Source organism: Thermobia domestica, chromosome 7, assembly GCF_964235325.1.
Source record: "Thermobia domestica chromosome 7, izTheDome1.hap1.1, whole genome shotgun sequence".
NCBI classification, from domain to species: Eukaryota; Metazoa; Arthropoda; class Insecta; order Zygentoma; family Lepismatidae; genus Thermobia; species Thermobia domestica.
Window position 1 is genome coordinate 276,043,833 of NC_137460.1, and position 72,089 is coordinate 276,115,921.

Consider the following 72,089-nt stretch of genomic DNA (forward strand, 5'->3'; position numbering starts at 1 on the left):
AGGAAATATGTTATACTTTGGTACGTTGTTTTAGTGGTAAGATAGTACAAAAACTTATAACTTTACTTTGAAATTCGATTGTTCTTGGTAAAATTCTGTATTTTCGTCAGAGTTTGTCCATGTGGGCGCAGCTCAGCCAAAAAAGGTGTTTTTTTTTCGGGTTGGAAACACCTGAAAAAACCCACCTGGTTATTGAGCTTTTGATGAGTATATTAGTCATACAACTAAGCGGATCACATTGAAAGTGATTTTTACAAAATTTGGACTTTTAGGCATACTACATTATTCAATATATACTAATTAAGTCTTTTCTAGGACCTTTGTAAAGTATTGAATGAATTTTTAAACACTCAGCTTGAGATAATTATGGAATTAATTGAGATAATTATACAAATTAATGCACAGATTATGCTTATATTTGAAAAACATGAAGTCATTGAGTTTTACGTCCCATGGTTATGGTTTGAGGGCTAACGGAGGCTGTGATGAAGAGAAATAGACGAAATGGTGAAATGAAGAAAGAGGGAGGAAACGGGAGATCTCGGAGAAACGGTGATTGTCCTCCACAAAGTCCACATGGCGCGAGCTGGGATCGAACCAGGGACCCCAAGAACCGGAGGTGAACGCTCTACCACTGATCCACCGCGCCCCCTAGTTGCAAATTATGACAATGAGAATCTTGAAATATAAATCACATTTTAACACTTTTACCCACTTACATTTAGATATTTTGAAAAATAAATTAAGTCCGAGAAAACCGATACAGGCGTAGGTGTGTTGTTTTTTTAAACCCTGATTTTAGTAGCTCTCGACTTTGTCTGGGTACGATGCTATTAGCTGTTAAGTTCCTAAAATCCACAAACAACCATTCTCCAGTGAGAATCGAACCTGGAACATTGAAGTAAGCGGAATGATACTTAAAAGCGCACGGCTACTGCGGTCAACTCTCGTTCTCATTTACAAAATCAAGCAAATGGCGCTACAAGACTTCTTTCTGAACTGCAAAATTGGTTTCAAAGTACTTTTAAATTCTTATGTGCAGTAGATGTAATCTGTTGGTCGTAGAAGGATGTCAGAAGGAAAAGAAAAAATGTATACAATTAAAATATATTAAAAAACTACAGTAATTCCGTGGGAAAAGAGCGGCAGATCGCGGAAAGATCTATGTAACTTTAGATAAATATGGTTTCATGTGTTAACACATTCATGTGTTAAATTTAGAATTTTTGAATCAATATACAATGAATTTTATGTTGAGCATTCACTGATAGAGCAATTCCAGCAATTTCTTCAAAAGTGATGTGTGATTGGAAAACAAAACTAGTACACGTGATTAACGGCATTGGTACAGTAATTAAATAATTGGAACTTTACTAAATGTAATAAATGTATACAGGTACCTATAATTATTATTGCTCTTTAAAGATAGCAACACATTACCATTTTAATGGTAAGAGAACATTTACTTGATTTTTAAAATATCAAAGCGATTATTTATTAAACCATACTTCGATTTTGCTGCTATCTATGTCTCATAAAATAACGAATTACTTATTGAGATCACAACGCAAAGGCGAAGATTAATCAAATTGCGGTCCCAATTCCAAGCACTTCTATTCAAAAAAAAAAAAAAAAATGAAGAATATCCTTCTGTATCCTACTGCCATATTACCAGATTTTACTACAATGCATGAGTATTGCATAAACAGGCTATTCAAAATTCCTTCTCCAATTTACTGTAATTACTGATGACGATCTTAAAGACATCCGAAACATTGATGTTGCGATTTCTAATAAATTTATTTTCAAAATAATAAAAAATTGCAAAAGATAAAAATAAATGGTTAAAATTTCGTACAATACTATTACCTATGTTAAAGGGTTTAAAAAGTCGACACTGGCCGTATTTAATGCACCATTACAGCATTTGCCTAGTACGACTGAGATAAACCAGGGATAAGCGGTTGCTGAGCGCGAACCCAGGAACTTCCTAAAACGAAGCCAACGCTCTACTCAACTGCCCTACGGTCACTGGCTAATATAAAGCAAAACTTTAATATAATTACCCCTAACTCAAGTTCATTTGGAACGACACGGGTTTGTTTCTTCTCTTTTGACAACAGTTTTTGCTTCTTTCTTCCTCTGCCAATCTTCTTATGAAATACCTTACGAAGAAGAAGAGGAGAGAACTGTCACTTTTATTTTACCAATAATAAACTAATGCTTAATTATAAATCAAAATAAAAGTTAGTGTGTTTTAAATATGAAGCAACACATTTGTATTATAATCGCGCTATTTATTCCTATTGCATCAGACAGCTAAACATTTTCCTAGTAATCGATCTCTACTTTCGGAAAAAGATCTACTTTCATATCACTGTGTTGCATAAGGACGTAAGGCCAAATAAAACTATTTATATCCATATGTAATCTAAATAAATTAAGAAATTTATTTAATCCAAAACACCGCTTGAAAAGAAATATATATATATATATATATATATATATATATATATATATATATATATATATATATATTTATTAACCACACTCGATTACAGTATTATTAGATAATCCATATTTTTTTATTTGTGTAAACTTTTTTTTTAACTTTCACTAAATTTAATTTACTAAAATCTTGAAGGTATACAGGCGACGACAAGGAACAACAAATTAAAACTGATTGATACAAATAGATTTGGGGATCATTCCAACTATTTGAAAATTAACAATTCTATAAGGATTTTTTTTTTTTTTTACATTTTTTCCCACTATAATCACTTTATTCTGCACACATTGTTTCCAGAAATCTAAAGTCATTAAATACACAATAATATATTTTTTTTCGAGAGTTTGGTGAGAGGAGAGTGATTACAAAAGGAAAATTTCGTCCAAAGCTTTTCCCGGAGGGAGAGTTCCTAGTATCGCTGCTACGTTCCCTCTTTGCACAGCCATACTTATCCTTTGTATAAGGTAGGATGAAGCTCGGGTGTCTCCTGTGTTAATAGCTATACGGTGTCCAACTTCATTAATGAAGTTTAGACCTTCCTGACCCCAGGACCCACAAGTTTCAATGGCTATGGTGACGAAGTGGTATTTGTCCAACAGGTTGCTATACCTTCGTCTCTTTTCATATTCTCTGCGAGTTGCAACCGTCCCAGCTTTTGTCGAAGATATATATTTGGCTGACCATGTGTAGCAGACAGATACTGGCACCCAACAAAATATTTCCCACCAGCTATATCGAGTAATATTATATGTTAGTAGCGTAAGTAATTTTGGGGGTCTTATAAATTACACACGAGTAGAATCACATAATTTACAGACAAATTGTTGAGTGGGTCAGGAAAGTTTAACGAAATTATATTTGTCTGTTTGTTTAGTTTGAGATATTGCATTACCTATTCGAGTTTGCGATACTGAGCAAGAAACACTGAAATTTCGAAGGAACCGTATATTTTATTTTTTGTTTGGCAAAGTTTAAGCTATCACCGTTCATAAAAAAAGACAGAGAGAACTGTGTAAGTTGTAGGCCCAGTTGCTAAATTTTCCTTCGATCGCTTTTACGTTTTTTTTCCTACGAACTCTTGTGGAATATCAGCTAGGGCCAGGTTAATTTAAGTCCTTTCAGTTTTCGTCGTTACTTTCGTGATATAGGCCTATGATGTGAGGGAAAGGATAACCCCTCCCCTATGATATTGCGAGTTTTATTTGCCGCATTTTGATAAAACCGCCTTCTCCGTGTGCACATTGTGTATGTTTTTTGTCATGTACTTGTTCAAGGATTTCGAGGTATTCGTAGAAGGTAGAGGGGTGCAACGTTGTGACTGGTGTCCGAGGGAGAAGGGGGAATTTGTGTTATATAGAGATGCAAGAAAGCCGTTTTATTGAGTCGATGGTTTTTTCACATAAATAGCCGGCTTTTTGGGGGAAACAACGGAAATTTTGGCTTTTTTCATTTTCATGATTTTTCTATCTAAATAGCTTTCTTATAGTATACTAACTAACTAACTAACTATATGGCCTATGGAACCCGGAGGTTCAGTGCCGCGTTCACAAAAGCTCTCCACTGACTTCTATCCTTAGCTAATTGCATCCAGTTTCTACTTTGTATTCCTATCTTCGAGATCCATCTTAATATTATCCTCCCATCTGCACCTAGGTCTTCCTAATCTTCGTTTTCCTATGGGTCTACCATTTAGACTTTGAAAGCGTTTCTACTTTCTTCAATTCTAGCTACATGACCTGCCTACCTAAGCCTCCTAGACTTGACTACCCTAACAATGTTGGGTAAACCGTATAAACTATGTAGTTCCTCGTTATGAGCTTCCGCCATTCCCCATTCTCGTTCCTCTTGGGTCCGAATATTCTTCTCAGGATCCTGTTCTCAAATACTTTCAGTCTATGTTCTTCCCTCAGAGTAAGCGACCATGTTTCGCAACCATACAGAACAACAGGCATGATTATCGTTTTATATATTTTAAGCTTCAAATTCCTCGACAGCATTCGCGACGACAAGAGATTTTGAACTGAATAGTAACACGAATTACCTGCTTTTAGTCGACATTTAATTTCTTCGTGAATATGATTTTCGTCTGTTAATATTGATCCTAAATATTTGAAAGTATCCACTTTATCAAAAGTATTATTTAATATTTTAACGCCTCCACAATTTGCAGTACTACGGTCGCGACGCACTTCCATGTATTTAGTGTTCTCTGCATTTACTTCTAAACCCATGTCCCTGCAAGCGTTTAATAAAATCTCTGCATTTATTTCTACTGTTCTCCTATCATCCCCTATTAAATTTACACTTCCACTTCTATTCGTTGGGTTCTGAAATATACGGTTCTGCGGTGTGTATCTCCTTTTCTCCACGCACATTAGTTTTTGGCTGCGTGTTCAGCAAATCGTTAAAGAAATCTTTCCATCTATTTAAGAGGCTATCCGTATCAGTGAGAAATGTTCCGTCAGATTTCTTTAAAATATAAGCACGAGGTTGATAGCCTTTCTTAAATTCGCTGATCCCTTTATACATGTCCCGAATATTTTTATTGTTACTATTATCTTCAAGTTCCTTAATTTTAGCTTTCAAAATATCGCGTTTCTTTGTTCTAAAAGTTTTGGAAGTTTTCCGCCTGATATCTGCGAAATTTTGTGTAGTTATTTAATTCGGATTTTGTAGCCACCGTAATTTTGCCTGTTTTCTCTTCTCTGCTAGTTTAATTCATTCTTGGTCGAACCATGGTTTGTTCCTACGTATTTCCGCGTGTATCAATTTTTCTATTGCTGAACTTTTAATGCTATCTCTAATTGCAATCCAAGTATCCTCAACACTAGTGCACTCCGAGACTTCTAAAACCGAGAATCTATTCGAAACTTCAATCTGGTATTTCTCTCTTACCTGGCTCTCTTCTAATTTCTTTAAAAATAATCTCTCCGTTTTCGGACATTGAGTATTACCTTTATTCAACGATAATCTCTCCCGTATTATCGCTGCTACCAGGTAGAGATCAATGTCACAATCAGCCCCTCTAAACGACCGGACGTCAATTATGCTAGATTGTCTTCTTCTATCTACTAAAACGTGATCAATTTGATTATGTGTTTTTTCCGTCCGGTGATGTCCAAGTGTATTTATGAACGTCGCGATGTGGGAATTTTGTACTCTTCACAATTAGGTTTTTGGATGTTGCAAAGTTCAAGAGTCTAACACCGTTGTCATTACTTTCCTTATGTAAACTTTTGTTCCCTATAATCGGTTTGAAAATATCCTCTCGTCCTACCTTCGCATTGAAATCCCCTAATAGAATCTTCATATGGTATCGCGGGAGTTGGTCAAATATCCGTTCCACTTCTTCGTAAAAACTATCTTTTATATCGTCACCCTTATCTTCAGTTGGAGCATGTACATTTAAAACAATAATATCACACCACCGTCCCTTAAGAGTAATAAAAGAAAGTCTGTCAGTAACGAATTCAACCCGTTTAATTGCTGGTAATATTCGTTTGTGAACGAAAAACCCTGTTCCTAACTGGTGATTTTTATTTCCTTCCCCGTAAAATAAAGTAAAATTTCCGGAATAATCAGATCCATTTCCTTCCCACCTAACTTCCTGAACTCCTACTAAGTCCATCCTTTTATTTCTCTAACTCACTCGTTACAGATTTTAACGCGCCTGCCCTATAAAGACTTCTAATATTTCATGTTCCAAACCTCATGTCCATTTTCTTTTGCTGATGTCGTGCCAAGTTATGAGTCCTTGTCCGAGGCTTTTGTGAATGTTTCTGAACAAGTACCTTTTTTTACAGGATGAGGGTGTTAGCCTTACCCAAACCCCCAAGCTGGAGGACCACTCCTAGTCGTCTGTCCGCGACTGCTTATTCAGTATATTCGCAGCTAACCTCTATATCTAGAGACCTTCTCCTCGACCCGCAACCTGAGGACGCTCCATGCCGTGGTGACAGGAACCCACGATATTTCTTATAGTATATTCTATAGTTAGTTAAGAATTCCATGTCCTGAATGCAATATTTCGCTCTGAAATTCACCATCAAGATGGATGGAGCACATGTTTTACGAATTAAAGCTAACATGAAGAATGTAGTATTTGAGGGCAATTTTAGAGCTATTTAACTTTATTTTAACTTTATTTTAACTTTTGAGTTATCGACATCTTTTTTCTTCTCTAGATCATTTTAGTTTGTCATCCATGTTTCATTTCTAAGAGCTTAGTACTCTAGCTTCTAGCACAAAAGTTAAACTTGCCCGTTTTTCTATTTATCCGTCAAAGCATACGTTTTTCAATATACCCGTCAAACCGTACTTCCACATTTCTGTTAAACTGTAGCTGTGAAGTGATTTAGCAATAATTTTCCGAACACAATCTTGAATACCAATTTATACAAATAATCAATAGCGAATTTAGAAAAGTACTTTAGGAGGGGTTTTTCTGATTGTTTCGTTTTCTAAAAGTCCTAATTTTATTTGGGAGGTGCTTGAAGTTTATGAGTACAGGCATAACTAATATTTTGTTTCGTTTATAAGTTTAGCAATAATCTTCCGGATACAACCTTAAAAATAATTTTATACTGAGAATCAGAGGCGGACTTAGAAAAGTATTTTGGAAAGGGTTTTTCTTACTAATGTTTAGTTTTCTAAACAATCGTAATTTTTATTTGACGAGAGCTTAAAGTTTATGAGTAAAAGCATAACTAATATATATTTTGTTTGTTGCACACATTCCATAACTTTGGGTAACGGGCTTCGGTACGAAAGACCGCCCCCTAACCTTCGCAAAACCGTCATTGGTGATAATTAGTAATAATAACGGTTTATAAACAATAAGAAAGGAAGTCGGCCAACTCACGGTACACGCACTATTTCTACATTCACAGATGGAATGAAGAAAAGCTTTGTCAGAATGGTCGAATGCTGGTTGAATCCCGGACTTCCCGATAGAAGCGTAAAAGTTAATCACTCAGTCATGTTTGTCGTGCAGTTGTATTTAGCTTAACTTCAATATATTCCGTAGTCCTTTTTTGGGGGGGGGGGTTCCGTAATGATATGTTGAATCCCTCTTGTTAAAAATTCAGAAAACTTGATTATTGGGTAAACCGTGATGGTGGTTATATAAAATGTAACTGTAGAATTTCAAGAATATACAAAACCAAAAGCTCTAGATGTGCAGCCTTTAAGTGTATCATATAAAACTAAGTATTTCTCTTATGTTTTGTTCTAATTTTATCTTGTTTCAAAAAGAGGGTTTGGAATATTTTGAAGTAAAAATACTACTTATTTTTACTAGGTATTTGCTAGTTATTTGTGTATTTTTTTTTAAAAAAAGAAGTGTTTACTTTTAGGGTGGGCTGGTTTAACCAACTTTTTTTTTAATAACTGGTTTAAACCATAAAAATAAAAAGAATGAAAAATGCGAATCGTGTGAACGTCATGGTGACCGTTCCAGATATCAAACCTCCTGCAATAGTTTTATTTCCTTTTCACCTTTTAATCAAGGTGTCTCATGATCAATTCTCGGTCGAACAAACCAAGTAGCGGTTTGGATGTCACTTTAAGCGAAAGTCTTCTCCTTGATAACCTCGGTATTACGTAAGGATGTTCAGCCTAAACGTACAAAACGATACCAAATTGTATATTTTTCCTTGCCTGAATGCCTGTTGTTTTATAAAGAATCCAAAATTGCCTAAATATATTGATAGAAATTGGCAAAATTTATCGATTGCCTACGTAGCTTCCAGCATTAGATCGGATTGCACTTTCAATGATATCTATGTATTAAATTTATAATTTAATACCTCAGTTTTAGCGTACTGATTATGATACGTTGACCTTTAAATTTTACATGCAAAGCAATAACAGGGATTTCCCGTTATTGTCTTACATTTCAAGTAATGACGGGATTTTCCCGATGGCTAGGGCGGGAGATTCTCAATTAAAGAAATTTACTGACCGGGCTTTTTTAAGCGTATGGGAGTTCTTCCGGCAAAATCTCGCTGTTGCATAATAACAGAAAGGCGAAGCAAACTTATTTCTGTGAATATGTAATATAAATACATAAAGCAAAAAATCTAAATAAAAAACTGGTTTAAACATCCCCCCAAAAACGGGTTTTTGGCATTTTCAAAAACAACCATGGTTCTTGTCAACTCTGCTTACTTTTGTATATAGAAGGTTAAAAAAAATCTTATATACATTGGTTAATCCTGTGGAATTCATAATGTAAATATGTTGAAGAAAAATTGTTTGAAATGTCTTTTAGAAATTGATAGTTTGTTTTCGAGATTTTATATTATTATCAGCACCAACCACTAATTAAATGACTTTTTGTGTTATAGAGAAGCGAAACAAAGTCTCCTTTATCAATTTAAAGCAGAATTTTGAGAAAAGCCCAAAATTTCCCAAGCAAAAAAGCGAAGCAGAAAAAACCGAGTTTTATCCAAAAACGCCGGTTTTTTCCGAGCCCTTGCTTCTCTAGCATTATATCGAGCCCTACATGAAAACACAAAAAGGTACCAAAGTGTACTGCACTTGGTTAGATTACATTACGTTACTTGAGGCTAGGTCAGGTTCAGTTACCTTCAAAACAGAGCCATGTAAACTTTTAGGATTTACATGGCATAAAAAATTACTATTGCGTACAAACACGGCGTACGGATGTATGCTACAGTGTTGGGTGCGTCCGGTGGAAGCATTCGTGTCAGCGATGACGAGTATGCGAGTTGGTAGTGAAACAAATGGTTTTTGGCAATGATACTAGCTTCAATAGGACTTCATATTAGTAAAGCTTCACTTGTAAACAGTATACTGTGTCTTTTACAGAATTTCAACAACTGACATTCGTTATTTTTGTGTAATTCTATAAAACGCAAACAAGGTATGTTAGAATCTTGACATATACGCGCTATTACCACACTGTCTTTTCCACCACTAAATCATATCAAGTGTACTTCTCCGCCAAACAGTCACTTCCGCCTCCGCATACAATATCCCTTACAATATCAAACAGCCTACAGAAATCGCTATTCCCTTCACCTGACTTTCCCTTACTCTTCCTCTCAAACCAAAATAAATTCTCCAATTCACCCTGTAAATTTCCAAAAATTGGTCCGGCGATACAACACTTACACGGTAAAGTCCTTGCTCAAGCACAAGGTACAGGGATTTAGTAAACGTTACCTTGAACGTAAGCATCAGAAGCCATAAACACAACCTATACAAACCAGTGTAGTGCAAGGTGCACGCAAGCATGTGTATGGAATACTTACCCTTGCACTTTCAATTCCATACTCTTGATTTTCCTACATACGTTAATGGCACCCACGGAACAGTCGGAATATTATTCAGATAAAGTCACGAAAATTAGCATGTTGTGCATGTTTTTTTTTTTTTTTTAACTAGATTTAAAATGTACATTTTGTAATCAGCTTAACCATAAAAAATTGTTTCAAAGGAACTATGGCATAAATTACTGTTTGACTACTGAAATACAATATACATTTTAGACAAGTTAATTCATTTAAAATATCCAGATACAATTATAAAAACAAAATATTCCATTTACTTTTATATGTGACTCGTTTGATTGGTTGCTGGAATCTTTTCAATCTTCATTCAAATAATGCGCAGACAACACATCAACCGAAAACACAATATGGCGTATGTTCATGTTACCTTATTGCCATGGATACATTCTTCGGAACAAATTTACTGTACCCATAAATCTTCCATGTACCCACTAATTCATGGGTAAGAGGCTGAGATGCGTTGTGTACCCACTAAAGTCTTCGGTACATTGAATTCTCATAGGTACATCGGCGAAGTACCTTCTATTTCATGGGTACTTGTGCTAAATCATGAGTACTGTTTTTAGAGTGTTTCAGCAGTGGAACAACTGACCGGTCGAAGATTTATCGTGAGTAAGTGTAACATTCATTATTCGAGCCACCTAAACACTTTTTTATTGAAGGAAAGCAAATAGAAATGAAATGAAAGGTTGAAACCATCAAATAAAATTGAACAAATCTACTTGACCGCTTGTAATCTCTAATGTTCTCTTAATTTGTGTAATTCAGATTCAGCAACACATTCTTTGCACAGTTTAATTAGGTTTTTTTGAGTTGTATCGTAAAGTGGTTTCTTTATTATTCGTTAATATTTGTGTTGAAATTAATAATTTTCACATATTTCTATTTTACGGCCAACCGTATGTGCCCAGCTTCGGGTTTTCGATAGGATATAAGTTCGGATGTAATTGTGATTTGCCCTAGTAAAGCTGGGGTGAATGCTTAGGTTTATAGAGTTTTAACAACGGAAAAAAAAGACACGATTACAAACACATAGTGACCATGACAGGACAAAATCATCAATCTTCGGATGTAATTGTGCCCGAAGATACTACTGATTTACTTGGCAAACACGAAAGTATTTAGAACAGGTATTGTAGTGTTTGCGTATAGAATCCAGAGTTTGAGTCACGTAGTATATGTATCAAACTAGTTAAATTTAATTTCCTTGGAAATAGTTCAAACTTGTGAAAAAGGAAAGAGAAAATAATAAGCAGGCTTTAAAAAACATAAAGTAAATTTAATTACTATAGAAATATTACTAGTATAAGTTTTTCGTAAGACATTAAAATATAACATTTTTATCTTTGTTCGCAAAGTTTTCCAACCGTCAACTTCCAATATTACGCACATATGAATAAACACCAATCAGCTGATCACAGCCGAACACATACCAATATAGACATAACCTTCTGTTTGCCCCTTTATTTATACTTATGCTAAGAATATTGTGAGGAAATAATTATAGAATACGTGTTAAGATATGTTAAAATAAATTAATAAGTTTTGAGAAGTGTCAAAAAAGAGAAGGTTTTGTGCAATTGAAATAATGACACATTAGTATCAGAAAGTTGTATGTTTACACTTTGTTGTTGAAATTAGGCGTTCGTATTTTTCACTTTTATATTGTGAATTAGTTGTTTGTAACTTAAATAAATATAGAGAGTAGAATTACATTAGAACAAATTCAAGCATTGTTAGAGAAACAATCTGCTAAATTAGAGCAGAAACTAGAAAATAACAGTGAACGTTTAGAACATAAAGTTGAAAGCAATAGAGAATGAGTAGATGAATTAACAGGCGAATGCAAACAGTCAATAACAGAATCAGCAAATGAATGTAAACAGTGCATAACCAAATTAGCGAAAGATTGGACGTAGAATTGAGTTGAATTAAAAAGTAGACTTGATGGTTTGAGTAGTACGATTACTGATTACTGAATTCAATAATACGATTACTGAAATACGTTTGGAATTAGCTAGCCTAACCAAACGCGTTGAATCACTTAGGGAAGAATATAGGAAAAGTGTTGGGCAATTACGGGCATCCATAAAAGCGGTAGAGATTGAGAGTAGAGAAACCACCGAGGCCCAACAGCGTGATATTGATACTTTGAAAGAGTAAGTGCAAGGGCTAAAAGGCCAAGTAGAGAAAATACAAGATCACCAGGTGCTCACAGACAGAAAATGCGAGATTGTTAGCTTTTGTATGAATAGACAGGAAAGTGCCGTACGCGAATTAAAAGGATATGTAAAGGAACTCGCGGAAAAGACAGGTGAGATAGGTGAAGAAGTACAAGGGCAACGGCAAATTCTAAAACTTAACAGTGAACGGTCAGATGGAACCACACAAACCTTAGAAAGTTTTAGTGAACACCATAAATCTACTGTTGAAATGATAATGGAGCATTTTGAGAAATTGCCCGCTGTTACCTTAAAATCCGAACATGATCAAAATATTACTCAGGAAATGCATAGATTAGAAAGAGTAGAACGTGAATTATTAGTACGACAGGAACATATTGATAAATTGCGACAATTGCATATTGATACACGTACGTCACCACGTAAAGAGAATCAGTTCGATCATGAGTACCACGGCTCACATTATCAAAGTGAAGGATTCAAATCCGACGGTCCCCTAGTGTATTTATGAATATGTAATATTTGGCATAACTTGAATGGAATTTGTCGTGACTAGTGATGGGCAGTGGGAATATTCCCGGTGGGAAGGAATTTAAAAATGAGAATATTCCCGGGTTTTTTCCCCTGGCCTATAAATTCCCGGGAAGGAATTTATTTCCATTTCTTTAAATTATCTTCCAAATTATAAGAACCATATGACTAATTACTTTATTTTAATATATTATGATGTACTACTAGGTTTTAAAGAATTTGGAGGTTAAAAAATTTAAAATTGACGGTACTTTATATAACCAATAATATGATTTTTTAAGTTCCATTTCCATTTGCATTAAAACGAAAGGTAATTGTTTAGTATTGGGGGGGCCAAAACTAGCAAAAAGTAGGATGATTTAGGGAAGAAATGAGTTGATAGTGATGTTCAAGTTGTCAAGAGAGTATCGAACACATTTGTTTAGGGCAGTAACGGATTTATACAAAACGGAAATGTAAGTGGAAGTGATTTATGTGAAAAAAGAAAGTGAATTGTCGGTAACGAAGATAAAAAAAAAAACAACGTGCCATGGGGGGTTCTAACCCGCCTTCATTCGCTAACGCTCGCTCTACAATGCTGTCTGAATTTAATGTTGGTAACGTAATTTAACGTATGAAACCATAAAACAACCGCATCGGAATAGAATATCGCAAAAAAGTAGGTGCATAAACTGGCTCCCAATGTTAAAGAACAGCCAAAATTAGCAAAGTACTAATTTACAAATGAAGAAAATTAAACATTTTGTAAAATAATTTAGAATTATGTATAATTAGAGATTAAGTGCTCTTAATAAACCTTGAACCACCATTAGTAATAGACGTCGGTCTGTCTGCTCTCTCTGACTCGAATTTGTGAAGAGATAGGCTACTTGGACTTCTTTTACATGTGAATTAACGTATGGAATTTTAAGAAATAGATAGAATGAAAGGTCGTGTATGGTGTCAAGTTGAGTAAATCCACTTACATATAAATTTAAACTGTTACTATATAATTTTTTCACACATATTTAATTGATAGAACGTGTTGTAAATAAATATACATTTATGTGTACTGTCTAAAAATAATCAAGTGGTAATAAGGTAACATAGTACCGTTCAGAATGTACATTTTAAAGAATCCTCTGAGGACAACAATAATAATATCGTCGGCGGCAATTCAAAACCTGCTATGTGCATTTTGCAGGAGAAGCGAAAAACAGTATCCTGGTTAGCTTTTTGGCTTTATAAAAGTGATGTTATAAGTAATATTTGATGCTGCACGTAACTGGTACCTTCTCAAGTAACTTGAGAAGGTACCAGTTACGTGCAGCATCAAATATTACTTATAACATCACTTTTATAAAGCCAAAAAGCTAACCAGGATACTGTTTTTCGCTTCTCCTGCAAAATGCACATAGCAGGTTTTGAATTGCCGCCGACGATATACTGTGATATAATAATTAATTGAACTTCGAAATCATAATATAGTAATATAATGCAATTTTCTTTCTGATTTTACATAAATTCCCATTTTGGGAATCTTCCCGGGAACAATCCCGAAAAATATCTTCCCGGGAATTTACCCATCACTAGTCGTACACATCCTCATATATATATATATATATATATATATATATATATATATATATATATATATATATATATATACCTTCTGCGTGTGTGTGCCCCTCCAAATATCCAGAGAAATGGGCGCCCTTGCCTAGTGCTATATACCTAGGTACTTGCTAGAAATTACAGAAGGTTAACCGTTTTATACCCACCCATTTTCGGTTCGGTGCTGCCACCTGGCGTATCATACTGGAATTATGGTCACCTTACAAGGGCAGCGTTTGTCTGACCTGGAATTCTAGCAGACACAGTTAAAGATGCTTTTATCATGGAATCTGGAAAGTCCTCAAAACTTTCCCTTCTGTTCTTTGAGATATTTGTTAGAGATTTATGACCCCGTTACCTGAAAATCAACGTTGCTACTTCCCTCTATTGTCCCTTTCTTTTCTCTTTCATTCATTTTGTTTTTAAATGCTGAATTTTGTTGTTTATGAAAGGTTACGGAAGTACGGCAACATTGAAGAGAATGACAGCGCACGTGCTGCTTAAGATCAGCCCTGGGTTGTGTGGGGGGAAATGTGTAGCGTTTGGGGCAAGAGATCTCTAAGTTTGTCTCCAATAGTTACAGTAGGTGCGTGAGTGATGGTAGTGACTGTTATCAAATGGCACCGAAAATCAACGTCTTATTCCACGAGACGCTTACACATACACACAAAAGCCACAACCAGTTATTGTTCTCAAGTGAAAAAATTGTGTTAAAATATTAAATTGTTCGCACTAACTATCTTAAGTCGCGGCACAAGTCACAATCAAAAGTAGCATTTGAAGCAATAATAGCACGTGTATTAAATAAAATTAGTACCGGTATACGCAACGGGAGATCGACAGTCAGTCAAACCGCAATGACATACAGAAATACAGGATTTGCTATTCCCGCTAAAACGATAAAGATGGATGGATAACTTCTGAAACACGAGAATAGCGGTATGTCAGAGTGAGCTACACTAGCGACAAAAGATCTCACTTGAACGAAATATGAACTAAAGATGTAAACATCCGGGTTCCTTTTCATTTTCCTCCGGCTGCTACAAACAAACAAACAATTGCCTAGAGAGCGATCGTGGCTAAGGAAATAAGGATCTGCAGAAGATGATTTTAAATATAAAGTTGCTTTTGTGAACGTTCTTGTAAATCATTTCATTAAGACTGGCAACATAAAATATAAGGGAAGTATAAGAACAGTGTTATATTCTTATTATATTTCAATTCACAATGGCTGGTGAGGCGTCTGTTAAGATGGAATTGATGTGCAAAGAAGAAACTGCTTTTGACTTACCTCAGGAAGATCCACTCGAAGGGAAAGGGTGGACATACGAACTGATGACTGGCAAGAAAGAGTTAATATTATCCACAACGGAAGGAGAGGAAACAATGGACAAGGATACAGCTATGTGTTCTTTGGATGTGAAACTAAACGTTGATAGGGTGAAATCAGAATTAGCAGTAGAAGATGATCCTGAATTTGAAAGGAATATAGAAACGCCTAGAAAAATAGTGGTTCAGGAGACTTGCGCGTCGTACTGTAATGACTTCCAACAATTAACAACAAAAAGTTTAAATTCACTTCGCCCAGAAAGGTAATGTTCAATTTTTCATATACTAATTGGCTCAGATTGATAATACGGTTACATGCGTTCGGATAGTTTGTTGGCTAAAAGCAATACTTCACGAGAAATATTTAGATATGGGAGATATCTCGAACGTAAGTTAGTAACCTACAATTAGAAAATTGGAAGACACAGGTAGATAAGCTGTATACCAAATAAAAATAAGATCGATACGACTAATGCAAATCTTATGTAGTTTAGATCTTGATAAACTAATTATTTCTTTATTATTGATCACACACTTCTCACTAATTGTTGCACATATTTAAAATATGGGTGCTCGACAATATTGTTTTATTTATATGGAGACTTATGTAAAATAACAAATCGTGAGAATGGTATATATCCTAATATTTTGCAAATTTAAACGTGGAATATATTATATTGGAACAAGAACTATGGACGTTTGTGTTTTTACTTAGAATTTAGCTCAAATGTGTCTAGCCTCATTTTTCCGGAGGGCTTCGAAAGACATTAGTAAAATACAAGAGAAAGAATATTTTAACCATCAATGAATGTTCGTTAATTGTAGAGGTCCATACATCAAACCATTTCATAGCTGCACTCATTTCTTTCAAGGAAGTCGACTTTTTACATTCCCAGGAATCATTTATAGAGTATGAACCTAAATTTCTCAATGTATAATCACTGTAGGGGCTTAGTGAACGTACATGATGTGTGTATTATTGTACAGACAACGCTAACCAGCATGTGCTAGATGGCCGGTAAAAATAAGATTGCTATGCAGATTAGAGCATTACGCAGAGTGTTGGTTAACGAGGATAGCGCAAAATTCTGTATTTAGGATAAACTTACATGTCTTACGTGTTGAATGTGTTCTTGTACGTTCCTAAGTATTTTATAGGTAACATCTTGAAATGCTTTCTTTGCTTGTATATTTGTGTTTCAAACTAACGCAATATATTAGGGACGTAATTCTTTAGTTATATGAATTCTTTCCTTCCCAAAGGTTTTTCTAGTTTTGTGTCATTATTTGCCACATTGAATGTTGATATTTCGTTTCGCTTACAGTGGTAACTAGCTACCGTAACACGGGGTTACTTTGCACATTGGGCATTACTTCCCACAAAATATGAAAAGAGTTTCAGTCATCTGTTAGTAAAACCCTGAACTGTAAACAGATTGGTGGTAGTTCATAGTTTTCTCACTGGGTGTCTGTGCAGTCATATGGTACTATGTTACTGTGGTGCCACATATTCTGTCTGCTTGTATGTGTGGAATGCGGTGAGCGGGTAATTGAATTTTGGTTTCATGGCAACGATCGTGGTAACTAGTCTACAACCAACTTTACTGAATAAATAACTTAGTTCTTTTCATTTTTAGTAGTTAAGTTTAACAAATTTGGATTTGTGCTTTTTACAATTTAGAAACTTATAAGAACATCCCTAGGTGGCGAATACAAAGAAAGTTTGAATTCGTTCTATTTCAAGCGCTTTCCAATTCGATTTTTTTTTTTTTTTTTTTTTGCGGTGCTCTGAGCCTATCGTAGAAGTATGTATTTGACATCTAGGTATTCCTAGTAGAAGTGGCAAGTAGCTCGCGAGTTTTTTTATTTTATTTATTTATTTTTTTTTTTTAAATGAAGAAGGATGTATTAATGTTTGTACTGACAAACAATGAAAGACATTTTCATCGTAGCTTTAAAGTTGTTTCAAACTTCGTGATCAGAACGGCTCCTACTCTGCGGATGGTATAATTTGAGAACGTTTCATTTCTTTTAGCCGAGTGAAATAAATTGAGATCTTATTTGAATTTATAAAGGAAAGTAAGAATATCTCAGGTACAAACCATGAAAAATTTCCCAACCATTCTATTTTTAATATCTTTCAAACTTTAGCTGCTATTGCCAGTTATTTCGCTTCTAACTGCAGTGAATGTAATTTGAGATAACGTCTTTCTTATTAGGTGAGTTAAATAAATTTTGTTACTCTGCTTTTAGATTTTAGATAGAGTGAGAATGGCCATAGATACAAGTCCCGCAGGATTTTTTTTTTTTTTTTGTGCCCGACGTCGGTTTCTTCTTTTTGGGTTCCCTTTAAAGGGGGAGGGGGGTTCATTATGACTACAAATCGACTTCTAAGTAACGTTAGTTTCAATTTTTGTTATGGAGCAGCAGCATTTTATCAGATAATGTTCTCGTTGTACTGCTGAAAAGGGTATTTTATAAACGACTTTTCCTTCTTCTACATAGAAATGTAGAACTTCTGTATAGATCATCATTATTATTTAAATTCATTTCAGAACGATATTAAATCAAATTTCATTGTGGGTTACTGAGATATACTCATAAAATACCAGGGAAGCGTTATTTATTTATTTATAAATTAGCCTTTTTAGAGTCCAGATTAAGAATATCATTAATACGATTTTATTAAGTACATCCCGCCTTTCGAACAAAATTTCTTAGTATGATAGAAAACTACATTGTATAAGCTGCATTTCATTCTTGAATGTAGGTTTACATTAGGAAAGCACGATGATGGTTGAGCCCAAGTTTTTGTGAGACAAAGATTTAAATTGCTTTAAGAAAAATTATTTTCCACTTTATTATATTTCTTACACGGGGGAATATATTCTATGATCCAATCGAAAGTGCAGGAACGTGAGAGTAAAACTAACCAAGACAGACGAAAAGATTATGGAGCTAATGGTTTATGGTTTACTTGTGTATCAGTTTTCTGATATATTTTGTGTTTCCACGTATTTTTCCTTTCTTTAATTTGCATTTTTTTCCATTTTTAAGATTTTTTCACACCATTTTAGACTAAATTCCACCAAGATATGAGTTTTCTATCATTTTGTCAGTACTTGTGTGAATTGATAGCTTTTCCCATAGTTCATACTGCCTTTTTGGACAGGTCTATATTTTTGCTCTTATAGTTGTAAACGCTGAGCTATTCCATATAAAATCAGGAAGTTCACGAGTGAAGCCTTAAAAATTAAAGTTAGATTTTATGTTTCAAATGAAATTGACGTTTGTTTGATTTGCACTTGCTGATGGCTCAAAGCTCATAGGATACAGGATTGGGTGTCGTTTCTAAGCTTGTGCACCACACTTTACAAGAATTTCCATTAACAAACCTGGATTTCTTTAATTTGTATTATTGTTTTCTTTTGAGATTTTAGCTTGCATTCTGCGTTTTTTGTTGACTACTTACACCTTTATCTCGGGCACTTGCGTAATGCTTTTTCATCCTTGTAAGTGTCTATTTCCGTTGTTTTTTTTTCTGGTTAGTTATAACTCAGTAGTTTACGAAAATGCATTTTAAATTTTGCATCGTCCCTGAATTTTAAACACAATCTTTTTCTCCTTCGTTTCCTTCTGCTTTTTAACCCTTAAGAGGAAATATGTGTATGTCAGACACCTATGGTTTTTCTTTGTATTACATTGGCAACACTGATTCACTCAATGTATCGGTTCTCTCAGTACCTTCCAATTATTTAGTTGTATGTGTGTCGCAGTAGTCCATTGTTGGCGTAATGTCTGAGTGAACATTTATCGATGATTTTAGAAAGAGGCACACATTTCCATTATTGTTTATATTTTTGCGTGATTATTGGACACACATTTCCTGAAGAGAGTTTTGCTTGAAAAAATTTTTCTGGTTTACTTTTATTTACCATGAAATAGAAGCTATTGAGCTCTTGAAACATACAATTTTGTTTGTGTGAGATTTTATGTATTTGCAAAATATAGACCTAGTACCTCGAGAAAGAAATTTAAGAATGAAACTGTAAGTACAGCAGATCCTTATTTCACGGGAAAAATTCCAAAAATGTTGAAAGTACAGAAGTAATTTATATTATTGTCTTCAGTAGATTCTGACTGAGACGCCTAATTTTTTCCTCAAATCAAGAATTACCTACTGAAAGTGAGGACGATATCAATTCTGATACAGTGCCAGGTGTGAGCTCAAGTAGTAACAGAACTGTCAATGTGAGCAGCCCTAGTGAAGTTTCATGTGATAACGGAGGCCTTAGATACAGAGGTAAAAACAAGTTTGTTTGGAATTGAAATGCACCTCTAAGAAACCGAAGGGTTCTCATCAAAACATAGTCAGAGGGATTCCTGGTATAGTCACCCATGTAAGAAATCTGGGGAAAAAATCCTGTCTAACTTATGTAATGATGATATAATTCAGGAGATTTCAATATGAAGTTGGAAGAAAATCGAAACAAATTTGAAGTAAGTTTGAGCAAAGTCAAACTACAGATCTACTGACCTATCTGAAAATAAAGCCCTTTTTGCTCTCCTAATATTGTGTTCTATTTGCAAATCAGGCAACGAAGACATGTATTCACCATTTTCAAGACACTTTGGGACGACCTTTATTTAAAACTACCATGTTCGTTAAACGTTTCCAAGGTCTTGGACAAATAGAACATTTGTACAGGGCAGCTACATGTGGACAAATAGCATATTTGCGGGGTAGTAATATGTAGAATTATACTAATTTAAAATTTGTCAGTTTTTAAATTTATATTCTATTTCTATTTAGATATTGAAATATTTTCCGAATTTATATTCCAATAAAACCGAATTAATATATATAATTCTGGTTTATCATATTTTGCTCGAAGTACAAAATATAAAGTTTCATTATTCTACATTACACATACGTTTTTTAAAAAAGATCTTACTTTATACATGTCCGTGTCCCAGAGACACGCATTTCCTGTAAGCGAACAAAAATAACGTTCCCTGTTAAGGGTTAAGATATTTTCTGACTTTAAAAATTACTCTAATAGCATACATTTTACAAAAATGGAGATCCTAAAAGAGCTGGGAGTGAATCAAAAAACTACTCTCTCTTCTTTGTCTTCAGTTAAATATAATGTTACTATTTGGATGAATCCTTCGCGATTAATTCCAATCAGTATTGTCCTAAAATCGATAAGATAAAGCGCAAGTAAAATGGAATTAAAACAAGAAGAAACAGCTGGCAATCAACAGGGATATCATCTAAAAGTTTGTCGTTGGCTTTCTTTTCATTCTTCCGAATATCTCTTTTCTATTTTGTCTATTGCCAAACAACATCTGGAATTACAAACATGTATTATAACGAACATTAACATAACGGAAGTGATGTTCACCTGTTCCATGTTATTTCGAGAGAAGATAATTTTGTTTATAACAAGTTTTCGTCTTCTTTTATAAAGATTTATAATTTGTGCTGAAGGAATGTATGATTTTTTCTTGCTTTCCTTGTTTTTATCTTCTCCCGATATTCTTTACCATATATTGAGCTAAGTTCTGAAATTAATTTTCTATCTTACCATTTGATGTTATCCCATGTATCTCAATTAGCTTTTTCTAATAACAATATTGTTCTCGTTTCTACCAGGGTCATAATGAGAAGCTGTGAAGGGCGTAGACATAAAATCATAAATAAGGCGCACTGACTGTAACATAGTGACGTTATTTCATATGCGTATTTTTTTATTAAACAGGCTTATCAACAGTTGTATAAGCAGTATTATTACAAACTATCCTCGCAGACCGTTTAAACGCTCAAAATTGTAAATAAGTAAAATGCAGCGAAATGATAACTATTTCATAATAAGTTACTAGGTTTGGAAACACCTGCTCGACACACAGGTACCGTAGTGAGTCATCAAAATTGCCAGAATGCCATTTTATAACATTTTATAACTTTTTCGTTTGTATAAAAATGTTAAATCGAATATTTCTGGTTCAGGCCTACACATCCAGGATAACAATGCTACCAATTTGAAATGTAAAAAATATAGCTAGAGGACCAAATATTTAAACATGTACAAATTTTGCCCTGTAATCCAAATTGAAAAGTTGAATATAATACAACTCAAAGATATGGTTGTCAAATAGATTGATTATTTGATCTCTGTGGATTCAAACTTCAGAAAAACGATCATATGGTATTTCACTATATTTGACCCAAAAGCCGTTGCTTGTAGGAAGCGCAAACCGTTGACCGCTAAGTTAGTCCGACGGTGATTTCTTCCGACTTTTGGTCTACCATGCAGTAACATGTTAAATCACATTAGGTATTTAATCTTCTAGTATAAGAATTACAGGAACCCTGACCTGTGAACTTTTTCAAAGTCTGTTTAATTCCCTTTTTTAATTTTAATAGTCGGTATATTTTTTTCAATTTGTCATCTCTTGGTTAATTTTTACCATGATATGCATTTTCTTTTGATGATTGCTTTTTGCTGCATAACAGGAATTGTTCCAGATATTTCTTAAATGTTCACTTATTTCTCTTTAATCCAATTTTTTATCACTTTTCCATGTCAGCTAACCACTAACATTTAAGGGGACTGGCGTTTTAAGAAATATTAGCTCCTTCCTCCAGTTTAATTGTTTCAGTTTATGTCTGATAGCTGGACACCGAACATGGCAACACGTATGCCCCGAAATATGACATGCCAGTATATTTCTCCAATTGGAGCAAGAAAGAGTGAATATTTCGCCATGACTTAGAGACGCACTAGATAGATTTGATAAACTACATTCACTTTGAATTCTAAGGTATGAAAATTAATGCAAGCAAAATGAATATAACAATATGCATCATGCTAAGACAGAAAGCATGGACACGACAACGAAATTTCAACTTTTAACAATAGAAAGTCTGCATTTCCCATCCTTTTGTTTTTGGTTTTTCTCTTTCCTTTAAAGAATATACCGCTTTTAGTTTCAATAGCGAACATAGCTTACCATGCTTAACTCCCTGAAAAACAAACTGTAGATCCAGGCTGCCATTCGAACGATGATTAATTAGAACGAGTCTTACACGCTGTCGAATTGGGTGCACGATCTAAGGCGTATGCTCAAATCAGCCATAAAACTCCACACTGCCATATATTGCCCCCGGTTCCATTTCAATTTTTAGTTTATTTACGGTTTATAAATGTTTATGGGTTAACATCTGGCCTCAGAAAAAAAATTGCATTTCTAGATCAAGGTCAGGCAAATTTAATCCACTATCTTCAGAAGTTACTGTTAAGTCTAAATATATGTAGGATCAATCGAGGGTTTCCATTGAGAAAAGCTAAAATATCTAAGCTAGAAGCACTTTGAATGTGGTCTTGGCGCACAATGTTGCGTATATCATGGACCGAAAGAAAAAGAAATGAACAAGCACTAAGGGTTGCTAATGAAGGACAACAGATCATGAAAATAATAGGAAAAAGAAGAAACACTATGCTTTGCCATCTTATTCGGCACTCTGATGTGATCACCATGCTGATAGCGGGAAATGCAATAGAAATACCAGGAAGAAGAATACCAAGGATACAATATATAGACACTTACGAAGAAGAGACGTTATCAAGTTTTAAAACTGATCTCCCACGTTAGAGAAAAGTTTCAAAATTTCCATGCTGCCTACCTATCTATGGTTGGGGTGAACAGGATGGAATCGTCGATTTAAAGATTGGTTTCCCTAATTTACTATATTCACACTAGCTCTTTAAGGATAATTAGAACGTTGATTTCATAAATCTACGAAGCCAGTTGTACCTCTTGAAGGAGGTGTACTCACCAATAATGTGACATTTCTTAGCTTTGTTATGTAATGTAGCGGGAATGACATTTCTTAGCTTTGTTATGTAATGTTCGGGCAGAGTAAATAAAACTTCGAAAATAATATTCGCAACCTCTCACATGAATACGCCGGAACTAGGTCGTGTTATTTTTTGAAATAAACCGCGTTCAAGTATCGGCTGGTACAAGCTATATTTTGCTCTCAAAACACATTATTTTGTTAATAATAATATGTTTTCTGCATTTCTTGTAGATATCTTAAATTTTATTCGCCAGTGGTTAGTGGAGGTTAGTGTTGGTGAAATATCTTTACACTTCTATTTCTTTCTTTTAACTGCGTGGATTATTCCAGTGGCCATGAAATCCTGTTTCCTGTCGTTAGAATTTTGTAAATATATTCGGAAAGTTCATATAGACTTTCGCTTTTTTCCCAGAAGTTTACACATCCTTCTCTCTCTCTCTGTCACTTGTTTATTGCTTTTATCCCAACTTTGCTACGGCAAATCAGGATTTCTTTCGTACCTACATTGTGTCATAAACCGAAGCTGGGGAGAACGGTAGACAAAACATAGATACCGTAAAAATGGAAAAGTGAACAAATGATCAAATTAAGCTCAGGTATTAACAAACTAAAATTATGATGTGCAAATCACAAAACCTGTTTAAACTTTACAGAAAATATGATAATACCAAATATAATTCAGACAAATTAAAGAACATCAAAAGGTTACAAATGATAAAGTAGCTTTTATTGTATATATTTTCGGCTGTTTTAACTTGTTTTATTTCCCCTTTTATCTTTTATTATTTTCGGTATTTTCGAAATATCTTTTTATTTTATTTTCGGGTTTGTCACACAAAACTGAGATTAGAAACGATTGCTAGGATTAAACAGTAGAGTGCATTGTTCTAAAGTAAACTCATGTTATACTCTTATGAGTGCTCCAATTGTACGGATTGAACTTCGCAAGCTAAATCGCCGTTTGCATACGTGAGATCCAATTTTTTGTTTGTTTATCATCAGTGGTTGTACGATATTTTCATACGCCTCCGTGTAAAATAATTTTTTCAAATATTGTGCAGAAATCAGCAGTGAAGTGACTAGTACATATGTGTTAGCACCCTAACATTCGTTTGTAATCTCAGTTTTGTGACAAATTCTGGCTCCATATCATTGAAAACGAAGGAGTAATTGTGCCTGCTTGAACGATCGCTTATTATTATCTGCAGAGGACTCCAGCGGACCCTTGGGATAATACGACGTGGAACGCCTGAGATCCTATTAACTGCAACGCCTCTGAAGGAGTTGACCGGTCGAAGATTATTGTGATTAAGTGAAATCTTAATTTATCAATTGTGCCACACAGTACAGTATTAAAAGAAAATAAAATAAGATAAAAGTGGAAATAAAAAAAGTTAACACGGCCGAAAATGTATACAGTAAAAGCTACTTTTTCATTTGTAACTTTTTGATGTTCTTTTAATTTGTGTAAATTACATTCAGTATTATCACATTTTCTGCACAGTTTAACCAGGTTTTATGATTTCCACCAGAAGATAATTTTAGTTTTTTAATATCTAAGGTTAATTTGATCATTTGCTCACTTTTCCATTTTTACGATATCTATGTTTTGTCTACCGTTCTATCTAGCTTCGGTTTATAACACAACGTATGTACGGAAGAAATCGTGATTTGCCGTAGCCAAGCTGGGATGAACGCAACACACAAGTGAGAGAAAGGATGTGTAAACTTTTGTAAAAACAGCGAAAATCATTATGAACGTTACGGTTATATTTACAAGGTTCTAACAACGACAAAAACCGCGATTTTATGGCCACAGGAATAACCCACGCAGTTAAAAGAAAGAAATAGAAGTGTAATGATATTTCACCAACACTAGCCTCCACTAAGCACTGGCCAATAAAATTTAAGATATCTACAAGAAAAGCAGAAAACAAATTATTATTAACAAAATAATGTGTTTTGAAAGTAAAATATAGCTTGTACCAGCCGATACTTGAACGCGTGTTCATGCGAGAGCTTGTAAATATTATTTTCGAAGATTTATTTACGCTGACAAAACATTACATAACGAAACTATGAAAAGTCATTCCCGCCATGCTTTCTCTGTCTCAGCATGATGCATATTATTATATTAATTTTGTTTGTATTAATTTTCCTCTCTTAGAATTCAACGTGAATGTAGTTTATCAAATCTATCTAGTGCGTCTCTAAGTGATGGCGAAATATTCATTCTTTCTTGCTCCAATTGGAGAAATATACTAGTATGTCATATTTCGGGGCATGCGTGTTGCCATGTACGATGTCAAGCTATCAGACATAAACTGAAAGGATTCAACTGAAGGAAGGTGCTACTATTTCTTAGAACGCCAGTCTCCTTAAATGTTAGTGGTTAGCTGACTAAGACAAGTAATAAAAAATTGGATTAAAAAGAAATAAGTAAACATTTAAGAAATCCTGGAACAATTCCTATTATGTAGCTAAACGCAATCATCAAAAGAAAATGCATATCATGGTAAAAAATAATTATAAAAGGCCAAATTGGAATAATATATACCGACCTTAAAATTAGGAAAGGGAAAAGAGATTTAAACAAAGAAACGATGGAAATGTTTATAGGTGATGGTTCCTATAATTCTTATACTAGAAGATTAAATACGGAATATGATTAAACATGTCACTGCATGGTAGACCAAACGCCAGAAGAAATCAGCGTCGCACTGACTTAGCGGCCAACGGTGTTCGCTTCCTACAAGCAACGGCTTTTGGGTCAAATATATGAAATGCCATATGATCGTTTTTCTGAAGTTTGAACCCACAGAGATCAAATAATCTATCTATGTGACTACTCTATCCTTGAATTTTTATTATATTCAACTTTTCAATTTAGATTTCAGGGTAAAATTTGTACATGTTTAAATACTTGGTCCTCTAGCTATATTTTGTACATTTCAAGTTGGTAGCATAGTTATCCCGGATGTGTAGGCCTGAATCAGAAATATTCGATTAAACTTTTCTTTACAAACGTAAAAGTTATAAAATGGCCTTCTGGCAATATTGATAACTCAATACGCTACCTGTGATTCGAGCAGGTGTGTTTCCAAACCTAGTAACTTATTATGGAATAGCTATCATTTCGCTGCGTTAAGTTATGGAGAAAGAAGTTACGATGAATACTGTGTAGAAGTTGTGCCGTATACTGTATGAATACTGTATAGAAGCTGTACCGTATAAGAGATGTAAAGAGTATTTACCAACCTTTTCTTTTAAGATTTGTGTGTTTGTAAGATTGCTGAAGGCAATGGTTTCATGGTAAATTCAAGGTGAAAACAAATAGTGTCTGGAGAAATGTAAGATCATTATGTCGTTTCATTACGTTTCTGGTTTTAAGTTTGTTAACGTTGAGATCTGCGCTAAAATACAATTACTATTAATGCGAATACATTTTACTAATGCTCTGGACATTCCTGACTGGGTATATACTATTCATTTCACTCCGTTTGCTTGTTTGGAAATAGTTCCGCAGGTGGGAATTCGTTTTGCTAATGATTACACTAGGAAAGTAGTACCCAAATCATGTGCTGGCATGTGATGGTATTATTGCCACTTCGCATACTTCGTTTTGATATTTCGTGACTTTTCACGTCACACTCAGTTAAAATACAAATTAATGTGTCTATTGAAGCTTTCCTGGCGACGTATTGTGAACAGGTCTTCTCGGGCTAGCAGCCAGGTGAATACTGTTCTATCTTGCGACGTTTCGAGGCCTGACATCGTCCTCATCTTCAGGCGAATATGATTGTGCAATGGAGTGTATGGAATATATATACTCATGTATGTACGATTGGACTCTTCTGATTGGTGGTTGAAATGGCGGCTTCTGATTGGTGCTTGAGATGGCGGGATATGATTGGTGTCCATGTTTTACTCAGTTGGAATCCTGTTTCTCTGTTAAGGTTCGTTTTTTCTTGTATGATTGCAACGGCTACCTGTATCCTCCTGTCCCAAACTCTTGAGCATTTTGCTATTATTTCGGCATCTGTGAACAAAACCTTATGTTGCTGTTTGATGCTATGTTCAGCCAATCCGGATTTTTCTGGTTGGTTTAGTCTGATGTAACTGTTGTGTTCTTTGCATGTGGCTTCAATGGTTCGTCCTGTTTGTCCAATATATGACTTACCACATTCACATGGAATGCGGTAAACTCCAGGAGTTCGGAGGCCCAGGTCGTCTTTGGTTGATCGTATTAAGTTTTTTATTTTTGCTGGAGGCTTGTGTATTGTCCTGATGTTGTACCTGGCAAATAGTCTGCTGAGCTTTCCAGAAGTGTTCCCGGTGTATGGGAGGCAAATTGTGTTTTTCCGTTCTTCATTCACAGTTTCTTCTGCACTTTTGTCCTTGTTGTCACTGTCCTTCGTTCTGGTCCTTTTCAGGACCATATTTATATCTCGCATTGAGTATCCATTCTGTAGCATGGCGCTGCGAAGATGATTAACTTCCTCTATTAAGCAATCTTTGTCGGAGATGGAAAATGCTCTATGTGCTAAAGTGTTGAGAACTCCAAGCCGTTGAGCTTTGTGATGGAAACTGTTTGCGTTCAGATATAAATCTGTATGTGTTGGTTTCCTGTATACCCTCTGGCCTAGGCTGCCATCCGGTCTTCTGTATATCATGATGTCAAGAAATGGTAGACGTCCATCTTGTTCAACTTCCATTGTGAATTTAATATTCGGATGCTTTTTATTAAGATGCTGCAGGAATTCCTGTAAGGAGCTGCGTCCATGTGGCCAGATGGTGAAGGTGTCATCAACATACCTATAGAAATGTGTGGGTGCCAGTGGTGCTTTCTTCAGTGCTTCATGTTCAAAGTGCTCCATATAAAAATTGGCTACTGCAGGTGATAGTGGAGCACCCATGGCGACTCCGTCTGTTTGCTCATAGTACTGACCACGGTATAGGAAGAAGGTTGAAGTGAAAACATGTTGAACGAGATCCAATATCTCAGGCCGGAAGTGTTTCCCAAGAAGCAGTATTGTATCCTTGACCGGAACTCTGGTAAACAATGATACCATTTCGAAACTAACCATAAGATCTTCGGAAGAGATCTTCATCGTCCTCAGGTTTTTTACAAACTCTGTTGAATTTTTCACATGGTGTTCACACTTGCCCACGTATGGTTGGAGTAATGTTGTAAGATACTTGGCCAAAGAGTAGGTTGGGCTTCCTATTGCACTAACAATTGGTCTGAGGGGTACCCCTGCTTTATGTATTTTTGGTAAGCCATATAGTCTCGGAGGCATGCTGCAGTGTGGTGTAAGTTGTTTGCGAGTATCTTCGTCCAGTCCCGACTTCTTTAGCAGTGAGGCTGTTCTTCTTTCTACTGCAGATGTTGGATCTCGTGACAAGGTGGTATATGCTGGATCTCGAAGTAACTGTGAAATCTTCACTTGATAGACATCTGTGGGAAGCACTACAATGACGTTTCCTTTGTCAGCTGGTAGAATAGTGATACTTGCGTCTTCTCTTAATGCTTTAAGTGCGATCCATTCGGCTTTGCTAATGTTTGGTCTGGGCATGACGGCTCTTTTCAGGACCACGCTCGCTTCCTGACGTATTTCTTCTGCTGTATCATTGGGAAGATTGCTAACTGCTTGTTCTATACTGGCAATGATGTCTATGGTCGGAATTTTCTTCGGTGTGATGGCAAAATTTAGCCCTTTCTTTAGTAAACTGGAAGTGTTTTCATCCAAAGGTACATTGGTGAGATTGACGACCACTTTCTCAGCTTCGATTTCGTGTTCGGTTGGTGTGGATGGTTTTAGTCGATTGAATTTCTTAATTTGTTTAGTCGTCCTTTGGGTGCGTGAAATACCGGCCAACGCTGTTGAAGACATGTCGATCCATTCCCAATCTATTGGCGAGAGACAGCCGGCTAGTTCCAGGTGAGTTGTTAGATGCTGTCGGTCCATACGGTCCAGCTGCTGACGGGTGAAATGTATGCGTTCTCTTACAAGTGCCATACTTGCGTGTCTTAAGATTCTTTAATTCTGGCAGACTTTAGAGGAAAGTGCAGTCTGGTAAAGATAGGTGACACTCCATTGTCTCTGCATCTCAAGAAGAAGGCTAAGTTGCATAAAAGACGTGCCTTCTTGCTTCGTAGTTCTTGTAGATGGTGAATGCTACGAAGTATTTCCTCCCCGTAAAGGAATATAAAGTATCTATTGAAGCTTTCCTGGCGACGTATTGTGAACACGACTTCTCGGGCTAGCAGTCAGGTGAATACTGTTATATCTTGCGACGTTTCGAGGGCTGACATCGTCCTCATCTTCAGGCGAATATGATTGTGCAATGGAGTGTATGGAATATATATACTCATGTATGTACGATTGGACTCTTCTGATTGGTGGTTGAAATGGTGGCTTCTGATCGGTGCTTGAGATGGCGGGATATGATTGGTGTCCATGTTTTACTCAGTTGGAATCCTGTGTCTCTGTTAAGGTTCGTTTCTTCTTGTACTTTTATCCTCCTGTCCCAAACTCTTGAGCATTTTGCTATTATTTCGGCATCTGTGAACAAAATCTTATGTTGCTGTTTGATGCTATGTTCAGCCAATCCGGATTTTTCTGGTTGGTTTAGTCTGATGTAACTGTTGTGTTCTTTGCATGTGGCTTCAATGGTTCGTCCTGTTTGTCCAATATATGACTTACCACATTCACATGGAATGCGGTAAACTCCAGGAGTTCGGAGGCCCAGGTCGTCTTTGGTTGATCGTATTAAGTTTTTTATTTTTGCTGGAGGCTTGTGTATTGTCCTGATGTTGTACCTGGCAAATAGTCTGCTGAGCTTTCCAGAAGTGTTCCCGGTGTATGGGAGGCAAATTGTGTTTTTCCGTTCTTCATTCACAGTTTCTTCTGCACTTTTGTCCTTGTTGTCACTGTCCTTCGTTCTGGTCCTTTTCAGGACCATATTTATATCTCGCATTGAGTATCCATTCTGTAGCACGGCGCTGCGAAGATGATTAACTTCCTCTATTAAGCAATCTTTGTCGGAGATGGAAAATGCTCTATGTGCTAAAGTGTTGAGAACTCCAAGCCGTTGAGCTTTGTGATGGAAACTGTTTGCGTTCAGATATAAATCTGTATGTGTTGGTTTCCTGTATACCCTATGGCCTAGGCTGCCATCCGGTCTTCTGTATATCATGATGTCAAGAAATGGTAGACGTCCATCTTGTTCAACTTCCATTGTGAATTTAATATTCGGATGCTTTTTATTAAGATGCTGCAGGAATTCCTGTAAGGAGCTGCGTCCATGTGGCCAGATGGTGAAGGTGTCATCAACATACCTATAGAAATGTGTGGGTGCCAGTGGTGCTTTCTTCAGTGCTTCATGTTCAAAGTGCTCCATATAAAAATTGGCTACTGCAGGTGATAGTGGAGAACCCATGGCGACGCCGTCTGTTTGCTCATAGTACTGACCACGGTATAGGAAGAACTGGCATCCACTGGCACCCACACATTTCTATAGGTATGTTGATGACACCTTCACCATCTGGCCACATGGACGCAGCTCCTTACAGGAATTCCTGCAGCATCTTAATAACCAGCATCCGAATATTAAATTCACAATGGAAGTTGAACAAGATGGACGTCTACCATTTCTTGACATCATGATATACAGAAGACCGGATGGCAGCCTAGGCCAGAGGGTATACAGGAAACCAACACATACAGATTTATATCTGAACGCAAACAGTTTCCATCACAAAGCTCAATGGCTTGGAGTTCTCAACACTTTAGCACATAGAGCATTTTCCATCTCCGACAAAGATTGTTTAATAGAGGAAGTTAATCATCTTCGCAGCGCCATGCTACAGAATGGATACTCAATGCGAGATATAAATATGGCCCTGAAAAGGACCAGAACGAAGGACAGTGACAACAAGGACAAAAGTGCAGAAGAAACTGTGAATGAAGAACGGAAAAACACAATTTGCCTCCCATACACCGGGAACACTTCTGGAAAGCTCAGCAGACTATTTGCCAGGTACAACATCAGGACAATACACAAGCCTCCAGCAAAAATAAAAAACTTAATACGATCAACCAAAGACGACCTGGGCCTCCGAACTCCTGGAGTTTACCGCATTCCATGTGAATGTGGTAAGTCATATATTGGACAAACAGGACGAACCATTGAAGCCACATGCAAAGAACACAACAGTTACATCAGACTAAACCAACCAGAAAAATCCGGATTGGCTGAACATAGCATCAAACAGCAACATAAGATTTTGTTCACAGATGCCGAAATAATAGCAAAATGCTCAAGAGTTTGGGACAGGAGGATAAAAGTACAAAAAAAAACGAACCTTAACAGAGACACAGGATTCCAACTGAGTAAAACATGGACACCAATCATATCCCGCCATCTCAAGCACCAATCAGAAGCCGCCATTTCAACCACCAATCAGAAGAGTCCAATCGTACATACATGAGTATATATATTCCATACACTCCATTGCACAATCATATTCGCCTGAAGATGAGGACGATGTCAGGCCTCGAAACGTCGCAAGATATAACAGTATTCACCTGGCTGCTAGCCCGAGAAGACCTAAAAATTAATGGTTTAACAAATTCTTCATTCCCATAAACAAGTAATAAAAATATCATTTAAATTACTTTGACGATTCTCATAGTACTTAGATACAAAATTCAAAATATATATGTTGCATCAGTTAGTGCGCTCTAGTTCTGGAACTGAGTTGTTGACCACGCGGAATTTACGTGGCATTTCACACCAGGTGTTGACAATAAGGTAACACTGGTTAACAAAAAGAATGTCCTTGTATTCCACAAGGAGCGTAGCAGATTTGGTGTCGCGTAAACGGGAGGTTGTACGGGTAGTAGGGAGTTGGAGAGGGGTAGGTTCCGAAGAAACCAGCAGGAGGCATGCGTTTTGCTGTGATCAAATAATATCAAACCATAGAATGTATTCGTTCGATTGTAACGTTATAATTAAATTTAATGTATTTTTCGTCACATTAGCCCAGTTCGAATACTAAGATAAGTTACTACTATCAGGCACCCTCAATTTATACGTATATTTGTAATAACTAGTGATTGCATAAATTTCAAACTAGACACATCACATTGACTACAACTACTTTTTATTATGTAGTCTCCATAGTTAAATACCAGTTGCCATAGCAACCCGAAACAAAAATTCTATTTTATTACTGTAACCGCAAACAGAGACTATCTATCTGAAATCAACATATATTCTATATGTTTTTTCTTCTTCTTACACGAAAACCTTTACCACGACTTTATGTGTTTCGATCCCAGGCGGATTTCTAATTTAAAAGACGTACTACCCTCAAATGCAATGAACAAAATCTGTGGCATAGATGAAGGGAAAACTATCGAAGAACTAAAATTTTATGCAGATATTTAGTCCAAGACATCGCAAGATGTTGTGAGTGAATATGATATTGAATATATAAGTAGTGAGTATGAAGAAGAAGCATGTTAAAGCGATATTGAACCAGGGATGTAGGAAATCAAAGTAAACTTGCAAGTCCATCCTTACGTGTGCGTTTAAAATTATATATGAATATCGCATGTATGCCTTATGTTATATATACCTCTTTAAAATGTACAAGTTCCTCCTTACTATCCCTCTTACACATGCAGAAAGGAAGTTGTAAATATGCTTTTCTTGAAACTCAATATTATAAAATAAGGATTGAGAGCAAACCACGGGAAAGACAACCTTCAATCGTTTATGTTAATGCAGTATGAAAGGATATACTAAATAGAGTGAATAAAGATGTCTTAAATAATAAATTATGTCATGATAATGCAGAATTGAAAAATTTCTGATATAAGGTAAGGATGTCCTTCCTTCTTGTTATGAAAACAGATCAAAGTAATAAAAGTTAAATGCCATATATATATATATAATGCACTGCCACTACAGATATATATATATATATATAATTATTGACAGTGCATCAATAGTAATTAAGCTGTCTGAAACCAAAGTGAACTATCATAACTCCATTTTCGAGCTGTCAACAAGTATGTGTAAAATTGGAAACCCTGGATGTCAAATTCCACAAAAATTGTACATTGGCACATTTTTACATCAGCTTTTCATGTGAGTTTATCCACCACTCTTTCCAATAACTGATAATTTATCACAAATTATGAAAAACTACAAAGTGTAACCTTGTTGCTGATAGTTTGAAAATGCATTTAGTTCACTGTTTTCACTGTGTTCACTGTTTCAGACAGCTCAATTGATCCAAGTTATACATGATGTTTCCCATAAGTTTTATTTATAATCGGAAAACCACTCTGCGGATCACAATATGCATACTTCGAAAACCTCATCACACTCCACTCGAGGGTCTACCAATGATTGAATTGTGTCGTGGTTATCCTCCCAGCTTATATACAGATGATGATAAGAAAAATGAAAAAAACTGTTGTTGGCAGCACGTCAGATGTATGGGTTGGCAGTAATGTGGCACGTGCAGCGTGCAAGAGGGCAAATTGTTGGTGCGCGGTTATTTGGAGTGAGTGTGACGGCAGTGGCCACTATGTTAGGTGTGTCCCGTAGGACAGTGTCGACAACACTCGGGAAAACCACATCGGGGAAGCGGAATAAAATCATGATTGACAGGTCACGCCGGGTATTAAAGCGCATTGTCACCCAGAACCGTCGTGCCACTGCGGAGCAAGTGGTGGAGGAACTCAACCAGCACCCCCCCTTTTTCGACAATCACAGTCCGCCGCGAAATACATGACATGAACTTAAGGGGTCGTGTTGCACGTGCCAAACCGCTCATCAGGGACCATAACGCTTTCACACGCCGCAAATGGTGCCGCGACCATGCAGCTTGGACCGTTGAGGACTGGAAACGTGTGATATGAGTCCGATGAGTCATCCTTCACCCTATTCCCAACCACGGGCCGTGTTTATGTGTGGAGAACACCCAAAGAAGCTTATGATCTGCAGTGTCTCCGCCCAACTGGGAAACATTTCGGCGGCTTGGTGATGCTGTGGGCCTATGGTCAAACTTAGCGGACGAATCGCTGCCAACGATTATGTCGCAATTCTGGAGACCACTTGCATCCTATGGTCCAGATGTTGTTCCCGGACAATGACGCCATCTTCCAGGATGATAAGGCACCCATTCACACAGCTGGAGTTGTTGCAGAGTGGTTTGAGGAACATCGGGATGACGTTCAACACCTTCCCTGGCCCGCCCAATCACCAGATTTCAACATAATTGAACATCTGTGGTCCGTCTTGGAAACAAGATTCCGGCGACGATTTCCACCTCCATCCTCTCTCACAGAACTGGCCGATGCCCTGCACGAGGAATGGTGTAAAATTCCACTTGCTACCATTCACGATCTCTATGCCTCCATCCCACGTCGCATCAAGGCTGTTCTGAAGGCGAAAGTGGCCCGACACCATATTAATCTGGTAAGTTGCAATTTCGTTCAGGTGTTTCCATTTTTCTGATCACCATCTGTATTTCACTATGGAGTGTCAATTTCCTAGACAAATTTATCTACTTCAAAAGTCACTTTCCTTGCCCTCTAAGGTCTTCACCTTATGTTTGATGTAGATGTATTATTGAGTGGAATAACATTATGTGGTTTTGAAACTTACAATTTAGAGCGTTTAAACGGTGTGCGAGGATAGTTTGTAATAATACTCCACATACAACTGTTTATCAGCAAGTTAAATAAAAAAATACGCTTATGTTATAACGTCTGTATTTTACATTCAGTGCGCCTTATTAATGATTTTAAGTCTACACCCCTGACAGCTTCTCATTATGACCCTGGTAGATATAAGAACACTATTGATATTAGAAAAATCCAGAGGCCAGACTAATCCAGAGGCATTGGATAACATCAAGTGGTAAAATAGAAAATTAATTTGAGAACTTAGCCTAATATATAGTAAAGAATATCGCGAGAAGAAAGAACAACGAAAACAAGAGAAAAATCATACGTTACTTTAGCACAAATTATAAATATTTACAAACGAAGCCGAAAACTTGTTATAAACAAAATTAATTTCTCTCGAAATAACCTGAAACAGGCGAACATCACTTCCGTTTTGTTAATGTTCGTTATAATACATGTTTGTAATTCCACATATTGTTTGGCAATAGACCAAATAGAAAAGAGAAACAAACCATAACAAAATGATACTCGGAAGAATGAAAAGAAAGCCAAGAACAAACTTTTAGATGATATCCCTGTTGATTGCCAGCAGTTTCTTCTTGTTTCAATTCCATTTTACTCGCGCTTTATTCTATCAATCTTATGACAATACTGATGAGAATTAATCGCGAAGGATTCACCCAAATAGTAACATCACATTTAACTGAATACAAAGAAGAGAAAGTAGCTTTTTGATTGACTCCCTGCTCTTTAAGGATTTCCATTTTTGTAAGGTATTTGCTAATAGAGTAATTTTTAAATTCAGAAAATATCTTAAAAACAGAACGAAACGAAGGGGAAAGGGATTGAGTTTAAACTTCAGATACCATGCAATATTTAAAATGCATAATCGTAACCTACTGAGTTATAACCAACGAGAAAAGAGAGGCAACGAAAATAGAGAATTACAAGTAAGAAAAAGGCATGAGACAATTGTCGTAGATAAGACTGTAAGTAGTCTACAAAAAACGGAGAATGCAGGCTATAATCTTAAAAGAAAACAATAGTACAAATTAAATAAATCTAGGTTTGATAATAGAAATTGTTGTGAAGGGTGATTCATAAGCCTAGAGACGACACCCAAGCCTGTATTCTATGAGCTTTGAGTCATCAGCCAGTTCTACTCGAACAAACGTCAATTTCACTTGAAATGAAAATCTAACTTTCATTTTTAAGGCTTCACTCGTGAACTTCCTGATTTTGTATGGAATGGCTCCGCGTTTACAGCTTCAAATGAAAAAAAAAGGACCTGTCCCAAAAGGCAGTATGAAGTATGAGAAAATCTGTGAACACACACAAGTACTGACAAAATGATAGAAAACTCATATTTTGTTGGAATTCAATCGAAAATAGTGTCTTAAAAATTGAGAAAAGTGCAAATTAAAGAAAGGGAAAAATACGTGGAAACACAAAACATATCAGAAAACTGATACACAAGTAAACTATAAACCATTAGCTCCATAACCTTTTCGACTGTCTTGATTCGTTGTACTCTCACGTTCCTGCACTTTCGATCGGATCATAGAATATATTCCCCCGTGTAAGAAATATAATAAAAGTGGAATATAATTTTTCTTAAAGCAGTTTAAATCTTTGTCTCATAAAAACTTGGATTCAGCCATCATCGTGCTCTACTAATGTAAACCTACCTTCAAGAATGAAATGCAGCTTAGACGGTGCAGTTTTCTATCCTACTAAGAAATTTTGTTCGAAAATCGGGATGTACTTAATAAATTCGTATTTAAGATAATATTCTTAATGTTGACTTTACAAAGCTAATTTATAAATAAATAAATAACACTTAGCTGGCATTTTATGCGTACATCTCAGTAACCCACAAAGAAATTTGACTTAACATCGCTCTGAAATGAACTTAATTAATAATGATCTACAGGAGTTCTATATAGAAGAACGAAAAGTCGCTTATAAAATACCCTTTCTAAAAGTACAACGAGAACATTATCTGTTGAAATGCTGCTGCCCCATAACAGAAATTGAAAGTAACGTTACTTAGAAATCGATTTGTAGTCATAATAACAACCCACCTTTAAAGGCAACCCAAAAGGAAGAAACCGTCGGGCACATTTTTTTTAAATATATTAAGATTCTATTTTGTCAAAAAAGATACTTTGCATAGTTATTTTGTATTGATAAATCTATTCTTAATCTTCTATCCTAAAGCTGTTCTTAATTAAAAAATACAAAATCCTGCGGGACTTGTATCTATGGCCATTCTCACTTATGTCTAAAATCTAAAAGCAGAGTAACAAAATTTATTTCACTCACTTAATAAGAAAGACGTGATCTCAAATTACATTCTCTCCAGCTAGAAGCAAAGTAACTGGCAATTGCTCTTAAAGTTCCAAACATGTTTCAAATAGAAGGGTTGGGAAATTTTTCATGGTTTGTACCCGGGATATTCTTATATTCTTTTATATTCTCAAATATGATCTCAATTCATTTCACTTGCCTAAAAGAAATGAAACGGTCTCAAATTATACCATCCGCAGAGTAGGAGCCGTTCTGATCACGAAGTTTGAAACAAGTTTAATACTACGACCAAAATTTCTTTCATTGTTTGTCAGCACGGACATTAATACTTCCTTCTTCATAAAAAAATACTCACGAGTAACTTGCCTCTTCTACCAGGAATAGCAGGATCTCAAATATGCGTACTTCTACGATAGGCTCAGAGCAGCGTAAACAAATATTCGAATTCGAAAGGGCTTGAAATAGAACGAATTGAAACTTTCTTTGTAGTTTCAAGCTAGGGATATTCTTACAAATTTCTATATTGTATAAAGCACAAACTCCTTATTTGTTAAACTTAACTACTAAAAATGAAAAGAAATAAGTTATTTATTCCGTAATGTTTGTTGTAGAATAGTTGCAACTAAAGGGTAGAAATCCGATACAAGTTAGGAAAATATTTCCAATCCTTATTGTTGAAATATTATTAAACTTGTGGTTGGTAAAAACTGTTTTTCCGCTTCTCAACACAAAGGATATAATTTGAATTTGTCTTATCCGTAATAAGTGAGGGAAACACATTTGTTACTATGAGATACAATATAAAATATACAACTATGTCCGTAGATAACAAACTAAAATTATCCGTTTCTTCTATTCTTTACGTACTCTAAATTTTGGCCCCTCATTTACGCTCTCTGAGGAACTGACGTGGAAGTGTTTCACTTCAAATCACGTTATCGCTATTCGATGAGTAAAATAATTAGTTATTTTCTACAATCCATTAAAGGATAAGAATATATGGTATGGTAATATGGTCAACCACTTGCACCTTCGTTACTTTCTGATTATTGCTAGTGCTCCTATGTTTGTGCTCTCAACATAGAGCTTATCATAACCTGCTCTAATGCTAATCGCAAAAATCGAAATATATAGCCTACTAGGTTTGGAATTTTGCTTTTACAGAATTTTTGCAAACAATGCCTCTCGTGTGTTATTGGCATAGTGCAACACTCTTCATTATTGTTTTTACGCTAAAAGTAAAAAGGGCATGCGAAAATAAATGCTACACTCAGAATACCGAAAAAGTGAAGAAATATGTTATGTACCACATTCTAAAATACAGAGAGCTGAACTATTTGAAATAAATATTTAATATGTTGAGCGTGTTCATTTAAGTGGCATTTTATTGCGTTACGTTCATTCAAATGGGTATCATAAAGACGGGAACAGGATTAAAACTGTACGTCAAATATTATAATCTGAGTGGTCTCTCTTGTTAGAGAAAGGACAGTTGGCACACTAGCCTTTTTACTTTTAAAAAAGTATCGCGTGCAGCAGTGTTTTCGGAAATAAATATTCAAGAGAGAGAAGACGAACAATCTGCATACTATACTCAGTACAAAAAATTTGACATCAACCTAATCTGGTATTAGCTTCAGAAATGGCTGAATCGATTGATATTAAATTTTATGTGTCAGCAGTTAGCCAGACATGTAACTCATTTAGAAAACTTTTTATTTTTTCTTACGTTACTCTCACTAGAATGAAGACCCTACGAGTAAAAGAACAGATTTAAATTTTACGCTAAAAATGGTGAGTGGATTAGGCTTAGGAGGTTTCTTTACGCTATACCAGTGAGCAAGTGATCTACGACTTACGAGATGAAAACGGGCAAATTCCGCAGATTCCACCTCAATATGCATTTATGAATAACAGACAATGTTATCTATATGGTACTAGTTTATATCTGTGATTATTTTATATTGAAGCACTTCGCAAAGTGTAATCTGAGCTGTGAATAAAACAAGGATTGGTTGCTAATGGTCGTAATATCAAAATTCTTAGTGTTTCATGTTTTAAGTTCATGTTTCTTATTTTCGTCACAAACTGAGACATTTACATTTTTGTACTTTGAAATAGTTACTTTTAACTCATATCAATATGGAGGCTAGTGTTTTAGAACAATTTCAAGCAATGTTGACAGAGCAATTATAGAAACAATTAGAAACCGTTGCTCAGAAAATGGAATTGAATATTGGACGTCTAGGACATAAATAGATTAATCTGTAAGTGATTCAATTGTGAAGAGAACCGCGGCCGCCAGAGGGTTAATGGTCTTTGTTAAGTATCACTGAAGAAATCACTATATTGTGGAACGTCATATATATAGGTTCAATTCACTGGAAGTTCACCATGAAAATCGATATGTTGGTACCTCACTGTACATAATGGAACACTTTTCACTTGTCAACTATAAGGTTATTCAACCTATAAGACGATAAGCCACCTATTGTTAAAGCCAACTGTTATATTTATAATCCCTCATTTAAGCCACCATTATACCACCATTAATAAAATTGTACATATTATTCATTTAAATTTGCAGTTTATAATTCCTTTTCTTTCATTCACTTATTTATTTATTTATCTATTTATTTTTGAACTGTAGGTTTCTCACCATGGGTGGATGTTTCAATTGATTTTCCAACCTTTTTCGCTGAACATATAACATATTTGAAATCATAGTAAACACCTGAAACTAAATGAATTTACTGGTAGACATTAACACAAAGATACTTAATTACTAAACCATAATAGAAAATGTGTATATTTCGGAAGTGTTGCCTAACAACGGTGTAAACGCTAAAGCCAAAATTCCTAATATGTGTATTTAGTGTAGTGTAACGTGTGCATATGCACCTTTTTTTTTTTACAACAAACTTGTTCAATACTCAAACCTTTTTATTCAAAAATATTTTGTAATATTCAGTTACTAAATATAAACACATAATGTAGCATTAAATTATAATATAAATTAATATATATATTCATACACAAAAAACATTAATAAAGCAAGACAATTTTCAAAACAAGCATTTCGCAAAATAGTTATAACATTACTTGTATATTGATTATTTAAAATACTGTATCATAACTTACTAAATAACAAAAATTCTAAAGGAATGCAAAAACGTTTAAAGTCTCAAGTTTCAATAATCATATTACTCATACGGCAAAACAAAAGACTCATTAAAATGTTTCAAATAAATTTAGAATAACAGGTCAACTCACAAAACAATCCCTCTTGTCTTGCTGTTATTTAAACACATATATATGAAAACTTACATTTTTTTTTAATTATCAGTAGTACTTGCAAACAAACTTTTATTTTTACCAAATCATCAACTATAACAGGTACATAGGCATCAACCCTAATGCACGGATCTTTACAACATTAGCGAGCACGAGATTTTTAGCTGATAGAATCATTACTTAATCTTATTTTCAACAAAGATCTTATTGGCTACGGCAAAGTAAAACTCTACTAGCACATGCACAACAAACGGTTCCTACTCATCTATCATTCACAAGCTAGGCATTCGGGAAGCAAGAAGGAGTAACTATCTACGGAGTGATCCACCCTCTAATGGCCATTGGAATCTTGTTAAAATACGCATTCATTATAACTGTAAATTAATGTAAGGATGCCACTCTAAATCAGCCTTTTGGCATCTTGAAAATAGCCCTAAATCATTTATAATGCTCAATTGCCATTTAGTTGAACTCAAACGTGCACAGCTCTAAAACACTTTATCTGCAACCATTTTGTTCGCTTGACGAACGTTATCAATTTTCACGTGCCTAGTTGGGTTATGCATTACTCCCTCAACATTCCATGAACAACGGGACCTACCCATCACTAGATTCCTCAACGAATCAAAAAAAAATTCTTATGTCGTTTTTTTAATATCAGAATTCTCCAATTCAATTTAAAATCCGTTACATAGTATTACTGTTGTGTGAATCATTCGAACCGTAATCAGTGAAAGATTTATGGGGTTTGTAATTTTCAGGCTGAAGGCCACCCAAAATTGCATGATTTTTTCTTCTTTTTTTTTTTAAAAAAAAAGGAAAATACTTAGACTCAAACAGTGACTTTAGACGGTTCTTATTGTTTCAATCACTTCTCGGAGCAGTTTCTGCGTGAGTCACTTGCTGGAAGTGTTCGTGCCTTTTGAGTGACGTCCTTTTTGAAAGATTGGTGGTAGTTCATATTTTTCTCACTATGTGTCTCTGTACAGTCATATGGTAGTTTGTTACTGTGACGTCACATGTTCTTTCTGTTTGTATGTGTGGAATGCGGTGAGCGGGTAATTGAATTTTCGTATCATAGTGACAATCGAGTTAGCAAGTGCGAATGAGAAACCGTAACATGAATTTAATAAAAGAATTTGAACTTGTCGTTTTTAAATAAGTTTGAATTATATTCGGATATTAACTCATGGCTTTGCAGCATTGTGTGGTTTCATTGAGTTAGAGAAATCCTAATATGGTGGTGGTCGAAGGCTGAAGATATTTTCGACGTATGGTAAAAGTGGGCGTTTAATGGTTAGTCTTGTTTGTGATAATAACAAGTGTCCTCGCTTTAGTAAATCGACGTCTGTGCGGAAAGAAACATTTTTCATTAATGTGAAATTGAGTATTGCGCGTGTGTTCTTGCTAACTTATTTTTTCGTGAATCATCATTTGTGAGTTCATTATTCATGAGTGTTCTGGTATGGCGAAACGGTGAGTGCTTTCTTATTAATTGATATTAATTTTATTCTTGATTTGCTTTGCATTTGAGTTTTTAGCAAAGTATTTGTTTGGCTGCTGGTGGTTCCATTATCTTGGTGAGATGTAATTTATTTTTCCTCGTCATGCTGCACTAACTTATAATTAGTGATGATTCTTTTTTCTAAATTTTTCCTTCTTACGTCAGGTTTATAGTACTGGTTTGAATAAATATTGTTTTTTGGGATGTTTTTACGATACATGAGTGGGGGTTGAGGGAGCGGTAGTCCCCATTTAGATATCAATATTGATAGTCATCGCTTCACCTGGATTGATTAGGTACAGTGTTTAGTAACATTTTGGCCCTTGTACTTATAGCAACAGTCTTTACATTGTACATTACTTTGACTCGGAAAGTGACTGTAACCGATTCATCTGATCCGGTTCCGGGAGCAATTGAGGAATGATTTTTAAACTGCTCTGGTAACAGGATCAGATGAATCGCTTGCAGTCATTGTTTGACCGAAAGTAAAGATTTGCCGAAAAATCTATTGTTTGTGATTCCAACATGTGTAAGCTACAAACCTACTCACAAAAATCTAGTGATTTCTAAAATAAAAAAAAAAGGATTTTTGAATGAAAGTCCTGTCAAACTACTTTTCTGGATTCGCCGCTGTTCATATTTTTTTTCTAACAAGAAATTCATTCCGGGATCTACCTAAATAGGAAATTTACATAACGTTAAAACACAGGAGCCTCTAGTAGTAATAATTTCCTATCTAAGCGTTATTTTGGACCGGTGCAAAATAACGGCGAGTATAGACTGAAACCCCTTCTCCCAGTTTTACGTTTTTTATGACTAAAACGTTAGACATTTCAATTCCAACTACTGCATCAAAGTCCCACTATACATGGTAGTCTACGAAAGTAATTTAACCTTGACGGAAATTCTTATAGATGATATCTTTCAAATTTTATCAGCCTTTACAGTGACTGCTTTCAATACCTCTACAAAAATAAACTTTGCCGGTAAGTAGAACTGAATTTAACCACCATCATAACAGCCAAAATACAGTTACATGTTCTATCTTACGGTGGAATTTGAAACTTCCGGTTTACTGCTCATGGTTTTCCCGACAGAAAACTGTGAAACTCTTTTCGAATTTTGTGCAAAGTAACGCCCGATGTGCCAAGTAACCCCGTCTTATGGTACTTCAAAGTAGTTTTATGCAAGACATCATAGTTTTCAATAAAGAGTAGGTTATATATCATTATTTGGTTTAGCTTAACTGAGGAAAAGGAATTCCTATGATGATGTTATTAATTTTTTTTTCTCTCTCTCTGTCATCACGTTAGGAATATAAAGCTCGATTCGTATACTAATTTATAACAGCAAGTTAATATACATTTATAACTAATATTATCGAGAAGAGAACTATAGATGTGAAAGACCCCAAAATATTATGAAGAGTAGAGATGAGAAAATGATCAAATTGGGCCGCTATCAGTATCGAATCCATAGTCTTCTGGCGCAATAAATGTTGCTCCTTGGTATTTATTTTGCTTAATTTTTATAATGATAGTTATTATTATAATTACGATAAGGAATTGCAAATGTACCGGTAATGGACATTGAGATCGCAGGAATGTGTTTTTTTATTTATTCTCATCAGTTTCTTATTTCAAAATTCTTTCTATATGCGTTTCTTTCCTAAAGCTAGTGCTATTTCGCCTGGCACCTGGTAAAATACAAGTTTGTACAGTATTATAATAAGAATGTTTACCTAAAACTGCGCAAAAAATTCGTATTGTGTATCATTTGTTTAACATAGCATACAAAAGATATAACAGAAAAATATATATTAATAATAAGTACCTGTTGAGTAATCGAGGACCACACATAATGATTCCAATGATGTGTAAAAATATTTATAACAATCTTTGAAAGATTCACCACTCGAAAATGGAATCAATAATCACTACAGTTTGGAAATACGTCTCAAATAAATAAAAAACTAAGAAATTGTTTGAGATTCATATCTAGTCCCATTCGTTTTGTAAGATCCTTGAAAATTTTAAGTCATTTCACTTGTCTTTTAAATGGTGTGATTTCAAATTATAACTCCTATAGTGAAAAGCTGAACGCACGCCATTAATAGATCCAAATTCAAAACATGTTACAAATAAAACGATTGAGCATATTTTTATAGCTCTTACCTACGATATTCTTATCCTTTCCTAGATTGTAGAAAATAATTATTTCACTCATCGGATAGCGATAACGTGATCTGAAGTGAAACGCTTCCACGTCAGTTCCTCAGAGTGCTCTAACCAATGCAATAAATTTAGCTGTTAGAATAGACGTATCATGCAGCTACACTTTCACTTGCAATCGATCAGGAAGGAGAAAATATCTGTTGACCGGCTTTACAAAATTTCATCTGAACTATCAACAATTCTACAGAAAGACCAGATTGAGAAATGGATGATCATTTCTTTTATCTCAAAAAATAGAAAGAAAGAATAGTGGTTTCGATAATCTAGTTTGATCTACTAATTCTCCTAAACATGATTTTTTTTTAACTATTAACTTTCTGAAAAAATTAACCTGCACAATGATGCTTGTTCGGCTGGTATTGTATATATTGCTTATTCTATCTACCTGCACAGTTGTGTTGGTCAGGGCTGAAAGGGTAGAAATGGTTATTAGCAATCAGCAAAAAGACGTTACATCTTCAATAACTTACTTAGCGTGAGATGAAGGAAAGAATGTTTACATGTTATATATATATAGTTAACACTTACAGTATAAACCGATATGTCTACTATAGGCGGGTCACGTCGCTTGCGTCAGTAATATGCATGTGAACTGTAAAACTTTCGTGAAAGGTTGGTGTATCAAAAACGATAAGATAATATTTTACAATACCATAAACTAAGAATGGGCTATAATAATAAAAGTTGGCATGGTTTAGTATAGTATGAAATCCAGTTGAGAAGTTAAATGTATGAGATGTGGGACTTCGGTTATGGTTAATTACTGAGTGAATGAGTTTCGTATATTCTTGAATGTATACGAAACTTTAAAGTGAAGTATATATTTTATTTTTAAGATTTTAATATTTGCTGCTAAATTTACACAAGGAAAATTACTGTGAAAACTTCAAATGAAGGTCACGTTTGTTGCAATCAATTGACTCTTTCGGCCTTCATTCATAATTTCGCGAACGTATGCTCATTACGTTGTACTTTCTTGTAACCAGCGAAACAAACATCTGATCACGAGGGTGCTACCTCTGCAAAAGAATGTGCAGAAAACCAATGCTTAATCTCAACTTTTAAATTTCACACATAGTACAGTAAATACAACCAGGACCAAGCTTTTGCTTATTGTCCCAGGTTCAGGATATGCTTATGCTTATTGTCCCAGGTTCGATATTTTCCCCTAGAAGTATGTAGATATACTTCCCTATATAAGTAGATTGCTCAATATAAGTAAAGAAGCACATTCGGAAGGAATATATGCGTAGTTTGAAAAAGAAATGACGAAAATACTTTGTTTCCTAGTAAACAATTTTTAAGTCGTATACTACAAGCCTTTTTGCTGTTTTTGACGTTGCTCTTGTTAAAACATCTAAAGAAGTCTATATGTTTATTTGAGGTTTACAGCTTAATTTCACAATATCCTCTTGAAAACGTAGTTCTTCTATAATTCTTTTTATGCTAGCAAAATTGTGATCACTTGAGTGGATCAGCCAATGTGTGATGAAGTTCTGTACATTGCATATTAATGTTATATCATATGGTAAATTTCTGTATTATGAAACCTGCGGAAATTGCCCGTTTTCTTGTTGTAAGTCTTAGATCACTTGCTCACTGGTATAGCGTAAAGACACCTCTCAAGCATAATCCACTCACCATTTTTAGCGTAAAATTTAAATCTGTTCTTTTACTCGTAGGATCTTCATTCTAGTGACAGTAACGTAAGAAAAGATAAAAAATTTTCTAAATGAGTTACATGTGTGGCTAACTGCAGACATGTAAAATTTAATTTCAAACGGTTCAGCTATTTCTGTAGCTAATACCAGATTAGGTTGATGTCAAATTTTTTGTACTTAGGTGTAGTATGCAGATTGTTCGTCGTCTGTCTCTTGAATATTTATTTCCGAAAACTGCTGCACGTGAAACTTTTTTAAAAGTGAAAAACGCTAGTGTGCCAGCTGTCCTTTCTCTAACAAGAGAAACCACTCAGATTATAATATTTGACGTACAGTTTTAATCCTGTTCCCGTCTTTATGATACCCATTTGAATGAACGTAACTTAATAAAATGCCACTTAAATGAACACGCTCAACATATTAAATATTTATTTCAAACAGTTCAGATCCCTGTATTTTATAATGTGATGTATAACATATTTCTTCAATTTTTCGGTATTCAGAGTCTAGCATTTATCTTCGCACTCCCTTTTTACTTTTAGCATAAAAAAGCAATAATGACTAGAGTGTTTCACGATGCTAATAACACTCGAGGACATTGTTTGCAAAAGTCCTGTAACAGCAGAATTTCAAACCTATTATATATTTCGATTTTTGCTAATGGCATTGCAGCAGATTTTGATAAATTCTATGTTGAGAGCACAAACGTAAAAGCACTAGTAATAATGTAAGAGTAACGAAGGTGCTGTTGGGTGTCCATATTACTTTAACGTTGAATTCTGGAATCATTATATCATGTATTTCAAATAAGTACATAATAATAACAATAATTTACAAACTCTATGCTTCTCAAATGTATTTGTTTTTTAGAATGTATGAGATGTAACTACGTCGCTACATGTCAATATAAACAAAATTTTACTATCTGAAGGTATCAGATTATATAAAGCGCAACCTTAAATTGGTATGGTTAATGAAATCACGTATCTTGTGCAAAATTTTAAAAGTTGTTATATAGTCCCTTTGTTTCTTTGTAATCATAGTAACAGTTTCTTGTAGCTGCAATTGCAAAAGCCTCTTTCGTTTTTAAATTTTCTGACACAAAAAGTAATAATATTATTGACAACGGATCTCTATTTTCACTTATAATAAATGTTTATTCCATATAGCACAAAATAAGTATTTTGGTATGTACCTGAGTTAACTCTGATATCGTATGTGTCGTGTCGGACATAAGTCTTTGACCAGGTAATGGCGACTGCTTTGAAACAAATGCAGAGTGTGAGAATTAAATCTTCCATGTCTGTAGTTTCGTGTGCAGAAGATACATACTTCTGGGTCATTATCGCAGTGGGTCATGGTGAGTGGTGACTTGTAGTGGGTCGCGTGCTGTTGACCCAGTATCGACTGCCCCACCGACTCAATGACCAACTCCAGCTGTGGCACTTTCCAGAATATCCGTACAGATTTTGGAAAAGTTCTAAAGGATATGTAATTGTTACATTTTAATTTAAGGTATTGCTAGTCTGCTGTTTTATTTTTGAATGGAATTACGATTCGCCATGACTTTTTCTACATATTGTTTTTGTGAGAAAACCTTAATGAGCAATAGAAAATACAACTGTTTTTCGATTCGGATTGGTTTGGGTTAACAGCTTGAAAATGAAATCACTTAGTGTCCAATGCTTATGCCTGCTAGGATAAGGAAAACTATGATTGAAGCAGGTGATGATGGATGAATTGGTGGAGTGAGGAATTGCGAGTGTCCCGAGAAATCCTACGGCCACTATTTTGTCCGTCTTAACCTTACTTGCCTTGGAAACGAACCAGGCACCCCACCCATCTGATTGATTAGTAAGCGGGGTCTCACTTTCGATTCTCGATGGGAAAACCTTTGAAATATACGATGCCCTTGGTGTATCCCTGCCCTTCCAGGTTTTTGAAATTACCTGTAGAAGGAAAATAACCGAATAGAATAGAGACAAATTTCAGAGATGCTTTCAGTCTTTTTAAAATTTAATCTTGAATTCTCTGGACTGCACTATTTTATCATGACCAAAATCAGTGATTCATGGTTAATAAAACATTCCATTTGTAAACGTTTGCATTTCCTATATAGACGAGTGATTCTTCACTCTTACTTAAAAGAGCATTATTATGGTAGTGGCTTGAGTATTTGCTTTGTGTATTAGGGATCCGCGGTTCGATTCTCCGTGGATATTCAGAAAAGAAATTGTAATTTAGAATGATCATATTTCTGATTTGTAATAAAATGTAGAATTGTCGATTTCTCTCGTTCTTACAAATTAAAGTTGAAACGACTTCCTTCACAGGGAAAAAGTAATTACATGACGTCACAGCCTACAATCTCGATTTCTACTGTCTGAAAACTTCGCTTGTTTCGCAAACAATTCATGAATAGAAACGGGTCATTTTTCAGGCCTAGTTTGAGTCATAAATTTTTTTGGAACGTCATTGTGTAATTGTTACTAAGTGTTCTTGCATTCTTACTAGAAATAATAATAATATTTTCGTTCGGCCTTTACAAGAAGTTCCGTATATTCCTTCAAGAAAAATTGATAAATTATAATTATTCCTTTTTATATATTTTGATAATATATCAATATTGCGCATACATAATCCAATGTCCTTAGTATTGTATGAACCTAACTTCTGGGCCAAAACTCTGACCAACCCATTTTGGAAATATCTTTTATCAGCACAGATTGAGTAGGGTGAGATTGATCAGGTTGCTTCGCGCATAGGCTTTTATGCCATTTAAAATCATAAAAAACTTACATCTAAACCTGCATTACACTATACATAATTACATTTTTACTCTATCGCATAATGTCCTCCTGATTGTTTATAACTTCTAGACTTTTTTTTGAGTGTCTATAACTTTCAGCACACCCGTTATCGCAATGCTTTGATCAGAACATAAGAATAGCGTGAAGTATTTAATAATTAGAATGCTAAAGTGCTTTGAGTTTAAAGCTAAATACTGTACATTGCGTCTGTAACTAACTAACTAACTAACTAACTCTATGGCCTATGGAACCCGGAGGTTCAATGCCGCGTTCACAAAAGCTCTCCACTGACTTCTATCCTTAGCCAATTGGATCCAGTTTCTACTTTGCATTCCTATCTGGGCGAGATCAATCTTGTTATTGTCCTCCCATCTGCGCCTAGGTCTTCCTAATGGTCGTTTTCCGATTGGTCTTCCAGTCAAGACTTTGAAAGCGTTTCTACTTTGTTCCATTCTAGCTACATGACCCGCCCACCTAAGCCTTCTAGACTTGACGACCCTAACAATGTTGGGTAAACCATATAACTTATGTAGTTCCTCAGTATGAAGTTTCCGCCATTCCCCATTCTCGTTCCTCTTGGGTCCGAATATTCGTCTAAGGATCTTGTTCTCAAATACTTTCTTTCTATGTTCTTCCCTCAGAGTAAGTGACCATGTTTCGCAGCCATACAAAACAACAGGCATAATTATCGTTTTGTATATTTTAATCTTCAATTTCCTCGACAGAAGCTATTCGGTTCAAAATCTCTTGTCGTCGCGAAACATGGTCGCAGCAGCTAAATTATATACAAAAATGACTGGTTTCTCAACATCATCTTTTGCCAATCGACATGGTAATTCTACAGTTTCTTTTTGTGTAAACTCTTCGTTTACTTATTCAAGCTGCTCTAATGTTCCAACATCTTGTTTATCGATACATTAAACAATCTTTTACATACATTACATACATTAACCAATCTTTTATTCTTAAAATCAACCCAGGATGTATAATTTGACGTAAAAACTTCTTTTTTACTTTTAATGTTAGATGTAAGTTTTAGATGTAAGTATTTTATGATTTTAAATGTCATAAAAGTCTATGCGCAAAGCATCCTGCCCAATCTCACCCTACTCAATCTGTGCTGGTCAAAGATATTGCCAAAATGGGTTGGCATAGAGTTTGGCCCAGGAGTTAGGTTGTTACACTACTGTCCTTTACCCAAAGAAAGGATGTTACTTCGAAAGGGTGTTGTGGTAAAGACACATCCTACTTAGGTTCTGTTCGATTTTCACATTATCCAGTAGCTGACACCTTCTTCCTATCTTTTCTTTGCATAGTATCTCATAACTCAGTTCATCCTTATATAGGGTTAAAAGAATTTATTTTCATTTCCGTAACTTCAGTATGTTTATTTACATTGCTGTAGGACGTAATATTGAGGTCTCAAATATTCAATAATAATAATCATAATCATAATAATAATAATAATAATATAGGTAACAATTTCCGTATGAGGACACATTGTATTAAAATTTGTAAAATCGCCCGTAGCGTTAGCCAGAAGTTACAAAATAGTTGGGGTTAGAGAGAAGTGTCAGGATCAACAGGACATACCCTCACAAACGTCCCTACAACTAGCAAAATGTTATAACGGAAAGTTTCCCTAGTACTAGTTAAATGTTATAACGGAAAGTTTCGAGGCAAATTTCGTTTAGAAAGTATGGATTCTGAACTCACAAGAGCCGTAAGAAAATTTGTTTTTAAGTAATGGTTATGCCGGCTAAGCTACAGAACACGTCGATGATGAGAATGAAAGAAATATTGAAATAAAGAAAGTACGAAGAAGCAGAACACGGAGGAAACCTATACACACGTTTTTTTTTCTGCACAATGCATACTAGGCGGGAGCTAGGTGGAACAGGTTGTACCATTAAATTTACAACACTTGAATAATAATAATAATAATAATGCTATTGAAAGTTTATAGTTGCACTAAAATTCGGCAAAACTTACTTAAACGTAGGGGTTTCGAGGAAGGGGTACAGCTACTCTAATTTAAACGAAAGCTTTCTGCTAATATTTTGTGCAGAAAATATTCTACTTTACGTTTCCAGGAAAATAACTAATAGAAAGACCTGAATATAATTGAACACTAAAGCTTGTAATAAACTAACGTGTGGAGTTTGCAGATGTCATTATAAAAGCCTTGCTACAAAAATATATACACAGACCATAAATCAGTGAGCTCTGAAGTACAAAGTAGCAAAATAATATATAAGATTCAGTCTACATAGCAATTGTTGCTTAAAGAGTGGCATAAACTATTCCTAGAATCGAGATAAGTCGAGAAATGTTTATGATACTTTTCGTCTCGTCTCGATTCTCATCTCCAAAGCATGACGATAGAGTGAGTTAGCCTTGTCCCGTCTGGAATTAAAATGTTAAGTCCCATCCCGATTTTGTTTGGTTTGTTTTTAGAATCGAGATGAGAAATTCGTCTTTTAATGGGCAGTGTTACACAAAACCAATTTTTTTTTATTTCTGCTTGTAATGGTATGACCTGAACGATAATAAATTTTTAATTTTTAAATATTTTTCCGGATAATATTTATTATCACTAGTATTATTCCTGAAAATTTGATAGTTGAAGTGTTGAAACAAACGAGTATTTATTTATTTATTTATTTATTTATTTATTTATTACTTCTTTTACGTGGCGAAGTTAAGGAACTGCAGCCTTCTCCGAGCACTTAACCACGTGCATACATTATATATATTTTTAAAAAAAACACCAACATAGAAAACATTAACAAATATTAACAATTACAAAACAAAAGTTTTGAACCACATAAGAAAACAATATAATACTTAATTTTAAAAAATGGTTAAGAACTTCAAAAAACAAAAATTGAAAAATAATATTTAATAGGGGAAACAAAAATAACATGGAGAAACCAAAAATTGCATATTGCATATAGCAATACTAGAGGTATGAATAAGCTGTACAAATTAACATAGGTTACCTATTGGTTGTGTGATCATATGTGGGTTATTAATAATCTGGTAAAACGAAGATGCCTCATGTGCTACAAGTGTCCTTATCTTTACTTAATTGAAAGGAATTTACCGATTTTTTTTTTCTTTTAATTTGGCGACTGTGGAAACCTTGTGTTTTAGTTGAGGTAAACTGTTCCAGAGGCGTGTAGTACTTACTGTGAAGGATTTTGAGTATGAATCAGAATTGTGTCTGGGTTGGAGAGCAAGAAATTATCTTGTGATCTTGTGTTTCTAGTATGAAAGTCTCATAAATATAAAAATCTACGGGCTAGATACGATGGTTCTGACGTAGTAAGTATTTTGTACAATAGGGTAAGATTATGTAAATTTCTTCTTCCGACTAACGTCAGCCATGACAGTTTTTTATAAAAAGATGTGAGATGTTCCCTGTAAGTTATATTGAAAATAAATCTATTGCAGGCATTTTGCACTCTTTGCAAGCGCTTTGATTGATTTTCTATTAGATCAGAATAGACTGAGTCGCAGTAGTCAAGATGTAGGAACACCAGTACCTTGACAAATTTGATCTTCAAAGATATTGGTAAGAAAATTCTTAGTCGATTTAACGTATGTAGGGCACTAAATGCTCTCTTACAAACTCCATTTATTTGATCTGATCAGGAGAGATTTTGATTTATTACGACTCCGAAATTTTTGGCAGCTCTAGAAAATGAAATAACAGTATTGGACAATATTATATTTGGGAGCTGATAGATATTAATAGAAGAAAGAATTCTTGGGGAGCCAATTAAGATGCACTGCGATTTTTATGCATTTAATTTTAACCCATGAGCCGTAGACCAGTCTCTGATTTTGTTTAACTCAGTATTTATTTTCTCAATCGCATTATTAATATCTTGTTGGGGAAAAGAAGCATATAACTGAAAATCATCAGCATTAATATGGTATTTACAATAGGTGAGAATTTTAGGGAGATCATTAATGTATAGGGCAAAAAGAAGGGGACCTAGTACGCTACCCTGCGGCGCTCCACTGTTGATACAATGCCATGTCGATATGTGATCCTGATTGATCACTACTCTTTGTTTACGTTCTTGAAGGTAAGAATGAAACCATTTAACCACTGATTCAGAAAAATTAAACAATAATGATAATTTCTGAAGTAATATATCAAAATCAAAGGTTTGAAATGCCTTACTATAGTCAAGTAGAGTAAGGAGCGTTAGTTTTCTGTTATAAATAGCCAATCTTATATCCTCCGTTATGTTTACTGGTACAGTGCATGTGCTATGATTACTTCGAAAACCAGTTTGAAATGTATCCAATAAATTATTTGTTGTTAAGTATTCCCGAATTTGATCATTTACAATATATTCAAAAACTTTTGAAAGCTCGGGAAGGACACTGATAGGACGATAGCCTGCAATATTATCAGCGTTGTTCTTTTTTGGAAGTGGGGGGACCTTAGCGAGAGAGTAATTAAAAATGTCAGTGATAGGATTAAGTACATGCAGTAGGATTTTCCTGACCATGGTTTTTGAAATATCTGTACCAGTGGCTTTATATTTAATTCTTTGGATCGCTTTTAATACATCTGCAGGCTGTACGTGAGAAGAGGAGAACAGAGAGTTAATTTCCGAAGCTACAATATTATTCATTGTTTGCAGTTTCATGGAGGCTGGTACCATACAGGTTTGACAGAAGAAAGTGTTCAATTCATCTGGCGTATAGTAACAGTGTTCTTGGCTGTGTTTCTCCCAACACCCAATACTTTAGCCATTTCCAAAGAACTGCTCCATTATTTTGGAATTCAAGTATTTAATAGGCAAAGTGCCGTTTTGCCTTCGTTACTTGAGTGCAACGGTTTCTTAACATCCTATTGTTTTCGAATTTCGTATTAGGATTTATTGTGCTATCACTGGAAGGATCACTATTTTCAACATGTCTCCTGTATGCTCTATAAGCTTTATCTCTCCGCGCCATTAGCGAACGTATTTCATCGGTTTAGCATGGTGATGGGTGTTGTGAAACACGTTTCTTAACTACAGCGGCGTGTCTACCATAGAAATTTATTATTAAAGAATTATTAAAGAAGTATTCAAATATTTTAATGTATTAAAGTGTGTGTTATCGCTGGTCAACCGCCATCAACATTCCTAAAGTAAAAAAAAAAAATACCCGACGTGTATTCGATCGAAAAATTTACAGATTACCCGCCAATCGCCTAGACCACTGAACTACAATCACTACGCTGTAAATGATTCGTCTTTAGTCTGGTTACTTTAAGTTTCTCTACCTCACCTTGGAAATTGTATATTATTTTTTTTTTCTTCGTTTCAAAATGTCTTTTGTATTCCTCTTATGATGATATAAGTGAATGATTTTCGATAGAGTTTATTTTAATAAGTTCAGTTGTTCTTAAACCTTTGATACGCAAGTATGTTTTTTCTCCACATGAAACTACAGATAAGACAAATTTAATTCTCGTACTGTGCATTTGTTTCAAAGCAGCCACGGTCAAAGACTTATGACAGCCACGGTATAAACGATGGCTCAATTTGATATATTGAAACAAACTACAGCCTCTTATTTTGAGAATAGAAAGATATGGAAACTACTCAGTGGTACTCCATTTCATATTTGTACAATATTTCATGTAATAAAAAAAATTGAGTGTAATTTTATCATGAAATAAAGAGAATGATTATTTTTTTGTTGCTACTTAATTATTATCTCCATTCACAATTCCTTATTTGTTGAATTTGTTACAGGCGCGTTAACGTATTACCATTCCACGGAGAAGACGACTCGTGTATTACTTTAAAGGAAACCATTTCTCATTCAGATGAGGAATCTCATACTTTGATGCAGTTCGGCAAGGGGTTTCATCCATCACTTTTGTCAAGGCATATTCTAGCTCAGGAGAGTGAAAAGCGTCATACCTACCGAAAGAGTGAAAAACACTTTAGTCAAAGTTCAACTTTGTCAAGCAATAACTTAGTGCACACAGGTCAAAAATCCCACATCTGCGGACTATGTGGAATGGAATTTAGTGTATGCTCATGTTTGGCTACGCACATGTTAAATCGTACAGAAGCAAGGTTACACACATGCCAAGAGTGTGGTAAGTCATTTAATCAACGTTCATATTTGGCTAGACACATGTTAATCCACACAGGAGAAAAACCTCATACGTGCCAAGAGTGTGGTAAGGCATTTAATCAACGTTCCCATTTGACTTCACACCAGTCGATGCACACAGGAGAAAAACCTCACACGTGCCAAGAACGTGGTAGGGCATTTAATCAACGTTCCCATTTGTCTTCACACCTGTCAATCCACACAGGAGAAAAACCTTACACATGCAACGAGTGTAGGAGGTCATTTAATCGACGTTCCTGTTTGGCTTCACACATGTTAATCCACACAGGAGAAAAACCTTACACATGCAACGAGTGTGGTAAGTCATTTAGTCGACGTTACACTTTGGCTTCACACATGTCAATTCACACAGTAGTAAAGCTTCACACGTGCCAAGAGTGTGGTAAGGGAATTAAACATCGTTCAGCTTTGGTTAGACACCTGTTGATCCACACAGGAGAAAAACCACACACGTGCCAAGAGTGTGGTAAGGGATTTAAACGACGTTCTAATTTGGCTAGACACATGTTATTCCACACAGGAGAAAGATCACACACGTGCCAAGAGTGTGGTAAGGGATTTAAACGACGTTCCCATTTGGCTACACACATGTTAATCCACACAGGAGAAAAACCTCACACGTGCCAAGAGTGTGGTAAGGCGTTTAATCAACGTTCCAATTTGTCTTCACACCTGTCAATCCACACAGGAGAAAAAACTTACACATGCAACGAGTGTAGTAAGTCATTTAATCGACGTTCCAGTTTGGCTTCACACATGTCAATCCACACAGTAGTAAAGCATCACACGTGCCAAGAGAGTGGTGAGGGAATTAAACATCGTGCAACTTTGGTTACACACGTTAATTCACAAAAGATATAAAGCTCAAACTTGCCAAAGTGTGGTTAACTATTTAAATAAAATTCAGAGTTGGCTACACACATGTTAATCCACACCCGATCCAAAATCTCACACGTGCCAGAACCCTGGAATGGAACTTATTCAACGTTCATACGTGTTAAGCCAAATAGGACGTAAATCTCACTCATGGAAAATGTTGAAAATGATTTAGTCTACACTCAATCTTTGTAAGGCATTTCAATACACAAGTGATAAACCAAAGAGATGCATAGAACGTAGCCTCCTATTTACTCAAGGTTCACATTGAGCAAGTTAATTGTTAATCCACACAAGACAAGAGTCTCACACGCGCGGAGTGTAGAAATACATTTACTAGCAGTTCTCATTTGGCAAATCGTATGGTACAACACATATTTCAATAACGACAGATATGCGAAGGAAGTTCAAAAGGATTTAGTTTAGAATCAGCTTTTGGCAAGACACGTAAATAGACATGGCATATAAAAGAATTTGCCGCTCTCACAAGTTAAGTTTTGGCAGAAATATTATGTGCACGATAAATACACTGCTAAAGAGGACTACAAAAGATTAAATATTAAAGGAGTCAGACCACATTAAGCCCTTCAAATGTACCTCCCCTTTGGATTTGAATGTAAGTTGTGAAGGACAAATTGTTAAGTCCGTATTTTGGGGGCAGATGTAACAGGAAATTGGTTTCGCATCTACTCCGCGAATAGCTCTTCTGCTTTGCCGCCACAGCGATTGCTGCATAGTGTAAAGGTGGATGACGCCGACGAAGATTCAAATGACGATTTCGCAAAGGAACATTTATCTAGAGATAAAAATTCCAAATCTAGTCCATGAGAGTTCTTGTATGTAAGGGAGTTAAGGGCAACAAGTGTAGGCGACATCCTTCCTCATCAGCTACAAGTGTAGATCCGGCGGAAAAACATGTCAATTCCAACACTAGAAGTTTCTGGACCATCTGCATCCTAGCTGCATCTTGCTTGTCAATACATGGTTGCGCAGTTCCATTTTCACCGCAAATATTTATATTTCCCGTTTTTACGAAATTCTTTCATGCTCTTTGACAGAAAATTTTATGCAATTTGAAGATAAGAAGCGATCATAAACTCAAGTCTTCGTCCCTTCCACATGGGTTAAACTGATCAGATAAACTTTACGTTAAAATCGTATCAAGGTTGTATGTGTCAAAAAATGACTGACTAATAATATTGAAAACGATTGCATTCCAGTTGTTGTCGTCTTTGATTTCAAAGCGAGATTTATAGCATTTTTATCCAATGTGTTAATGACTTTACCGGAAATCGTGGTGTTTGTGCGAAAAGAGGGTCTGTACCAAAATTTCGACGCAAATATCTTCTACTGTTTTTCGCCCACAGTCGTTTCTCAAGCGCGGGATGATGATATAAGGTGAATGTGCATGTGGGTTGATAAAAATGAAGTTCGAAGCTATGTTTCGCATTCCTTACTTATTCTCTTGTATACTTAGAAGTTTTTGAGTATACTGACTTACCAACTTGTCAATCGTTTTATAAGAAAAGTTGTTAAATCAGGTTTTAAATTTTATTCAAAAACGTTCTGTTTACCTTATAAAAATCTGGTACTGTAAGACAACGTCACACCTGTCAAAACGAACCAGCATACAAAGTTTTACACCATTGTATTAATATATCGGTATTTCAACACATTTTTATAAATTTTAAAGCGTGATCCTGTAAAATCAAGCAATAATGAGTTAGCAACTTCTGATTTGAGTGCTTCATATAGTTCGCGTTCAAGCTTGACAAGACAAATTTTAATATACACAAGTGGAAACCTTCGCGTATACGAAGAGTTTGGAATACTATTTAGTCTATACTCAAGTTTGGAAGGATATTTTAATACACATATGAAACTCTCACACATATGACAACACACAGGGGAAAAGAAGATTTATATGGAGCTCACGTTTTACAATGCGCAAGAGAAAACATACTAAGGAAACAACTAAAGCGTTCTACGTGTGTAGAAAGGGCTTAATTAAAGTTTCTATTTCCCAACAGATATATTAATACAGATGGGGAGTAACTGTTCAGTCAAGACTATGAAGAACGGTATAATCGAAGTTCATTTTTGAGAAAACATGCTATCTCATACAGGTAAAAGAAGGCTGTTCATAATTGTGAAAAGCGTTTCCATGAAGTCCATATTTTGTTAGTGGAAAGACATTGTAAGATATGTGAAACTAATTACTAAAAAATCATGTTTCTACATAAAATGTATCTTCAATTTACACACGTGATAAAATATACAAATGCGAAACATCTTAGTTCTCAAAAGTGCGATAAAATTCGTTCAATATTACGTATCAATTTCACGTACTGCCAATTCACGTTTCCGCTCGCGACGACGGTATTTCGTCCATGATTGATTATTCACATTTTTCAGCATTGTGCATGATGCGAAAAGTATGTTTTGGAGCATTTAGGTTTAGTAAATGAAGACAAATCATTGTGGACCAAACGTATAAGTTTAATTAAACTATAATACTGCTAAATATGAATGAAAACACTGTACAAAAAACAAAATAACAGATTCGAACCTATCCAATATCCATGTCACTGAGCTTGTTATAATGCTGATATTTATTGCAAAGAGCAGTAATGATTGAATGCTTTTTGCATATGTTTTTCCACAATATGTAGACTCAAGGCGGGTTCAAAGTTAATCAACATCCACTTCATCGCTCTCTTTCTGAGATTGCTTGCATGTATTGCAAGTAGTGATAATTGTTGACTGCAATCTGAACATTTTTTTCCACAATCATTACATTCAAGGCGAGTTCTGTTGCTTTTACTTGACCCGCAGATGTAGGAAATATCTCTTCGGATTGGTTACACTGCTTCATCATCGGTAGTTAGTTTTCTGTATTGTGCCAAGCACACCAGCAATTTTTTTTGCAAAGTTTATATTTTACGATGAGCTTTCAGGTTTTCGTTTATTATTTCTAATGCTAACACGTATAGATATGGGTTTGTAATATTTTTTATGTTAGGGCAGTTAAAAATGAAACAGCGGATGAAAAATAATGAAACTTTTATTTAAAATTTTATGTAAATGCGAAACAAAAAATCACGTTTTGGCTCCCTCTGACGGCAGATTGGCCGTCCACCCTCCACTACCAACTTTGGGATTGTACTAAACGGGAAGTAATTCATTTGATAATTTTCTCGCAGAGGATTGATATGTTTAGAGTAGCGAGATATTGCTTTTGCATTACGCATTACTTTCTAATCCGCATTTACAAATGGAAGAGAATCGGGCTGTTTTCCAAGAACAGGGAAAACAGGATTCCCTGAAACATCTATTAAAAATGAGCGAAAGTGGAAAAGAAATAATATATGATTTCGAACACAGAAAGGTACAGCTTATATTGTCCTGGCCAGAGGCTCTCAGGCCGGAGTGAAAATAAGAGTAACTCATACTCTGGGGGAGTAATAGATAAATGAGATAAGGTGGACCAGTAAACGGATTGAACAGGGAGGTACGTCGATTATGCAGTTGAGAATTTATTACAAAAGATTTTATTAAAATTTTCTGTTCTTCCCTCAATTTGTGCACCTGATATAACATTGTACTTTAAAAGACTTATGCTAGAAGTTTTAGATCTAGATCTGATAAGATACCAAAATTGTTTAGTGTGGCTGATGCTGGTGTCGTTTTTTTAAAAATATAATCTAGGTGTTTGCTGCATCTCAATAGCTTTTTATATTAAGTCGTATATCAGAAATTATTTTAAGATATGTATTCATTTGGAAATGCACACCACAATTCCCAAAGTTTTTTTTTTTTTTATTTGGTAATGTGTAGCGACTCTGTTCGCCGTGCCTCATTGGATATTTCATTGTTTTTACTTTTTTGAACAGTAGAAAGTATTTATTGTTGCATTAAAAACATGACGGAAAGAATCCAGTGCCTCGTCTATAGTTCAATTTAGTAAAAGTATCCACTGTATCACTTGTTGCACTTTGCAAATTTTACCCAAAGTGGCCTTCCTTCAGTCAGGTACAAACTTTCTCTTTGAGTTGGATTGCTGGCTTCTGGGATTGGCAATCTCGCGGTCTGGGAGAAGGAACTCTTTATATGAGATGACGGATTATGTCAGAAAAATAGACTTGACATAATTTAAGCTGCTATTTTTACGCGCGTTATGAAAATCGTACAATCCCAAGTCGAGTGCTTGAGTAGAATGTTCGACAAAGGAATGTCATTTGTGTGATGTTATCCCATGTTTACTGTAGATCCATATGTAAGCCCAAGATATATTCACCAAAATGAAAAATTTTGTCACCTTGTGACAACATTTGGAAATAATTCGTGGCATGTTTCAATTAAACTTGAGGACTGTTCGTATATGGTCTGCAGAAACACCGGACGAAGTTAGTTTTGGATAGACTTACTTGGGCTCAAATATTTTCACACTCACGTACGAGATCATTCTGTGCTCTGCTGCCCTATTTATTTTAATACAACAACAATCCGCCCCTGTGGTCTTGCGGTCGTTTATCTATGTAGAGAATTGGTTGAGAAAAAGCATTCCACTGTTCCTTACCAACACTTTCAGACACGTTTCAATTACCACTAGACAGCCATATTCCAGCAACTAACTAATATTCATACCACAGTCCGTAAAATTGATTATAAAGCATTGTACATTTAGATAGTATAGTTTAAACGTACTGCACTTTTGATCAGCATTCTTCTGTACATCACCACATTAAACGCAGAATATGGAGCACTTGACGGCACACTTATCTAGCGTGGGATCACGTTGTTCTAGTCACTCTCACTCTTTTCTTGCCATCTGGGTTGAACATTGTAAATTATATTAATTGAGTGTTCTGTAGCAATAAGTGAAAACGGTATATCACTGCATTTCCAGCTGGAGATACTGTCAAACGCAGACTCTAGCCGTAACCTTACTACTGGGTTCACAATGGAAATGAAAAAGCACAGAAATAGCACAAATATTTTTCCCGAAGCAGGAGCACGAACTTTAACTTTTCTACGGTTGCAATTTTTTTTTTAACTTTATGCATAGACTATCCTAAGTACATACAAAGATTTCGTATTGCAAAATTTAACACACAGATTTAAGGTGCGGATAGCCGCATTATCCATAATTTATAAAAATCTTTTGATCCTCTAACCAAAAGTTTTCCAAAGAGCTTTCCTTTTTCGATTACCTAGTCCTACTCTGGAGCTATACCAGTGCATAACTTTCCCCATATTACAGTACTATATCGAAAAACTAAAGCTCACCTATATCAGCAAACGCTTCCAAACTCAGCACCCTTTATTCATACAATATCTATTACCTCACTTTAGATCCTACACGAAATCGCTATCAGCATACCCCTTGTCCCTAATGTTTACGCCCTGTTAGTACACTTTACCCTCGTGACATTCATTGTTCTTAACCCTACAGTGGTAACGTGAAAGAAAATTTCATGAATAGTAACACTTTGCTTCCTGGACCCAGGACCATTTTTGCCTGATAAGATGTGAACTAGGATTTAAATTTCTATTATATTTACAATATTAAATATAAACACCAGATAGTGGATACGCTTTAAGCGAAACTGTACATTCACTTTATTGAAGCAATATCTTTCTTGTTATAATTAAGTTCGATACCTATGTGACTATTTTATTGCTTAAATACCAGCAGTCAAAATAAAATATTTATGAACTAGAAAGAAGTAAACAAGGATTTCTCCTAATAGGGGTGTATTACACATAAGGAAACTCATTATGTTCACTGTTGACTCATTATATTCCATATCGAAAAGCCGAGACTTCACGAGAAACTAATCAATTTCTTTATATTCATAAACTATTAGCATTTGGCAACCACACTCTTCAAGACGTTCATCTTTTGCACAACCATGAATATTACACGTTCAGCACGCAGCTCGCAACATTCTTCACTTCGATTTTCATGCCACTTACAATGGTTCGTACGTGCAATTTCATGTATCTTCACTCGAAACAAATATTTAACTTCATAGTGATCATTTGTATTTGACTATGACTTTTATTTCTATTTCTCAACGTTCTCTTCTACTTACTTCATAAACTCATATTTGAACAATTATTATACGAGGAACAATTTCACACATTGCTTATCAGTAAAACGCATCTCACTTCCAAATTTACCGGCTATCAACTCATTCGACACGATAAGAAGCTTCCGACTCGACGCGCTACCAGCGTCATGAAAATATATTTTATCCTTACACATGGTATAGTATTGACTCTCCATCTAATATTCCAGAACATCTAATCATAACTATTTATTACAGATCTTTAAGTGTCACAATGACAGTCATCTATGTTCGACCAGGTCGTCCTATTCCCCTCCCATTCCAATATATTTCAAATAATTTCCGACATTACCTGATCTCTTCCAATATTAACATCCATAGCCGCTCAGACCGAGAAAAAACAGCTTTTAACAATTTTATCACTGCCTGCACTACATGCTTCATTCACCCATTACCAAAACCAATCCGTTCCTGATCTAACACTACTCCTGACATAGTGATCACATGGTCTCTCGCCCACAGTATTTTTATCTACATTCTAGATCCTCTGGGTAGTTAACATGTGCCCATTACACTCACTCTAAAAGTTTCCACTACTTCTTCCCCCGTCTGAGCACCTTCTCGGCTAATACTTCGCTACTAAACTCATATACTGTCAGCGGCTTATCCTCCTTTTACTAAAAATGAATTACACCTTTGAATACCAAAACTGGGTCAATTTGGCCAAGATGATCTTTTATAAAAAAAATGCCACAATATCAAAAAGAGGTAGTGGGCTAATATTTTTGGTATTCTTCCATTAGCAACCATTTTTGCTTTTGGAAATCATTTCAGTAGAATTGATATAAAAAACAACAAAATACCCCCAAAAATGGCAGAAAGTGTAGCTAGGTCATTTTCACCCAGTTTTGTATACCTCGCGGCACGGCCCACAAAAATATCTTTTTATTATTATTATTATGATTATTATTATTATTATTATTATTATTATTTTGCCAATTGAAATGAAACCTGGAATAATCACTTCTCCGTTCTACCGAGCTTTGATTCGGGTAAGAGTAATAGTAAATATTATTTTATGAACTCCTTTTTCCCCACTCTTTCCCACGTCCACACGTCACTACATATTTCCTTCTCAGCAATTGTTATATTTTGGTTCAGTTCCCTAAAATATCTGGTTTTACTTTTAGCAAGACACGTGATTCTTCACCCCTTAAAAGTACATAGGTTGGATAAAAAGTACTGGCAACCCTGCCGGCACGCGCCAGTCTAGTGACGGAGAACCGCGAGGTGGCAGCACCGGAGAAGACAATCTCAGTTGAGGAACTTAGGTGAGTGGGAACGCTGTTGAGTCAGTCAGTCAACGAGAGCAGTGGCGTCAAATTGGTATCGCGAGTGGAAGCGCTCTAAACACAATGTTCACTAAACATGAACAGCGTTCGTGGACCAAAATTGAAGTGGCACGTGGTCGTAGTGCACGAGAATGTTTTCAGGGACTGCGGGAAGCCTGTGGTGATGCAGCGTTGACATACCGCACCGTAGCTCGATGGGTCAAGGTGTTTCGTGAAGGCAGACAGAACGTGGAAGACCGACAATGTTCTGGACGACCTCCAGTGGACAGCATGACAATTCAGCTCCTTGCATCCTTGCGGGACGTGGATAGACCGTGGACTGGTGAGTTATCGGCAGAGGTTGGGCTGTGCCATAAAACTGTGCTTCACATTTTGAACGACATCCTGGGTTTTCGCAAATTTGCAGCACATTGGGTTCGACATGTCATTACCGAGGTGCAGAAATGGTACCGATATGCACTGGCACAAGAATTGCTCGACCGCCACCAGAGGGAGGGTGACAATTGCTTGGGCAGGGATCGTTACCATTGATGAAACCTGGGTTCGATCCTACGAACCATGTTTGAAGCGCCAATCCAACGAATGGAAGCATCTCGGCGCCCTAGTCAGGGAGTAGTGAAGGTCATGTTGATAGTGGCGTATGATGTCCAAGGGGTTATCCTGCACCATGCTGTACCAGCAGGGCAGACTGTGAATGCGCCATATTACTGTACGTTCTCGCAACACCATCTGCGTCCCACACTTTGGAGAAAGCGACCTGGTCTTTTGGCATGGACCCCAATCATTTTGCACGACAATGCACGCTGTCACACAGCTACTGCCGTGACGGACCTTTTACGTGCCTGGAACTGGGAGATTCTGGAACTTCCACCATATTCGCCGGATATGAGTCCGTGCGATTATGACCTGTTTTCCAAGATGAAGCAACCATTTCGCGGACAACGATACAACACCAGACAGGCCATCCTCAATGCCGTAGGGCAGTCGCTGCGAGACATAGCCAGAGTACAACGTGCTGGCGGAGTACGGCGCCTACCATACGTGTGGCAGAAGGTTGTGGACATGGGGGTGATTACATTGAAGGAATGTAGAACGTATTTTCCCTTCTAATACAGTGATTTGTAAATTATAACAATTGTGCCATTACTTTTTATCCATCCCTTGTATGTAATCTGTCACAAGCTTGTTTGCAAAGCGCATTGCACCAGCAAACCGCTCTGCAAGGACTGTCAGGTGTAATCAAAATACAATGTATGACAGAATTTTATCTTAACAAAGTGTATTTCTATGTATAAATTTCTAATATTACAGTAATATAATTCAGGTATTGTTTGAAAGAATCAAAAGCCGCCACTGACAGTGTATACAGCGTATGAAATTTACTCTTAAGAAGCACGAATGGGTCAAAATAACCCAGGCTTAGTACTTTACCTAACATTTTAGGTTTGGTTCTCTAAGGGTTAATCCACTCTAATCTCTACCACGAATCATTCAACTCGCAATTGAGCTTTTCATCCCTCAAACCGCATATATATCACCTCATCATCCTAAAATTCCTCCGCGCTACTTTCGTCTAGTTAAACACTCACGTCAAATCTATACAGAATATGTTTGCACTGGCAACCACGAAGCTCTTCAGCTACATAGAACCCTCCACCGAGCAGTGTATAAATTACGACAGTGGATTAAAACCTGAAACACAATTTCTGCCTTATCACACCCTTCGCAATATTAGATGCGTTTCAACGCATTAGCTGGTAAATTTACCCAAACCTCTTATCCTCTCTTACATCACGATCAGGAATTGTACAGAGACCAAGGAAAAGCTAAAACCTTTGCTTCCTAATTATATTATATTATTTTTACACCTCTATCATTCACTTAGCATTGTAGGCCTAATTATCATCCTGTAGGCATTTCAACTTCAATTCACCACATATCCATCTTCAACCCAACGTATATACTCACAAAGCACTCACTACCTTCATTTCTACCACTGAAATCACTAATTTCATCTATCATAAATGTTATAATGACCCGAAAATCAATAACATCTATCGACATGTAAGACAAAGTCCACGAATACTGCTAAATCTTACAAATCATCCAAATTTTTCTTGTTTTTTAAAATCAACAATACCGTCCGATACAGCTCAAGAGAATCTTCACCAAAATTCTAGGGAAAAAATATCGTCAAATGACTTCATGCTCATGTTTCTCATTACTATCTTTACTACACTATCAAGCAGGCTCCCGCCCACAAATTACCATCGACGATCAGCTTCTGCGTCTCCTCAGCTGCATCCATAAGCAGTATAATACCACCAAGCCATCGTGCCTGGTACTCTTGAAATTAGAAAAGGCATTTAATGACGTGTAGCGTTAGGGTTTGCATTCAAACCTGCTACACTTTCGCCTTATCGCATATATCCGTTTTATTTACAATTTCTTGTCTGGCCACCGTACTTACGAATACCTTAATCAACAGTCATATCAAATGATATTTATGCACTCAGCCGTATTTAAGGCTCTTTACTATCACCCTTAGTATATCTGTTTTATGTTGTTGACATGCCTCTTTTCCCACAAAATATTCAGTTATTTCCATACGCTGATGATACAGCTTTTCTTGCAATCTACAGTATTATACACTAAGTAAATAACGCCTTACAACCAATAATACAGACGTTTGGTCTGTGGTGCAATAAATGGCTACTGAAATCCAATGCTGCTAAAACCCAAACTACAGCATTTCTGGCCCCTAAGAAACGCTCCAGATTTCACAGTAATTCACTTCCATCACTGTTAACGACAACTCTTTTACAATCTCCAAAACTGTTAATACTTAAGACTTACCATAGATAGACACCTCAGATGGAAGACTTATGTCCAGGATATCAATAGAAAAGCATACATTTGACTCAATCTATTAAAACGACTTACTGGCACAATCTGGAGTAGTTCTACAAACCTACTCTTAAACACTTATGTAGTCTTCCTTCAACCTGTGATTAGTTACGGCCATACCGTTAGGTCTCGGCAGCTACCCCTTTTTTTATCAAAAACTTAAGGTTCTCGAACATTGCACACTCAGAATTCTATACCACATCAATCTCCTGAGCTCTATGCTCGCGTGACTTTTCCATACATATGGCTCCATGTAGAAAAGCTTTGCCTCAAATACTTCCGGAACGCTCCATCCTCATCGTCCACTCCTCTCTGATTCCATCAACGCTCATATTTATTTTTATATCGTTCACAGCATCAGTCATTCTACTTCCAACCTCTTTACAATGTATCATTATTCGTTACCACCGAATCATCAATATCTTCCCCTCATCAGAAAGTTTCTTCTCTATCACCCTCCGCACAATATCATACAATCATATTCTACACAATAATTCCTTTGTCACTAACAGAGCTACCCATCCCTTTGAATAATGCTTGAAGAAGTCCCCGAGGGATAAGAATATCCTATATCCGTCATTTTACAATATATTATAGTTTCTCTCGTCTAAACGCACCTCGTCTCATAGATTTCACTCAACAACGCAATATGATGAAATGTAAATCCAAATATTTTCATCATGATGTCCATAATTCATTGTACAATTTCCTTTCTCCACCATCATTATAATTACGATTGTAAAGATCGTAATGTCCTATTTACTCACGTTGTTTATGACATAAAATTACAAAATTTTGAAAATCCCTTAGACCATCTTTAACTCCTTTCTCGAAATACCCTTCACTTCTCTTTCCCCCCTGGAGGGCATAACCCTTGAGCGGGTGATTATCTAAAACAAACGTGCGCCATACCTTTACATTATATTTTCAGTTATTATGTTATTTCTAAAGGGTGTATTATAGGTAATTTATGTCTTGAAGCAAAGTAAAGTTCTTTGTTTATAACTTTATCACAAGACTGAAGTCGCTGTAAGACCGTAAGTAAAATTTTGCCCAAATATGTACCCCGTTGGCACTTTCAGATAATGATTTTTTTTTAATTCCGTATCAGGGAGCCAACACAAATATAGGGAATAAGTGTGAGGTTTAGGACATTTGGAGATGTGGGACAGTGATATACCTCTCTGGTGATTTGTGTTAAGCCATAGCGGTTGCTAGCAGATGTGGTGGCTACGTTTAAAGAGCATTGCTACCAGGTTCTGAACGTGCACAAGGTTTTAGAAGCAAAGACAGATTTTCCTTCACCGCTGATAACTATTATATCAGATTTATATTATAAACATATTTCACAATATGAAGAGGTAGTAGAGGATTTGATATAAAAGTAGAGAGTTAGGTATTGAAAGTACATTTAGAACATTTTTGTATGATTCTAATACCAGAGTGCGTAGCTTTATAGTGACAGTAGTTAAAATGGGTATACAGGGAGGATTGGGACACTGTCCCACTCCTATCTGCTCACAAATGTGAAAACGTTGGGTACATTTATTATAATTCCTGTGTTTCCGCTTGGCTAACGCTATATTTATTTAGTACTTTTTCTCATCAGTGTTTCAGAAAAATGCCAAGGAAGTGGAAGAAGATAAACATAGAATAAATACAAACAGCAAACAGTGATATTCTGCAAGCCGTAAAGATAGTAGTAGAGAAAAAGAAGAGTATTTGAGAGGTAGCAAGAGAACACAACATACTGAAAAGTACAAGGAAGGCTCAAATGGAGATGCTGTAATATTTCAAGGAAATCTCTTTGTGAGAAACTCTCGTTAGGGCAAGTAAGACGAACTATGGGTTTAGAACGAGGCACGGACGAACTTTGACTTACGCATATGAAAATGCCTTGAAGAAGAATATGCCAGAATTTTAAACTGTGCAGAAAAGTGCGGGATATGGCTGGCTTAATGGTTTTATGGAGCATCCCCCTCAGTTATCTCTGCGATCCCTGGAATCAAAAGTTTATCAAAAAGTTCAATAAGCAGAACGTGGACGACTTTTTCAACAATTTGAAATCAGCATATGAGAAATGAAACTTCACTCTGAAGTCTACTTTCAACTGTGATCAAACTGGATTTAGTACCATACACACAACGCCACCTGTGATAGCTTCACGAGGACAGAATCAATTCGGACAGGTAACTTGAGCGGAACGTGCTGAACAAGTGACAGTCCTATGTACCTTCAATGCAGTTAGGAATAGCATTCCTCCAGTTTTTCTATATTCGAGCGTAGGGTACAAGAATTTCTTTCTGAAGAAAATACCACCTCATAGCTTGGTATTAACAAGGATCACTGGATGGAATATTGCTGAGGTATTTGGTGTTTGTTTAGAACACATTAACCGTATTTCAAAATATTGGAAAGAAAATCCAATCATATTGCTTCTCGAACACTACGAAAACCTCGTAAACATCATTGTGGTAGAGAATGCTTACCAAAATGGCGTGTTATGAACAATTTAACCCGCATTGCAGTCAAACTGCAACTGGTGGATGTTTCTCTTTATGGACCTCTGAAGACCCATTAGAATCGTGTGTGCAATGACTGGCTGATTAATAACCAAGGAGAAACTATTTCTCCTCATTCTATTGATGAGTATATGGGACGGGTATACCACAATATGACACAATAGAATATCATATCTCGATTTAAAAAGACTGTAAAATACCCTTTCAACAGTGCTTCTTTTACAGAAGACTAATTTCTGATATCTTTAGTAAATGACCGTCCAAATCCCTCGTTGAACAGAAACGCACCGTTTCACCAGCAAAATCTATAGGCAACCTTACTACGCAGAATGTTGCTGTCATATCTGAGGGTATGGACCATGGTTCATCAGAGCTTCTGCCTCAAAGCTCGCTTATATTAGCTATCCAAGAAACTACATATCTTATATTTTGCAGCAATATCTTCCACTGCGTTAGTATTCACTCAGAATATCCGTCCTTATCCGAAGGCTGCCTACCCCTCTTAATAAAACCAACCGTAAGAAAAAGAGGAGTGGTCGAACAAGAATACTAACAGCAACTCCAGGAAAGATGAAACCAAAGAAGAAGGCTTTGCACAGCAAAAGCGAAAGAGATGTCGGTATTAGAATTCATTTACAACAAGTAAGAGTAAGGTTGATACGAACTCAGAGTCCTCAATCGAAGACAGTATTTTCTCTCAAGAACAGTGTGTTGATATATCCTTTAGTAGTTCTGTTAGTGATGTAGGTTTATCAATTAACGAAATAGGATGGGAAAACACTAATGTCAATGTTGAAAACAGTAATATTATACTTCTTAAATTTTACATCAATAATGCGTACAGTTTCTGCCAGGTTTTCCAGACCAATTACTAATGGTTGAGATCACTCAATGGTAATGGTTACTTCTTCTTTTCAAATTAAATAATATGTTTCAGAGTAACTTCCGAATTTCTTTTCATGAAGTGAGTAGTGTGTTTTCTTGAAATGTAAATAATTATAAAGTGCAAGTTATTATGTATATTGTTGAAATTATTAATATGTCAGGCGATGTAATTGTAAACTTAATAAAAAAAATAAGAAATAACTCAACTCTGCGCTGCACACCATTATTAGTTTGATAGAGATTATTATTATTATTATTATAGTTCGATGTATCTAATTCTGCTCTGAGTTTATGGGAGTAGGTGATGGTGATGATGGACGACATAGTAGACTGAAGAACGTGAGATGAATCGGGTTCGGGACAACCCTGAGAAGTAACGCGGATAGGATGTTTATCTACCTAAATGCCCACTTAACGAGAGCTAGGATCAAAACAGGAATCCTACATATCAGAACTGATCGGTCTACTACTGAGCCACTTCGAGAACCGGTAACATTCATGTTGGAAATGAACGTAATTCTTTCTACTCCATATCTTATCCCGAATTGCATCCAAAGCACCGAGAATTAGCAAAAACCCTAAAGAAAATACACATACTTCATATTATGTGAAATCAAATGTACATTCTAATTATCCATATTCTTCTCCACATCCACATTTCAAAAGCCTGCAATCTTTTATCGTCGCTTTTGCTTAAGTCCATGTTTCTGCCCCATTAAGAGAAAATGTATAAAGCAATCTAAACATCTGAAAGGAAAACAGGTTCGCAATTATAGTATCGGTGTCTAAACGTATGAACAAGTACTATGACTATGGGCTATCTAGAAGCAAATGTGATTAAGAGGTTTGGATAGTTTATCTATTCATGTTATAATGTTCAATATTAATGTTTACAGCGTTGAATATTAATGAAAAACGCAAGTAGAACTCTGCAAAAATTGAGTCATTCACAACATGTTACAGTAATGCTTAAATATAGTTAGTGATGCCCACGAGACAAGATTTGAGGATATCTCGTCTCGAAAAATGTTTCGAAAGTTCTCTCTCGTCTCGAAAACTGTATATATTTTCTATTGAAATAGATCTATCTCGTCTCGAATCTTGTAACGAAAATTCTGTATCATCTCGTGCGTATCAGTAAGTATAGTGTGTGAAGTTACAAAAAATCAAAATCACGAACCTTGATCCTTCAATAAATCCCAAGTTTTAATTAACCTTTAGTCTAATTTTTGAATACATTTTACAAATGTTAAAATAACTTATTCGTATGTTTAGTTTGGAACCTCAAAAGCTTTGGATTCCTTCCGAAATAAGTTCCTGCGCACGTGACTGAATATTAGATATTCATGATGTTTGTATATACATAGTTGGACTTCCGTCCTTGTTCAGTTTCATCCCTTAGTAATTATAATACTTCAATATGAACGACTCGATTATGTTATATACAGAAACAGTATCAATCAATATTGTATACGCTTAGTTAACTATCTACTCTCTGTATTTCCCGATTCATCGCCATATTTAATCTCACTCTATTAATAGAAAAACTCCAATTTAATCTTTTCAGGTGGCTAAAGCGCGTAGCTCCATGGTAGATTCATAATAATTAGCGACTTGCTTTTCGAAGTGACTGAAAATCTTACCTGGTGAGGGATAACGCGGTCCTTAGTGTCCGAATTCTCGTTTATATTCGCGAGATCAGACTAGTTAAAATTCTTTGCAGTGTTACCTCTTACGAGAGAACCTATCCAAGTGAAACTCTGACTTCGAGTCGAGACTATGGCCGTTGGATACCTTGTCCCAAAAGAGCATAACACGAAAAGGAATATCCTCGATCGCAACCATTGCGGAGATAAAACGTGAAGTTAGATATTGAGCTCCATACTATATATTACAAATTCGGATTCCGGGTCAAATTTTTCGGGAACGGTCCCGTAAGGAAACGTAGCCAATATATATCAAATTAGTGTTGGGAGCCCAGCACCTTTTGAATGAAAAAATTGTGTCCCCGGGGCACTCGCAGGGTCCCAGGCGAAGTCCAACTCAAAATTTGTAAATCGAATCTGGGGTCAAGTAGCATACTGTATAAGAGCTATTGTTAAATAAAATAAGATAGAGCAAATCTCAACTCTCTACAATAACGCTGTGCAAACGGGCAAGTGGTCAAAATGTCAATACAACCTACATCAGAAAATCTATGGCCAAGCTTCTAAATCCGTTAAGTTGCGACTATAACAAAACAGAAAAATACGTTTAAAAGTGCAAGGTATTGAAGTCAAACAAATTGCTGCAGTCTCTCACAGAGTTGCACAACGGACCTTATCCAGGTATAAGTGTGACTTCGAATGACCTATGGACCATAGAATGACCATGGTCATTGGCTTTCGTGTCCTAGAAGAGAAAAGTTACATTGTTAACCGCGACCGTCGTGGAGGGTGAGAAGGTCAAAAGCCAACGGTATA

General features: G+C 35.8%; 2 protein-coding genes across 2 annotated transcripts; both read left to right on the top strand.

Annotated features, from left to right (window-relative positions):
- The first annotated feature begins 14,426 nt into the window (after positions 1-14,426).
- LOC145690943 (uncharacterized) lies at positions 14,427-60,310 on the top strand. Its single transcript, XM_081766402.1, has 2 exons — positions 14,427-15,724; positions 54,621-60,310. The coding sequence occupies exons 1-2, from the start codon at positions 15,360-15,362 to the stop codon at positions 55,870-55,872; spliced, it is 1,617 nt and encodes a 538-aa protein (XP_081622528.1). The 5' UTR covers positions 14,427-15,359; the 3' UTR covers positions 55,873-60,310.
- Positions 60,311-63,376: 3,066 nt separating this feature from the next.
- On the top strand, positions 63,377-63,844 carry LOC145689737 (protein GVQW3-like). Its single transcript, XM_081763939.1, has one exon. The coding sequence runs from the start codon at positions 63,377-63,379 to the stop codon at positions 63,842-63,844; it is 468 nt and encodes a 155-aa protein (XP_081620065.1).
- Positions 63,845-72,089: the final 8,245 nt, after the last annotated feature.

Coding starts and splice junctions, on each gene's coding strand:
- LOC145690943 (XM_081766402.1), top strand. CDS start 15,360: ATGGCTGGTGAGGCGTCTGTTAAGATGGAATTGATGTGCAAAGAAGAA. Junction 15,725..54,620: donor AATTCACTTCGCCCAGAAAG/GTAATGTTCAAT, acceptor AATTTGTTACAG/GCGCGTTAACGTATTACCAT.
- LOC145689737 (XM_081763939.1), top strand. CDS start 63,377: ATGTTCACTAAACATGAACAGCGTTCGTGGACCAAAATTGAAGTGGCA.